General features: G+C 40.8%; 2 protein-coding genes and 1 pseudogene across 9 annotated transcripts in view; 2 read left to right on the top strand and 1 right to left on the bottom strand.

Moving 5' to 3' along the window:
• Positions 1–523: 523 nt before the first annotated feature.
• Positions 524–29,688, top strand: LOC136764894 (phospholemman). 8 transcript variants are annotated; one of them, XM_066719270.1, is made up of 12 exons: positions 524–1,002; positions 3,395–3,463; positions 4,057–4,730; positions 4,977–5,114; positions 12,635–12,692; positions 22,348–22,377; positions 23,093–23,119; positions 23,802–23,876; positions 27,854–27,890; positions 28,432–28,481; positions 28,705–28,745; positions 29,361–29,688. In XM_066719270.1, exons 5-11 carry the CDS (start codon positions 12,641–12,643, stop codon positions 28,725–28,727), a joined length of 294 nt encoding a protein of 97 aa, XP_066575367.1. In that variant the 5' UTR covers positions 524–1,002; positions 3,395–3,463; positions 4,057–4,730; positions 4,977–5,114; positions 12,635–12,640; the 3' UTR covers positions 28,728–28,745; positions 29,361–29,688. The 8 variants fall into 8 exon arrangements, with proteins under 8 accessions (XP_066575367.1, XP_066575364.1, XP_066575365.1 ...); XM_066719267.1 differs by lacking the exons at positions 524–1,002; positions 3,395–3,463; positions 4,057–4,730; positions 4,977–5,114 and adding exons at positions 9,366–9,605; positions 17,436–17,462; XM_066719266.1 differs by lacking the exons at positions 524–1,002; positions 3,395–3,463; positions 4,057–4,730; positions 4,977–5,114 and adding exons at positions 9,367–9,695; positions 17,436–17,462.
• Positions 29,689–48,430: 18,742 nt separating this feature from the next.
• Positions 48,431–50,177, top strand: LOC136764889 (putative nuclease HARBI1; annotated as a pseudogene).
• A 2,793-nt stretch (positions 50,178–52,970) lies between these two features.
• Positions 52,971–62,063, bottom strand: part of nfkbid (nuclear factor of kappa light polypeptide gene enhancer in B-cells inhibitor, delta) — a 10,582-nt gene continuing 1,489 nt past the window's right edge. The window contains exons 3-11 of the mRNA XM_066719251.1: positions 61,564–61,823; positions 61,076–61,287; positions 59,463–59,568; positions 58,976–59,122; positions 58,691–58,742; positions 58,230–58,393; positions 57,958–58,074; positions 57,663–57,827; positions 52,971–57,467 (exon numbers count right to left, since the gene is read on the bottom strand). Of these exons, the coding sequence (XP_066575348.1) occupies positions 57,405–57,467; positions 57,663–57,827; positions 57,958–58,074; positions 58,230–58,393; positions 58,691–58,742; positions 58,976–59,122; positions 59,463–59,568; positions 61,076–61,287; positions 61,564–61,823 (1,286 nt within the window). The 3' untranslated portion in view covers positions 52,971–57,404. The remainder of the gene's footprint in view (positions 57,468–57,662; positions 57,828–57,957; positions 58,075–58,229; positions 58,394–58,690; positions 58,743–58,975; positions 59,123–59,462; positions 59,569–61,075; positions 61,288–61,563; positions 61,824–62,063) is intronic.

Consider the following 62,063-nt stretch of genomic DNA (forward strand, 5'->3'; position numbering starts at 1 on the left):
TATTTTTATTACGGAGTTTGTGGGGGTTTATTTTCACTTGTTATTACTTTTGTATTTGTTATATTGCTTGTTGATTTTCACTTGATTTGCTTTGCTTTTTTTTCACTTAATTGTTTTCACTTTAACGCAACATTCTCACCAACTGCAGACACCAATCAAGGACACACCCGTCTGATTGGGCGGTGTCCCCCACTCCTTTAATTAGCGCAACTGTTTTCATTCATCTCCTGACCCCTACTGAAGAGCACCTGCTTTAAAAAGAGTGCAGAGAGCAGGAAGAGCAGAGACCTGGGATTGAGGTGTCCGTGTCCGTGTCCGTGTCCGTGTCCGTGTCCGTGTCCGTGTCCGTGTCCGTGTCCGTGTCCGTGTCCGTGTCCGTGTCCGTGTCCGTGTCCGTGTCCGTGTCCGTGTCCGTGTCCGTGTCCGTGTCCGTGTCCGTGTCCGTGTCCGTGTCCGTGTCCGTGTCCGTGTCCCATTGGTTTTTAATGAGTTTTGGCTGATTGCTGTGCACCCTTCCTGGCTGCCTCTGCGTAACGTGGTATCCTGAGGAGAAAAGGAAAGTTGATTTGAGAAGAGATACCGGACTGATTTCCTATTTTTCCTACTTACCTGACAGGGCTGGTGGAGACGGTGTGTTCCCCCGGTGGCCAGCTGGGCCTGAGACGGAAAGCAGTGCACCTGTGGAGAGACACGCTGGGGAAAAGGATAGCGGAGGGACGTGAATGGGGAAAATAACCACTGTAGTATGTGTGGTTTCACACGGCGGTAGGTGAGGGTCAATGTCTTTGAACTGAATGCGTGCCGCTATCGGGAGCCAGTGGAGGGAGCGGAGCAGTGGAGTAGCGTGTGCGAATCGGGGCAGAGAGACACCAGACGAGCCGCAGAGTTCTGGATGAGCTGGAGCGGCGGGTAGTGGATGCAGGCAGGCCGGCCAGGAGGGAGTTGCAGTAGTCCAGGAGGGAGAGGACCAGTGACTGGACAAGCAGCTGAGTCGAGTAGTCGGTGAGGAAGGGTCGGATTTGGTGTATGTTGCCTAGGAAGAATCTGCAGGTGCGTGTGCGAGTGGTGATGAGTGTACGAGAGCACAGCATCGAGGGTCACTCCTAGGTTCTTTGTGGAAGAAGGAGAGAGTGTGGTGGATTCCAAGGGGATTGAGATGGCGAGATCAGCAGAAGGTGAGGAAGAGTGGGGGGGGGGGGGGAAAAGAGGAGATCTGATTTGGAGAGGTTGAGCTTTAGGTGGTGCAAGTGCATCCAGGTGGAGATGGCAGACAAACAGGAAGAGATGCAAGAGAGGATGAGAGGCCCAGATCTCCCTGTCTTTTCCCTCTTCTGACCATCATCAGCGTAGAAGTGGTTGGAGAAACCACGAGATGCGAGGAGAGGGCCCAGGGAGTGAGTGTAGAGAGAGAACAGAAGGGAGGCCCAGGATGGAGCCTTGGGGTACACCTGTGAGGAGAGGTTGGGGTGTTCCATTCTTCTGCTCCGGCAGCGCTAAGATTCAATCTTGCATGAATAATGTTGTGGTGATGGTGTTCGCCTATATCAAGCCTTTTTGAACAACTATTGGTTGTTTAATAAATGACAATTTATTTTGACAACCAATCAGGAAGGTTTTATTTTGTTGGGGCATTAACAATTTACAAAAGGAAAAGGTTAAGTTGAGGTTGAGGTGCAAGGATTGAATGTTACACAACTTGTTCAGACATTAATAAATTTCATTTGTTTGCATTTAAATATTTTGTTGAGGTGAACACTTTGTGTCCTCTTAATTGAAATTTCAGATGAGAGAACCAGAACTAGTGAGGGTTACCATAACTAGTTGTCAGTGGAGTAGTAACTTTAACTAAGGGGCTTCTTAATATAGTGTTAAAGATGCATTGCAGTGATTTGGGGGGTTGTTTACCCATTCTGTCCAATCAGGCATTTTCTTTGTTTATTTTTCTATATTGAGGGGACCCTATTTTGTTCACTAATGCCATTCCCTCTTGCACTGAACAAATGCTCAAGGATTTATATTGAAGCACTTTGGGGGGGTTAGGCAAGTGGAGAAGTTGTCTATACGGTCTATTGTGTTCATGGCAATAAGGTATCACTTGTTTGTGTTAATGTCAATTAAAAACAAATGGTAGCGGTAAATTATATATTTTTGCTTGATTTTGTATGAATTGCCCAGTTTTTTTTCCTTGCAATTTGCTTTGAACTTCGCTCACAACCTGAGTTTTTAAAAGACGTAAAAAAAAATAAAACATCTTCATGGGGGAGCTTGCCTCCAGACCCCCCCTAGCAGATGTCGGCCCCTCTGTAATAATCATGCCCTCCTTATGGCCCCCCCATTACCAAAATCCTAGAATAATCGCCCCTGCTGTTGCACTGTCACACTTTTTTTTTTTTTTTTTTTTTTTTTGGATGAGCCAGCCTGCTTGAAGGGCTCTTATGTTCGTCCCCTATGCCCTGTGTTCCGTTCACATACCCTGGCAGCCCAGAAAGGTCGCGCTGTGTCTGCCGTGTTTGGAATGAACCAGAATCGTCCTGTGACACCATAACCTTTAGAGTTGGCCCTTGTGCGCAGATGCTCTTATAGCCAACACAAGAGGAAAGTGATCAGACCTACACTTGCACTGGACATGCTTACTCAGGTTTTACAATAATGGTCATGCATTTCTGACTAATTCCTGGACAGGACACAACACCCGAAATATCTAATGCACTCGCTTTTCTTGCGTGGATTTTCATTTTATTAGTAACGTCAACTCCATAACTTTTTAATGCATGCACAATTGTGTGGTTGACAAAATTGTAGTGTTTAAACCAGGGATAGTCAATAGGCGGACAGCGGGCCAAATCCGGATCGCCAAACGCTTTTGAATGGACTGCTAGAATAATTTGAATTAACTTATTTATTAATAATAATATTATTTTAATGTATTCTTACGGAGGTTTGTTGCACTCCGCGTCCAGACATCTAAGCCAGTGGAAATGGGGTTATAAGATGCTATGAAAGCTATGGTGCAGTATGTCTTATCTTGATGAAGACGCATGCCCTTGCAAAGCAAACTGAAATTGCTTTACTAATTCATTGTAGGCTAATGTGCACTATATTTTGCAGGGGAAATAATAACAAAAAAGAAGATAAAATCAGTGTCTAAAGTAATTTGATGTGCTTTTTCTGCCTCTGTAACATCACATTAGCCCATCAGTAGAATCTTTCCTTGGTATTTGGTCTTCGTTGGGCGGTCATGGAAATCATATTTGGCCCTTTTACAATTCTTGAATTCAGAATGTACTTAATTAGGTGGAATATTGCATATTTTTTTATAGATATTGTAATGCTTATTCACAATAGAGATTATTTCTGTTGTACTAACTTTTTAAAACAACTTATTTTTTACCAGAAATGCATCACAAAATAAAGCAGTGTCCCCATGCTCTGAGATTTGTATGCACCTCCTCGACAATGCATGGTAAGTTAATATTTTTGTCACACTATTGTTTCTGTTATCATATGTACACCTATTTACACTTTTGAGGTTTAATGATTTAGCTGAAATGCAGTATTCAACATTCAACTACCGTATTTTGTATTTGAGTAAATATGGTATATTTATTTGTATCATTTGCTAATGCATTTTTTTTTCAGTGATGTATGTGGCAGTGCAAACATTGTGTCCCCAGAGAGGGTAGTGGGTACAAATTACTTGAACAGAAACAATGACCAGATTGTGACAGTGAAAATGCAGAGAATACTTTTTCATAAAGAAGGCAAGAAGTTCTTCAAGGACAGCCCTTGGTTGCAGACTTCAAAACCAGATGGTCAGCTCTGTTCACTGAGAGGTTCATGTCCTGTGTGTGCCCAGGTTTTATGTATATGCCCCCAGAGTGTGTGCACACAAGGATGGGAAGATAATGACAAATCAAATCTAGTGGTGACTAGTAGTTTCTCTCCTCACTGATATTGATATGATAGTGATCAAACCGCTAGTAATTCATTGTTCATCCTTCGTTGTATATTGTTGTGATAGGGTGAATGACAAGTGCATTGTTAATGTTTTTTCAGGTCAATAAGGAGTTCATATGCATATCAACTGTACCTCTGCTATCTACATTATTTGCTGAGCTTGACTGGTATTCTCCACACATGATGGAGATCATTCAATGCAAAGGTGGGGCAGCTGGAAGAAAAATTAGATCTCATGGTGGCCATGTCCAAGGTTTGTATTAAAATAGGTAGATCTATGCATGAGAATAAGTGTCTATACATATGGTAGGCAAAAGTGCCAAGAGTATGCAGGTTTTCACTTAATCAAAACACTTAATCATGTGAGTATACTGATTACATCAGCTTCAGCCAGAGATGAGGAAGTTCACATGGTGAACTTTTTGGTCAGAATGAAAAGTGTGTGTGTGTGTGTGTGTGTGTGTGTGTGTGTGTGTGTGTGTGTGTGTGCCTCATTTCGTGTCTGATTTGGATGAGATCTTGTATAGATGTTGAGTACTTGCCTTTTGGGTTCCTGAGACCTAAGTATTGTCTACCACACTAACCATGCTCAAAACTTTTGCAAACCTTGCAGTTTGCTATCAAAACTGCAGAGTTCTTTTTTCAACCTACTGCCTAAAATGCTGAATATTGTCAGAATGGATGACACGATACATACAAGACAAGCATGTGTCCTCAAGTCCTTCTGCACCTACCACAATGAAGACCATGAGAAACTTGTGAAGGAATATATGGTGAGTTACATACACTAGATGTTCCTTCCTTCTCTAGCACTCCAATGAGTGCTTTCAGTGCTCACTGGGATGTCCAACCTTAGATTTCACTTTGTACTCTTCTTGTAATGTATGCATCTGTATTACTTCTTTACAGCTCCAACTATATGACTTAATTTGTACTTTTTATGAAATTGTAAATGTTTGTCTTACAACTGACAATTGTATGATCAGCAATTGGCATATTTAACTTTGTCTTGCCTCCAGTCTCTTGCCACACTTTGTCTAGACTCGGAAAAATGTCCAACACTTCCATGGAGCAAACTGTGATTGGAGTGTATGTCATACAGAAGGAGGGTAAGGAGCCTGGAGATGACCCACAGGACATCGGTGTCCTGATTAAAGGTGTGGAGGTCCTCTGTGGTTTGGGGAACATTGCAATGGCTTGTGTTCTGTTATTTGGACTAATATACTGATATGGAAGTCCTGCAGAAGATTCTTCTAAATCTGGATGGGCAGAGGTTGTCATCCAAGGCACGATTCCTAAAAAAAAAAAAAAAAAAAAAAGCTTCTGGAGTGACTAAGCTTGAAGAAGACTGATAGAAGCCTGGTATTTGTCCATATCTCTGCAATTCAGATTTTTATGTTTAACTTTGAAAGTTCAAAATTGGAAGTCATGAAAATGTTCAAAATAACTAATTTAATTTGCTCAATGGACTGAGACTAAGATTGTCTCGGGTTGAAAAGTCTCCTATGTTTGTGTGTGGGTGGAGCAGATGTGTTTTTGAACACATTAAATAGAATACATACACCATTAATGGTTATAGCCTCCTTAAAATGTAGTATTTGTATTTACAAATACTTTTTTGACTTTAACAACATGGCAATAAGATTGTGCTAGCAACATTACAGCATTTTTTCACTTTTTTTGTAATGCACGTGTAGATTCTAATCATTCAGTGTTTTAAAATAGTGTTAAAATGCATATTGTTGCAGTGATACACAAATCTTGCTGGATTATTTGTAAACTTTATTTTTATTATAGGCCAAGAATATTTTGTAGGTTCCAATGTCTATTTTATAGAATTTTTAAAAGTGTTTAAGAAGTTAATTGTTGCGCTTAGAATTTTAAAACATGAAATGACAGACGTCATGCACAAATCCTAAAATATTGTTTTAAGGCTGTTTTCTTAATATTTTGTTGGCTAAATATTCTACATTGCATTTATTACAGTTGAAAAAATTGTCGGATGTTGAATGTTAAAAACCTTAAATGAGTGCACACATTATGCAAGACTATTTGTAAACTCAGTTTTCTTGAAGCCACTACACTTAGGATTTGGAAGGGAATAGAGCATTCCCAAAAGCATAATGATATGGTTAATATTTGACACAAACAAAATGAGTCTTGGTGAAAATAGGTTTAATTGGTACTTTTCAGTGAGTGCCAGAAGGAATTTATAATGCTTCAGAGGATAGCTGAGGTGGACCCAAGTGCAAACTATACAGAGGAGGTATGGCTGACAGTGCAGAGGGGATATCCAAAAGACGAGGTTTAAAGACAGTCCAGGGGTCAATAAATGGGGCAAACAGGCTGAAACAGGTAATCAAAAGGGATGGGCAAAGGCAAAAGGTCAGGAACACCGACAAGTCAAAAGCCAGAGGGCATGCTTAGAAATGCAACAATGAAAGAGACAAGACTTGACAGAGAGTGAAGGGCAAATGGGGGTTTAAGTGCAGAGCAGAGTGGAGTCAGTGGAGCTGGTGGAAGCAATGAGTGAAGAGGGTTAGTAGGACAAGTGCACATGGAAGGTAGGAATGTTAATTGAAAGATTGCAGGGTTAGTATTCAGGTGATGATGACCTCTGGTGGTCAACAGGGGAACTGTGGCTGGCAGGTGTGACTGAATTAAGTCTCTTAATGTTTTAGTTAGTAATTAAGATAAAAATGACAATATGCAAGTAGTAACTGGCATATTGTGGAGATGCATGAAAAAGACAATGTAGAGATAATGATAGTAAAGATGTGGAGGTCAGAGTGTCTCCATTTGTGTAATCCTTCTCGACTGAGTGAACATTGTTTTGGAAGTTCTGTAGTCACCTACATGCATTGCTGTGTGTGGAATGGTTCTAAATGTACCGTTTATTTACTCAACTAATTTAATGCTCTTGGTCTCTTAGCTTTGAAGTTTGTCAACCATCCTTCAGAACAGTGTGGTTGCAATTAGGACTGTAGATTTGTATTCTCAGGTGGCATGAAGGTAAATTGAGGCCTGTGGGTCGGTGCTAATATGACAACTAAAGGGTAGTTTAGCATGAGATGGTTAAAGTGGAGAAAGCTGTATGTTAAAGCCAAATATTAAATAAAATATAAAATGGTTTTGCATGTTGTCCTTTTTTTTTTTTTTTATGTATGTTAGTGGACCTGACATTTCACCCACAAATCTATGTGGTGTTCAAATAACACAATCAAGAGACTGATAATACTTGATTGTTTAGATGGAATATAGGTGGCATGGTTAAATTATGGTTATCCAATGATTTATTTTTTTGAGTGTAAGCTTCCATTCATTTTCTTTTATTTTAATTGTGTAGAGAGAGGGGTGGAAACAGTTACCATGGTTTCTTAAGCCACATTCCAAACACACGACGCATCTGGGAAGCACTGAGAAGGTTTGAGGTACCCAGCACACCCCTCGCCTCCTCCTGAACCCAGCTTTGTGCAAAATCAGCTGATCTCCCTGTAGTGTTGCTATGGCGAGTCACCTTAGGTGGCCCTGAAATATTTCACTGTTGCTCTTGGCGATGTCTAAACTTAAGAGTCCCCACTGGGGAAAGAGCCATGCCAAGAACTTTCTTTTCTGTTTGTTGCGTTTTTTTTTTCTTTTCCCCAATTTTTCTTCTTGTCTCTTTGCTTATTTTATTTAGTTCCCAGGATCCAACTCGGCAGTTTCAATCGCTAATCGATGATAACAAGAAAACTGGTAATTTTGGATATTTTTGTTTATTACCCCCTTTTTCTTGTGAAAGAGAGGGGTGACTCGGACTGTCTCTGGAGAAGTAGGTAGCTGACAGAGGGTGTTGACTAAATCACTTATTGTTTTTAACATGCCCATTTAACGTGCAAATTTAGAAGTGTTAACTGCCCCAAGACATTCTCCAGAAGATAAAGCCATTTGCTACTGATCACACTGCATGACCAGTCAGCGATCCATCTTATTGTCACCTGTTTGTGTGGACCTCATCTGAGACGAGGGTTTTGTGTCCACTTGAACCCCGGCAGTGCTTGGGGAGATTCTGTGACTCCACTTCCACAGCAACTAGCTTCTGATCCTAGAGCAAGTGCAGTTGTACCTCCACAGAGAGACCCTAACAACCCATAGTTGACAGGCCACCCTTATACCTTCAGGTTTGGTCTCTTACAGCTGGTTTCACAGACCATAGCACTAGTCTCTACCTAAAATAATATGGGCTAGTCCAAAGATTGGAGCTAATCTGGATCTGTGATACCAACCATTTAAATCCCAAACCTGGAAAAAACATCACACTGAATCCATTCTACTATAAAACGGGGTGTTAAGTTGGGAGCTCAGGTGGAACAATACTCGGACATTACTATAGGCTACTGTATTGTACTGTGGCCCTCCAGGACCAAGAAAGCAACTCGGTGATCTCTAGTTTTATTCTCAAACAATGTTTTGAAACGAGTCTTCTACCTGTTGTTCCAGCCCACCTCCCTCTAACAGTTTACCTAATTAAGCCGATTAAGTTGGCGAGTTCCACACCTTCTTGCGAGCAGCACGTTGTGCTAAGAGGTAGTGGCATCTTGAATGGAAAAGATCTTTCACGGCTCAAGGTGTCATTGGGGAAAATAAGCGAGTTAATTGAGTAACTGAGGGAGCTCCACTTGGGACAAGTCACAGCGGCTCCTCCTGGAAGTGAGTCTGAGACCCCCCACTCTGCGCATTGATTTTTCTTGTTGTGGTGACCACCGGGGCTTCAGATTTAGGATTTATTTTTCCCTTTCCCTTCTCAAACCAACTGAGTGAAGCTTAGCAGGCACCGAGTCGCAGTCCATGCCCAGGCAATGACCCCATGAAGCATTTAGTGGCTGTGTCTGTCACGCTGTGCTTTAAACCCTTCAAGAATGTGTATCCTTGCCTACACTACTGAGGCCAACGCAGGGTAATTTGGTATTATTATAATTATTATTACGAGTAGTATTATTTGACTATTTAATTTATCTCTTTAATATTGTGATCTCTCTCCCTGGCCTGGGAGACTGCCCACCATTGAACTCCCCCCCCCCCCCCCCCCCCTCCAAAACCATTATGTAATTGAGGGCTAAAAATAAGGACAAAAAAACATGTACACAAACAAGAAAGAAACGGCTAACAGGGACCAGAGCTGGAGTCTCCTGGGATAGTCATGGAAACTTTTTTGGTGCTTTGACAACATTGATGGCTATCTCTCAGACGTGCACACAATTATCTGGAATGAGGATATATGTTGGCAATATTAAAAACTAACATTTTCCTCGCCTTTTGTCTGTGTTTGATGAAGTATAGTCACTTTGAAGGATAGCTTAAGAGGCACCAAATGAGGCGTCGTTTGACTCACTTAACCGCCCTCCCCCCACCCTCACCACCCACACCACCCACATCTACCCCCTCACTTCCCTGTGCCCGGACTCCGCTACTAAACCTGAACTTGGAATAGATCCAGGGACCGGGCTGAGTTACAGACTGGCCAGCTGTTGGAGCTCCTCACAGCACTCACAGCCCCAGCGGTTTAAAGACGTCGGCGACACTACACGCGAAACAGCGGAATTAAACAACAACAAACTTAAGACCCAACTCCGCAAAATCCGAATCAGAGCAGGGACATTGCTTAGACTGTAAGACTTGGATTTTTCTTTGTTTGGGTGTATTTAGTCGTTTTCTTTATTGCAGTCGCTGATTTAAAAAGACACGCTTCTTTATTTTCGGTAAGTGCAATCTTCTCTGACTATGCTGTAGCTCCTAACCTTAAGTAGAGTTTGCGGAGCGGTATTGAGAATCGAGTAAGAGCCCATCGTCAAAGCGTGTTTTGAAGGATCAGATTTCCCATGCACTTGCGAGTCCATAGAGCGGATAATTGTATTGAATGTATTAAAAAAAAAAAAAAAAAAAAAAACACATCAAAAATCAAATACCAATATTGCACGGTCACTGTGCTTCTAGGTAGCAATTCTGCTCAGCGCGCCGAGCGTAATGTAACATGCAAGAATACAAATAAAAAGATACATTAATTTAAATATTTGTATTTTTTTTTAATAAGTAGACGATTAAAAATGTCTGACTGTTATTGTTCTGATGTTTTAAACTTATTAAAAGTGTATTGTTGTTGTTGTTGTATTGATATTGTAACTGCGGGAGATTGGTTGGTTTAAAGGGACCGTTAGTTTTACCGTATTATATTCTAAATCACTTTGTATTTTGTATTTTTTATTGTTTGTTTTCTTTTCAGTAATGGCCTATTTGTTTTATTAGCGTATTATGCTCTGCTGTTTCCACGAAACTGTTAACTGGCACGCCAGTGGTGGCCTTAAAATGAAAAGTTGCACTCTCATTACTAAAACAAGCGGATGCTTCAAGCAGAGGCGTCTGACCTGGTCTCATGTTTTGACTCTGGAATAATGGTGTCCGGATTATATGGTTTTATATAGTTTGAGTGGCAGGCGTGAGTCGAACTGACCAAACAGCTGATCCAGATAGTTGCATTTTACTAACAGTTACGCTTTCCTCAACTGGTGTCCAAGGGCAAGATTTAATGCTACAATGTTTGTTGTGAGCCAATGCGGGACACATTTTAAGTAACCCATGTGAAGCATTTACCTTCTCGTGATATGTTTTTTATTTAACGTATCTATGCATTTATTTATTTATTTAGCCTAAAATGCGTTGTGCATTGTTTTCTGTTTCCAAAGTAAAGTTGCTTTGGGGTTATTGTATTTTCCACGCTTGCGATCACAAAGGAAAGAAAAAATAAAATTACAGTTTACACTAAATCCAAGAAAACTGTAATTATCTGTAATCCCGTGTTTACAGTTCTTGCTTCTCTCCAGCACTCGTAAACGAAAAATATATTTAGTGCAGTTGCCTCCCTCCCCCCACCCCCCTCCCCTCGCTGGCGGCTACTATAATTAAAAATGTGTCTACCTTTTAAAGGGATTGTTCCTCTTTCATGCTAAGTATTTCCTAATGGGTAGACCACAGGGAACCGGACTGAGTTGCATACATACACACACACACACACACACACACACACACACACACACACACATTTGCATGCATATGTTAAGTATGTATCTGAATGATATTAGTTAAGACCTCTCGTTTCATGTCAAGTTTTGCTGCTGGTATCTGCCTATATTAATGTTTACCACCTCTTTGAGTATCTGTATAGGTCTCCATACAGATGGGTTTGAGCATGTTCCCTTTTATGCTAGACATTGTCCCAGTTTCATAATCTCTGTGGTTTGAATCTTGCCAGGATTTTACCCTTGCATATGTGTGTTATTGTAACGTGCATTTGACTGATGCAATAGGTTAGGCAGGTTTTCTTACGTTTTTATGTTGCGTCTGTGTGGGTGTGGGTGTTCCTTTTCATTTGTTTATATGGAAACTCCAAAGGTAATTCAAATAGAGCACAAATGATGCCAGTGTGTGTGTGGGGGGGGGTCTCTTTGTTCCCACTCTTGTAAATTGACAAATGGAGTGTGATTACACAGTACAATACAGAAGGGTCTCCAGCCCTGGTCCTACAGAGACACAGTACTCTCATTCTCGAATTAATGATGAAATCAGAGTCTTTATTGGTTGAGTTGAACTTGATATTTAGCCGCTTATTGAAGACACACACTACCTGACAGATCCTCGGGGTACATCGTTTTAAAAAATGTGCTGCTTGGTTTGTGTTTGTCCCACACCTATGAAGTGATAACAAGATAGCAGTGTGATATTGTCACTATGCTGGGACTCGGTTTAATTAACAGAATTCTAAACTTCTTTACACGTTGTCATTTGTCAATCTATGCAAATTTACTTCACCTTGTAGGCTACATGGAATGCAATTCACACCATAAAGGTGTCGCTTTAGTTATTCTTAAATAATATTAATCTTGTAAATGCAGGAGCCTGACACTCTAATAAGTAAAGGTTCTAATAAGAAACTTTTTGGGTTCCTGGCGTTGATACTATTTTTACCAAGGTTTCTTGCAAACAAGGATCCTTAAAGAACCTTAAATGTATCTTAAAACTGCGATCATGATGAAAAAGAGTTCTTAAATGATCCATTGTGTTTACGACGTTATTAAATGAATCATGTAATGTAAATAAACTCATGAATAACCCAAAGGTTCTAATTAGAACCGCTGAGTGTATTTCACAGCTAGTTTATAAAATGTGGACACGCAAAGTGAGCTGCGCAATTGCGGGATGTAAAAAGGTGTGGATACAATTTTAAAGTTATAACACACTTGTCTTCCCCTGTCCTCCTCCAGCCCAGATGAATTCCAAGACCCTGCTCCAGAAATAGACCCCCCTCTCCCCCATTCCACAGTGTGTGTCCAAATTCACATTCCCCCGGTGTGGCCGTCCAGGGTTACGTAGGCTAAGTGAACCCGTTGCCATCGGTTATTGAAAGCTCAATTTCAAATTTACACGCACGCAAAATGTGCATATTGAAAACAATGACTGCTATACTATAATTGTTTAATAGTTATTTGTATTGTTAATGTAAACATTTTGCAGGCAATCGAAATTTCACCGAAGACTGCGATGTGACCTTATAGACAATCCTGCAATACACCCTTTGACATGCCGAGGATTTGAGATCGCAACCCTTCAAAGCATAACACTCCTATTCTTTCCCTGTTCTCTACAGTAAACAATGGATCTTTCCGCGGCATTGGTGCTCTGTTCCAGTTTTGCCACCAGCTTAGGTAAGTAAACTAAATTCCTTCCATAAACTTACTTACTTACTTACTATCATTTCCAAAGAAACATAAGTTTAGACTCCCATTGCACAACAGTGATCCTTTCTGAGGTGTTAGCATCCTCTGGCTTTTTTAGCAGCCTCTGGCTCCTGTTCCCGTTGTCCAAATAAAGCAAGAACGCTATCCATTTTGTTTCATGTCACCTCCACATGCTCCTGTATATGTCTATGCAAATTCACTTTAAATACACCAAACATGCACGGACACAATGACTAAAAATTGAGAAAATGGTTATTAGTAAATGATAGCATTCAGTTTTGCCAAAGCACCTGTAACAATGCTGGACCTGGAGCACCCCCTACCCTGCTGTTTTTTGATTCAACCGAGCTGTTCATTACTTAATTGAACCTTAATTGAAGTAACAATCTACTTAGATTTGACTATTTAAATTGTGTAATAAAAGAGTTGGTTCTTTAATAAGTTCGTAATACAATTCTATACTTAATCCTGTTTAAAATAGTTAAACGCTATGATTTAGGAAAGTATTAGTTCAGTTAAGGATTCAATTAAGTAATTGAGAGCTCAGTTGGAACAAACACCAGCAGGGTGGCGAATCCTCCAGGACCAGGGTTGGGAACCACTGCTGTAACGGATCGAATTTTGTATAGACTCTGATTTGTGCCCGTATTCATAAAGCGTCTGAGAGTGCTAAATGCTAAGAGTCCTAAGTGCCTGAAATATCTGAGAGTGACGTGAATTTGGTCCTACTGTTACTGTTTTACTGAGTAAAAGCTGTTCATAAAGATTCTTTAGAATTAAAAGTCCTGCTAACTCCACCAATATTTAAGAGACATCCCGAGGTTCCCTAACTAGTTAGGAGTTGTCAAATGGCAGCAATGACAAGACGACTGAGCGCTCCTTCCGTGACAGGAAAGACGTGATACAGCGGTGTGATGATGAAGAGTTATTTTGGTGATACAATATTATTGGTTACTGAACAAGTCAAAAATGCGGCATTGTAGCAGAGATGAAGATGGTGACAATGCTGCGGTGTCTGGCCACAGGGAAAATGCAACAATGTAGCAGTAATGATTTGGAACCATCATCACAGCCGTCGATATTCAGAATTTCCCATCAAACCATAATGTCATAAACAGCACCCAAGATCGTCCGATAGTTTATTGATTTCCCCACCACTGCGCGTGAAATACCCCAAAACAAGCCGCATTCATGCTTATGCCTATATAATCAATGCTAGCCTAATCAATTCATAATCAGTGCTAGTCTATATTCATTAAGGGTTTTACATTACACCGATTCTATATCCAGGGTCGGCCCTAGCCTGGCTGCAAATCATTTTTTAACATCCCCATCTTTATGGCGGAGAGAAAATGTTGAGATAAAACTAAGACACCCACATATTTAAATAGTGCACATCACAGAACATGTATTGCACTTTAATGTACACTATACTCGTTGAAGAACTTGATTTAGTAATAAATACAAATGTAAATATAGTGCACTGTGCACATTGACATATCAGCAATAATCAATAAACCGTTTAGGTAAAAAATACCCACATCAAAAAGTCTCCGTACTGAAAATACTGTATTGCACAGTGCACATTTACTCCTAGCTTATCATTATCATAATTTGGATGGCAACTGGCGGTAGGCTTGCTATGAAAGTGATGTGACCCTCCACCACAAAACCAGTCACCAACATTTTCAACAATTAGATTTTAATTTCACATGATTGAGCTGGATTATTGTTTATATATATATATATATATATATATATATATATATATATATATATTATAATGTTGAAATGTGTTAATTCCTCACAACGTTATGACATTTTAAAGTCCCACTACTTGGAATATACAAAACAGAGAACATCACTGTAAATGTTCCGCTGACATTCCCTTCATTAACTCCATAGCAAATATACATTTATATGCATAATTTGTACATGAAATGAAATGTAACATACATATCCATGACGTGTGTTTTGATCTCACTGGAGAGACTATGCTCGAGTCACAGATGAAATGCCCCTCTCCCTCCCAATGACAACACAACTTTGTGTTAATTTACCAAATTACAACAATAATGGTCTTTTTAACAAAATGATGTGTATTTACCACACAGACGTGAATTTTAACACAAAGTTGTGTGTGTTGTCCTTGAACAATCAAATCGTTCTAAGAGTTTACACTCTAAGAAGTAAAGGTTCTAATAATCACCTTCTTTTACAAAGGTTCATTGCAAACAAGGATCATTAAAAAACTGTATGTTGGATCATGATGAAAAAGGGTTCTTAAATGATCCCTTGTGTTTACCATGGACCTCGCGGTTCTTAAACGAACACTTTAACTCTCGAAGAATCAAAAGGTTCTAAATAGAACCGATGAAGAACCTTCATTTTTTAGAGTGTAGAGAGGAGCTGCTGTTTACCTGCAGCCATGCAAATGGCAAAGGAGTGTCTTGTGCCTTGCAACTTGTTGTTTAATACTTAGGTTTAATTATATTATAATGATCACGTCACTGATGGAGCTACAAAGCCGTGAATAGAAGTGTTTTTATAAAGTTAGGATTAAAACATGATGTACAGTACTGAACAATGCAGAGCAGACCCACAGCAATATAGAGAGCATAATGATTAGGAAATAAAGCGCTAAGCGTCCATCAGCAACTTACTTTATCTTGAAACCAACAGTAAACCTCGCACGTTTAAACATCACGGATTTCAGCACCGGCATGACACACAGTTATGCTTAAATGACTGAACTTGACGTCGTTTTATGAGAGGATCCATGTAAAATAAAGTAAGCAACCTTCTCTTCAGTTAATACCACTTGTGTATTATATTTGATAATTTTCAATTTCAGTTTTAAAACTTAAGATGTTTTAATATCCGAAAACTGAAAACTCAAAATCAATTATACGGATGTTTTTGACTACTTTTCCCTGTATTGGGAATACAGTATGTGTGACATTTTATTTTACCTTTCACATACTTTTGATGCTTCAATTAATTATCACATTGCAGCAGCATTTAGAACTAGTCGGCAGGTCATTTATTTTGTCATTGCTCTTTCTTGCATTTGATTGGCTATTTATCTGCTTACATGGTATGTTATGTTGATTTTCAAAGCTGTTTCCGATTGAAAATTACTTCAGTTTGTAGCATGGATTGAGGTCAGACATAAGCATCACTGACACAACAGGTGAGGTGAAATAAAGGATGAATAACCTCTGTAACATACCTCTACCTTGCACCTTCTTGTCCTAGTCCTCTTTTCTGCACCCGACGGCTATTCTTTTAAAATGTGCAATCTCTGTAGACCTCGTATCACTCTCGCATCAACAGCACCGCTGTAACCTGCACCCGATCTGATGTTAACTTTAATTTGCAGTTTATTCAAATTAGAAAAAGTGTCTGAAATAACGAATCGGTGTAAAACCCTTCATGAATATACTCCAGTGTTTTCACTTGTGGGCAATTTCCTAAGTACAAGGGTATGATAAATAGTGTTAAATTTAAGATGTTTTGAATGATTGTGATTATGAATGTGAAATTAATCTAGCATTTGGATTCCAGGTAGCAGTCCTCGTAATTAAGGAATGGGGAAAACACTTATTATTTTGTGTCAAATTATAAACAAATAAAAGGCTGAGTTAGTTCTCAAAACTGTCCTGGAATGCCCCCTACCCTGCTGTTTTTTGTTCCAACCAAGCTCTCAATTACGTAATTGAACTAATATTTTCCTAAATCAGAGCCTTTTAATTATTTTTAAGAGTAGGGGTAAAATATAGAATTGTATAAAGATATTATCTTATTAAGGAACCAACTTTTTATCAGATACACGATTTAAATGTAATACAATTACTAATTAAGGGTTAAATTCAGTAATTGAGAGCTCAATTGGAACAAAAATCAGCAGGGTATGTGGAACTCCAGGACATGATTGAGAACTACTGGCTTCGTTCGCTTCTGCTTGTCCACAGGCGATCTCGCATGATTTTATGAAGAAGAAAATATTTCACAGTGAGCCGTATCCTAACCTAAACTGTGAGCATTTGCTAAAAGTCTTTCCTACGATTGGATCGTACTCCCAGCTAAAATTGTTTAATTGGAGCAATTAAGGAGCCAAGAGCTGGGTTGGAACAAAACCCAGCAGACTGTGTCCCTCGATGACTGGAGTCTGACACCCCTGCTTTAGCTTACTCGCTCCTCTGTGAAAATCGAGGCCCAGTTTAGTAGGAGTTCTGTGTGGCTGTAATCTTAATGGAACTAACATATCCTGCTATGGAGGATACATTGTGGCATTTAAATACATTGCCTACTATAATTTTTACTTTCTAAAAATTGCTACAAATTATCCTCCATAGTTTGTATTTGGGGGGGGGGGGGGGGGGGGAGTGTACTGAGTATTAGGACACTACAGCTGGTTTCACCGACCCAGATTAGTACTAGTCTTACATTATTCTAAATAAAATAACATTGTAGAGTCCAAGACCAGTGCTAATCTGGGTCTGTGAAACCAGCCCAGTGACCCATTGGCCCACACTAGCAAAATTTCACAAAACAATGATAACCTTCTGTGCATATAGAAAACATTCTATAACAACGGTTTATTTAGACTTGTCCACCACAGTAATGGTAGTGGAATATGTTTATTTTTATTGATTGATTTTTTTTTTTCTCACGTGTTTGTTTCTGTACGTAAATCCATACTAACAGGGTCCCCGTTTGGCAGGTTTACGCATGGTAAGTGAGGATGCAGCGTCCGCACGCAGGCTGCACTGACACGGAATAGCCTCAGTGGCTGCAAACAGAGAGAGCAGTCTGTCTTTGTTTTTGTGGTTGTTGTTTTTCCAAGCCTTTTAAATGCCCTGGATGTGGCTGCAGAGACGATTGTTCGGCACTGGCTCTCCATGTGGCGTTCTGCCGGGGTTTGTTTTCTGTTTGAATTGCGCTTGTCTTCAGCAGAGCGGATTTGTGTGACGCTGTGTGGGAATCTGGCAGGCTGGTTTATCATTCTCCAATTTAGTAGTTCAATTGACAATGCCGGGAACGCACTTTACATCGTCCTTGCTCTTCTATAAAAAGAAATAGAAGAGCAGAGAGTTTTAATTTTTTTTTCCCTTTTATGTGTGTCTTTGTGTTCTTGTTTTTGTAAAGAGTTGTTTTGCGTTTCACTTTATTTAGTACGTGTCGGGAATATTTTCCTTTTTCGGTTTTGTTTTCCATTACCTCGCATTTTAAATTTTGAAAGGAATCAATTTATGTATGGAAAGCGACATTGAAGAGCTGAAAGTTTTAAAATACCAAGCCTTATATATAAATATATTACGGTGGCCCTGAAGTGCAACTGCTGAAAAAATAAAGCAGCTGCTGCAGCATTTTCAGAAGCAATTACGGAAAGGGAGGAACATTGTGAAATATATTTGACTGATGCCATTGGACAGCAAGCAAGTCACGTCGGCCGAGCAGCTTCTCAGAAGAGACAACAGAGTCTGAGAAACGAGCGCGAAGTGTCCTATTAATATTGCTGTGTCTTCTGCTCTCTGTCCACTGTGGTGACACATTAACTGTCCTAACATGTATTAGAATTAATGAAAGCTTAGGTAGGAGACAGAATGGGGTTAAAAGTAGCTATATTTACTAAATTAACAACTGTACTTCATTATTACAAGGCAGTGTGACAGTGGTTTATTATTCTTAAGCGCTAACAGAAAACATCCGTTAACAATTCCATCAGAAGGAGCCGTTTACTGATTTAATAGACAAGAGCAGGAGCTAATTTGGGAAATGCAAAATTAGAGAGACGGCTTTAACAAATATGAATAACTAAGAAACAATAATAAACAACACATTCATATAAGATAGTATTGTTATTTTGGGGCGGCACGGTGGCGCTGGTTCGGGTCTCGGCTCGGTTTCCCCGGGTCTCCCGCTTCTTCCCACCGTCCGGCCGGCAATGGGCTGCGTCCGTCCTGGTGTGTTCCTGTGTTCCTGCCGATCCGCCATGGGCTTCCCGCCACCCTGACCAGGATAAGCGGCTTCGAAAATGGATGGATTTTTATTTTATTAAGGACTTTTTCATTGTCTCTCTAACTTATCTTAATTCTACATGCGTTTTATACTGAATGTACTTTTCTGCTTTAAAACCATGTACCGTCTGTAGTGCTCTGTACAAAACCTGTTGGGAACCTTAACCTTTGTTGTATTGTCTACTTCAAATAAACCATTAACAAATGTGCCTGCACAATATATATTATAAAGCAATCAATATACATACATACATACATTAACCCATTTAAACAGAAAAGTATATTTAATTGATATAAACAGCAACACATTTTATTATTATTATTATTATTATTATTATTATTATTATTATTGTTATTATTATTATCATTATTATTATTATTAATGAGTGTTATTCTATCTTTTGGAATTGCTCTCAAATTAGCCTGCCCCAATTTATGCGTGACCAGACATTGTAATTTACATTGGATCAGGACTACTTTACTTTTTAAACGTAAAATCTTTCAAATACAGTTAACAGAAAATAAAGCTTCTACAGTAAATTAATAACTGTAACCAGACGTGATTCTAGGGTATGTGGGGGCCCCAGGCAGAGGTGATTCTAGGGTATGTGGGGGCCCCAGGCAGAGGTGATTCTAGGGTATGTGGGGGCCCCAGGCAGAGGTGATTCTAGGGTATGTGGGGGGCGGCGGAGTTTTCTCCCGTGAGAGGGGGGGGGGGTCTCATTTGGGCCCCCCCCCCCTCAGCCCGGGGACCCAGGCAATTGCCTAGGATGCCTACCCCTTGCGACGCCCCTGACTGTAACAGGAAAAAACACCAACCGAGTACATACTCACTCTGAAAATGTAAGATTCTTCAGCGGTTCTATCGACACTTTGGGTTGTTCGTGAGTTAAAGGGTTCGTTTAAGAAGCGTGAGCTCCCTGGTCAACACAAGGGAGCATTTAAGAGCCCTTTTCATCATGATCGCAATTGATTTAACACACATTCAACATGCTTTAAGGATCCTGGTTTGCAGGGAACCTTGTTTAAAGGGCTCTAATGAGAACCTTAAGGATCCTCCACAGTATCAACCCTGGGATAGAAAAAGGTTCTTATTACAACCTTCACTTCTCAGAGTTTACATATAGGCTGAGTACTGTAATTGTATATGAAAATGTACATGTTTAGTTAAATTAGTGATACCATAAGCTTTCATTAATTCTAATACATGTTAGGACAGCCCTATAACTGTTAATGTCAGCACAAAGTGGACAGAGAGCAGAAGACACAGCAATATTAATATGACACTTCTCGCTCTGCGCAGTTGGCGCCCGTTTCTCAGACTCTGTTGTCTCTTCTGAGAAGCAGCTCGGCCGACGTGACTTGCTTGCTGTCCAATGCCATCAGTCAAATATATTTCACAATTTACCTCCCTTTCCGTAATTGCTTCTGAAAATGCTACAGCAGCTTCTTTATTTTTTCAGCACTTCCAAATCTCACAGCCACTGCAAATCTCGCAGCTGCTGTTTTATTTTTTTCAGCAGCTGTTTTATTTTTTCAGCACTTCAGGGCCACCGTAATATATACTTTAGCCTGGATAAAGTATAGCAGGTATATCTCTACTGAGTCTACGGCGGATAATAATAATATTATGATTTAAGGGAGTCGGCCCAAGGAACTTATAATGTATGTACACAATATGACATTCCGTTACAGCGCCCCATGCCCCTACTGGCCATGTCGGGGTATTACAGCGCACTACCTCAATTACTAAAAGTTAAAGATGGCCTGACATTGGTGTCCCAGTTTTTGTTGTTTATTACCTGCTCCTCTCGGTGCTGATTCTCTGCCCAGACTGTGCCACTATATCTTTGTCTTTTGCTGGCATTATGTTCCCTGGCATAAACACAAACACACATTAACACACACAGAACTCCAGAGCTTTAGCATATCTAAGTTATCTGGAAAATACATCTCTATATGTGTTCATGCCAGTTTAATTGCATTTGCTCTTGTTTTGTGGATGTTATTTATGTACTCATTGTCATATTCTTCATTTTGTGTTTGTTTATTTTTGCAACCAATCAAAAGGACAGAGCTTTTTATCTTTGAATCTGTGTTGCATTGACATTACATCAAACCTGCTATCTACTGCCCATCCCAACATCTTTGATCTCTGAAATGGTGTGATAGTGCTTCTCTGACTCAATGTGGCATGAATCACACGGCAGAGCACTATTCCAGTGTTTCCCAACCTTATCAAGCCTATGTAACTCCTACTTAAAATATAATTTTTTGTTACACACAAGCCCCTTCCACCTGACCACCCCATAGATAACATTAAAATCAAACAATCACTGAGAAACATGAGCTGGGGCCAATTTGTAACACTGAGTAATTCTGATAAGAATTAATTGTTCCATTTAATATTGAGGATTCTCACCTATAAGCATAGCTCGGTCAGCTTCTGGATATATAAGAAAAAATACAACAGAAGAAAGAAAATTGATAGGAGAAAAACATAAATAGACAATTTGGCCAAGAAAAGTTCTAAATGGGGATGCACTTTTACTAATTTCTGATTTCAAATTAGGGTTGCATTTCGGTCTGGGCTAGGGTTAGGATTAGAGTCCTTGGTAAACATAAGAGTGTCTGGTCACTCCTTTTCACATGTGTTTGAAGTGGTCGGCTACTTAATTGCCATATGTATAATCGCTGAAGATATGTTTTGTTTTGTGTTTTTGGCAGGGGGATGACAAAAATAGATATAGATACATTTGAAAGGTATAAGGTATAATGGCTCATTGGTTGGGAAACACTGCCCTATTCTTTATATATTTTGTCCCACAATGACTTCCCACACAGGCCCTTGTACTAATATCAGTTATGGCTTTGGATCAATACTTGTGATTGATTTGTATAATTTGTGTTTTCCTTCTCTATAAGACAGGGGTAATAAGGAACAATCCTTTTCCTTTCTCAAATTGCATCTCTCTAAATCCATCCCACAGAGCCCTTGTATATGTGTAGGATCATACAGCTGCCTGCTAATGGTGCACAACTAGGCTAAGTTAGGAATGGAAGATGGGGGTGGAAAGTATTTTAGCTGATGATTGACGTGCACCCTATGAACACACTCAATCTCTCACTCCAATACCTTAATTATATGCTCAAGGGAAGAGAGTGATCCTACATAATCTCCTTAAGACCAGTGGTCAGTCACAGACACCTCGCACATTAAAACACAATTTGTTGAGGCACTCTGAGTAGAAGACTTCAGGACAGTCCTTCTCCACCCAGATCCTGAAGGCACAGAGTTTCTTTAGGTTCCCCTGGTTTCCACAGAGCTCTCATTTTCCAGACCCGCGAACCCATGCAGGATTGTGGCTCCCTCATGGAACTGGCACAGCCATCCCTGATTTATTTCTTAGTAGAGCTATGTTGTAGTAGACAGAGTTAATTATGAAGTCAGCAGTTGTTTTATGGTTTCTGTTAATGTGCAAATGTTTCTAACTGAACTCCAGTCTTCTTGTAAACATTTTATTTTAATATTTTTCCCAAATTCCCCAAATTGTATGTCCTCTTAGAATCATTAATTATTATTGTTTCCTTCTTTTTAGCAGCATCCAGTACTGAAGACCTGGATAGAGGTAAGAGAGAATACATTTTCCTCCTCCTCCTCCTTTCCTCTTCCTCCTTCTCCTTCTCCTGCACCTGTATAAATATGTCATTGGAGGGGGTGACCAGCAATAACTTCAACAGCGGCCCTCCAGTAGATATAAATAATATCTCAATGCAAGCCATTTATATTTCTCTAGATATCTCTTTTAATCCAGGGTCCCCAATGATGTACTCCTGTCTTTTAGTTCATTTATAAAAAACCTTTCATGACACCATGTTTTCGTGGAGCACCTTCAAGACTTCTGTGTGAAGTACAATATTGATTGACACACATACACACAGGCACCAGAGAGAGGTGGCTGAGAGGTGTATCAGTCTGTTTTAGATGGATCACTTTACACAGTAGAAGGCACCAAGGGAGTAGCACTGTCAGAGAATGACTACAGCCCTATCTCTCACATCAGACATAATTGGCCAAGACAGTCACTATGGCTGCAATGCAGTGGCAGTCAGAAGCTGCTGTTTTTTTTTTACTAGGCTTAGAGGCTAAACTCCAACATCGTTCTCACCCTTAGTCTGGATGAGATGTTTAATGCCTATTACTTAACAGTTCATTGGAGGTTTGGGGACAGGGGCTGGGCTACGGTAAATAATTAACTGCACTGGCAAGTCATTAGCTAATTCATGTTATTATGATGTAATTACTTCCCCCTCTCTTGCCCCCCCCCCCGTCTGTTCTTTCAGACCAGCACGGCAGCCCTTTTCATTATGGTAAGTGGAGGACCAGAAGTCCGTTACGCTGCTGAGATGCCATAGGATTATCAATGTCCTATTAAAGTAGCCCACCATGCTCCCAGAGAGCTGTGGTCCATGGTGTTTTGTAGAGGTGTTCAAACAGGTATTGAAGACAATCCCGTTGGCTAAATAAAACCTGGTTTGTTCCATGGCTGGAGACGCTGCTGTACTGTACTGTCTCTCTCCGGACCAGGGCTGGAGACCTTCAAATCTAATTAACTACTTTAATTCACAAGTTTGTGAAAATCTATGTATATTATATAGCTACAGCTATGGATATAGATATACACAAACCCTTTTTGTGCTGGCAGTTTGATGAAATGCAGATATGCAGATAAGTATATTATTTGTTTAAAACAATCTTCACAGCTGTCAACTATGCAATCTGTCCCAGATGTTATCCTTTATACAAGAATTGCATTAACATTTTGCATGTTATCATGTCTTTCTTCTCCGTTATGAGAACAAATTGACTTTCATTTGTGAGAGCCAGTGGAATTGCTCTGCAGAGGAGAAGCATGACAATGAGTGTGACTGTGTGACAATCAGAAGACAACCTAGTTTGTTGTTCTATTGAAAGTCCTACGGAAGGCGGGAGAGGAGGGACAGAGTCAAAAAGATGCAGAAATGCACGGGTTTATGGACCCCTTGTTTTCAGATTACGAGTCTCTCCGGATTGGCGGGCTGATATTCGCAGTGGTCCTCTTCCTCATGGGAATCTTCCTCATCCTCAGTGAGTATGCCACACGGCCTCTCCAGAACCCCATTATTGGCCCCACAATAAAACCATTACCTTTTCTCATATACCCTTTCATTGTCTGCGAGTTTCAGTCCTACTGGAAGTGAGTGATTGAATCTGGTGTAAATCTGGGCCCTATAATATAGTCCCCACAGCGCTAGCTCCAGTCTGGGCCCCTATAATATACTATAGTCCCCACAGTGCTACTCCAGTCTGGGTCCCTATACTATACTATAGTACCCACAGCGCTGCTCCAGTCTGGGCCCCTATACTGTACTATAGTCCACACAGCACTGGCTCCAATTTCATCTGGCTGCACAGAAAGTAAAAGATCCATTGCAAATCAGATGGTTGAAATCACTGTGTTGGATGTAACATTATTTTTAGGAATCCCTAAGGCTGCTGTAGAAACCAGCCGGTACTAACTGCCCTGCCCCCTGTCCCCCTGCTTTGCTTTACTGATCTTCAAATCTCTCCAAGAGGAGCGATCAGAGGGGTCAGGTGAACAGCTGGGCGGCAGTCTGAGAAAACCCATTGGCCAATTCTGACCTGCCATTCACTTGATACCGATCAGCTGCTTTTGGCATTGTACACTTCAGTCCTCAGCCACCTCCATACATTTGTAGGAGTAGATGGGGGGGCATTTCATTAATCCCTTACTGCACTGAGATACCAACAGGCCTTTAAATTAGTAATGCACTCTGTTTTTCTGCTACACTACAGAGGGGAAAAGGGAGCATTCCTGGCTTGTCCAAAAACTGAGATATGTGCTCCAGATTTTCCATTTTCAGAGGCTTTAGAGAAACAGATGCACGTCTGGGGAGTAGTTTCTCTGAATGCGTGTGTGTCAACAACCAAGTGCTCAGTGAAATCAATCTCCCTAGTGTGCCCTATATTTCATTTTATTTATAGATCAAAATACCACTGACCTATTCTCCTCTCTCACGCCTCGTGGTACTTTTGTTTTTCAATATGGGTCATAGAAAAAATCAAGGAATAACCTGTGCACACGTAAAGAGTACGTTTTATGTTTGCTTGGTTATTTTGAGATAGATTTCTCAAATCCTGTCAAGGTTTAACATGGAAAAGCTGCCCAGCTGACCCTGTCAATTGTTTTTCAGTAATTCATTAATGGATTTTGCTCGGGCCTAACACAGCACTAGCCCCAATCTGGGCCCTGTATTATAGTCCAAACGGTGCTGGCTCAGATCTGAACCCTGTGTTGTAGTCCAGACAGCACTGGATCCAAGGTGGCTATGACCAGCATTCTCCAAGTGAGGAGGCACCATAGGGTTTCTTCCAGTGTTGAGTAGATTTTAAGCAGTACATGGTTTATTTACATGCTTATGCAACATCGCCTCCCTGTGGTTGGACAGGGGATAGTCTGTAATTTCAGCTAGAGTCAAATCTTGTGTGTTTAAGATTGGCCTATTGGTCACTTTCTGGTAGCGCAGATTTACACAGTTCTGCACAGAGCTGCAGAATTCCTACGATCCCATTGGTGCATCAGTGCAGATCCACGCAGAACTGCGGAAATCTGCGCTACATGAACGCAACCATTGGACTCGCAATGTGACAGATGTGTCTGAATTCTCATCTATTGTTGTCTTCATATAACCAATGCTGCATTGAGTCTGTCTAGTTATTCAATAACAATTGATGTGTCCCATGGTGACTGGGTAAAACCCAGAACGCTGGAATAGTGGAAAGATTTACAAAGATGTCCAAAACCGAAAAATACTTATTCTGGGCTTTCAGAAACTTGTGTTTACATTGAAAATATTGTATTACATAGTGCAAATAATATTAATACTTAACTTTAATACTAATAATAACAACACAAATTATAATAATGATAATGAATACACATTTTCTGCAGTTTGTTAAACTGAACAGAATTCGTAAAGGTAATAGTGGCATTGAGGTACAATAGTGCTACAAAAGTTTCACGCTGGGGAACTATTTCTGGAACTGGGAAAAGACACCCAAACTGGTGACCCCCATGCCACAATGTCGTATTTGTACATGCAATGTGAGCATTCCAAAGCTGGATTTCTAATATTTAAAAGAATGGCCTGAAAATAATTTCTGTCCCAATTGATAGTAGAAAGGGTCCCCATTAAACCTACAGTAGTGTTATGCTAGAGCAGTGTTTGTGGAACTGGGAATAGACCCCCAAACTGGTAACCCTCATGCCACAGTGTCGTACTTTTAAGTGCATTGTGAGCATTTCGAGGCTGTCTTTCTCTACTTTAAAAGAATGGCCCCAAAATAATTTGTGGTCCTATTGATAGTAGAAATTATCCCATTTAAACCTACAGTAGTGTTATGTGGAACTGAGAATAGGCACCCAAAGTGGTTTACCCCATGCCACAATTTATTGTCTTTTATTGCAATGTGAGTATTCCGAGGGTTGTTTTCTAATATTGAAAAAAAATTCCCCAAAACCATTCCTGCTCCCTTTGATCGTAGAAAGGTTCCCCTTCTAAAGTACAGTAGTTTTATGTTGGTGAGCAATTTTTGAAACTGGGAAGAAATACCCAAACTGGTGTCCCCCATGCCTAAATGTAGTATCTGGCCAATTTAGGTCCTTTGGATAGTAGAAAGGATCCCCTTTAAACCTACACTAGTTACATGCTGGGGAGCAATTTGTGGGACTGTGAATAGACAGCCTAGTGTCACAATTGTGTGTCTTAGATTGGGTTATTAGCTTTCCATGGGTTGCTTTCCAATATTGAAAAGAAAGTCCCCAGTACCATTTTAGGTCCAATTGATAGAAGAAAGGTGTCCCCATCTAAAGTAAAATAGAACTATTTATTTGAACTGATGTTTCTCACCCAAAGTTTTGGCCTCTATACCTTAATTTCATTAGGGGTCTTCTATCTCTACAGTTTCAATCAGGAGTGGTTTTAGGGACTTTCTTATAAATATTAGAAAACCATCCAAAGACATGCAGGTTAGGTTAATTGGTCTTGCTAAATTGCCCTGTGTGTGTGTGTGTGTGTTGCCCAGCGATGGACTGGCATCCCGTCCTGGGTGTATTCCTGTCTTGCGCCTTATGCCTGCCGGGATCGGTTCTGGCTTCCCCGCGACCCTCACCAGGATAAGCGGTTTCGAAGATGGATAGATGGATGGATGAATGGTATGGGACACTATTTTGGGTGTCTATTGCCAGTTCCACAGTGCCCCAGCATAACACTATTGTAGGTTTAAAGGGGACCCTTAATAATATCAATTGGGCCAGAAATTATTTTCAGTCCTAGCCTTGGAACGCTCACATTGCATGCACAAATACGACATTGTGGCATGGGGGTCACCAGTTTGTGTGTCTATTCCCAGTTCCACAAACAGTGTGCCAGCATGAAACTATTGTAGCACTATTGTACCTTAATGCCACTATTACTTTTACAATTCTGTTCAGTTTAACAAATTGTAGAAAATGTGTATTAATTATTATTAGTAGTAGTAGTAGTAGTAGTGTTGTTGTTATTATTAGTAGTAGTATTAAAGTTAAGTGTTAATATTATTTACACTATGTAATACAATATTTTCAATTAAAACACAAGTTTCTGAAAGCCCAGAATAAGTATTTTTCAGTTTTGGACGTCTTTGTAAATCTTCCTGTTAAATATTGAAAGTACTGTTTGGAACAGAGAGAGAAGTTGGCATGAGAACATGACGTTATACTTATGCACCCGAGCTCAGTTAGTGTTCTGTTGGAGTTGTACACACTGATGTTCCCAGTTATGTGCAGTTATATTCTCTCCAATTAAACCCGTTAATGGTTACAGATGCCTTTAGACTGCTTATTGGATCATCTTACATAGTTAGGGAACATAATACTTCCCACTGTTCCGGTGTTCCGGGTTTTACACAGTCGCTGTCTGAAATCATAGTCTATATAAAGATTTGTTGATTTCCTATTTACAATAACTGTTCGTGTGTTTTTATATTTGTTTGTTTTTTCCCAGGCCGAAAATGTCGCTGCAAGTTCAATCAGCAACACCCGTAAGTCTGATCTATGTTCTGATTTATAGATGGATAGATAGAACGATAGATAGATAAAAATCTCCTCTCATTCATCTATTTCTCCTTAAGTTTTCTTCGGCACTGAGTGCAATCTTAGTACCGCGTAAATTACGTGCTGTGCATTGTGAATTGTGAGTCGCTTTAGACAAAGTCATCAACCAATAATAATAATAATAATAATAATAATAATAATAATAATAATAATAATAATGCCATCACCGTCCTCATCCGCATTACCATCAATACCATCATCAAGTAAGAATTTAACAGCATCAGATCAAACTGATTATTTTACTGCCTCCAAGACTATAGTACAATTCTTCCATTAAAATGACGTGGGCCTTTTTTTAGTTGTTTTGTCCATATTTTAAAGAATCACCATCACATATTATTTTCAGAATGCACTACACCCTTAATATTATTATCAACTTAGGCCTTAGAATGCAAGTCCTGTAAAGAAGACCGGAGAGAAACAATTCATCCGGTTGAAGCCGACTGAATCTCTCTGTCCCCTTCACAGAACTGGAGAGCCTGACGAGGAGGCTGGGAATCTGAGAGCATCTATCAGACGTGAGCATTTTGGGATTATTATTATTATTATTATTATTATTATTATTATTATTATTATTATTATTATGATGATGTAATAGTCTTGTTAGGCGATTGCCGACATTTTCAATCAGAAACGATTCGATTTGTTTATACACAATTATACACGCGCTTAAATTAATTAAGAGGGTATGATTCATATGTATGTACAATCGCCTTCCCTCACAGTCATTTTCCTAAACAGGGATGTCGAGCAGGAAGCGATAAGCAGTGGACAGGCTTCAGGTAAGTGTGAGTCTGAGGTTGCAGTTTGGTTGTGTAGTAGGACAGGAAAAACATGGTGTAGAAATGTTTTACCTCTGACCACGTGGTGGCGTTAATGCTCTCTGGTTCTGAAGTTAAATAACTTAGTGGACTGTATTGCACACCTTTTCTTTTTTATTATTTAACTTAAAATAATCTGGGCGGCACTGTGACATGTTTGCATGTTCTCCCCGTGTCTGTGTGGGTTTTCTCCGGGCACTCGGGTTTCCTCCCACCATCCAAAGACATGCAGGTTAGGTTAGGTTGTCCTGTCCTGGGTGTATTCCTGGCCCTATGCCTGCCGTGATTGGCTCTGGCTTCCCCGTGACCCACACCAGGATAAGCGGTTTCGAAAATTGATGGATTATTTAACTTAAAATAAACTTTGAATTCACTGAATTTATAATCGTGTTATTTAAAACATTTTCACAAATATAAATGTAATTCTATTCTATAACATCCCCTGCAGTCTACAAATTTGTGTTGCCCAGGTGTCAGATTGTTCTAAGATCACTTTAATACAATGTTAGTTGAGTTTACTGTCAAACAGATTTGGGAATTTATGGGGACTTTACCGGCATTTCGTGTTCTTTACAGGTGTCCCCTGAGATGCCAACCAGTGCCACTATGATGCCGCGTCACACAGGGCAGCACACAGCACTGTTTCTGTTTGCAATCGTAGCTAGTTGTGCGCTGGAAGTCAGTTTTGAATGCGCCAACCTAACTCATCTGCTTCTGCTACTTTTTCATCTTTGACTGTCTGTCTATCTCTTGCTCTCATATTTTTTTCTATACAAAAGGAACAAAAAGATATGTATATCGAAAGCATCAAGAATAAGGAGCATCAACGTTGAATCAGAAGTGTTCTATTGTTTTTTCTCCCTGCGCTGCAAGCGAACTATAAATAAAAACATTTTCCAAATAATTCCAGTCAGTGTTTTATTTTTCTTCCAATGTGTTTCACATACATTGTCCAAAGCACTTGTCACACAATGGAATTTATAAATCAAATTTCGGGAGTAGACAACCCGATTACATCATTCTCACTTCCCGTCAAAAGAGTATAAATACCCTGTCCTTAACACCCACACCCCCACCCCCCAGCATTCTTTGTTTTAAATTCACTAATTTCCCTGCTTCAGCCAAGCACTACGCCCCCCCAACACAGTTATTGCTTGCTTACCTGTGCTCGACATCTGCTCATCTTCCTGACTCCCGGACGATAGTCTTTGCAATGGATTATTCGCCATCTTCCACCACCGACTCTCCCCAGGAACCAGTTCCTCCTGCTGGTTCTCCTTCGCCTTCGAGTCCATCTCTCCCTGCTTCTGCAACTGTACTCCTCAGTGTAGATCCGCTTCCAAATCTCTCTGTGATCCGAGCCCGTCCACTGCTCCTCGCCCCCGCCACTTGGATCCAACCTTGGTCGACAACTTTTGTTCTCCGTCCTTGGCTTCCTCCTCTTGACCTCGGACCACTGCTCTCTTCCATCGGCTTCCAATCCATCAGCTCCCAACATTAGGAACTGGATAGTCGCTTGCCAGCACAAGTTTTGCATTCTCGCCATCTCTGAAAGTCTCAGTTTATTGGCTCCAGATGACATGCCCCTCCCGTGCCCCACCCTCTGCCCTGCTGGCTTCTCTTCCTCTATTCCTCTCTTTCACCAATCTCCCTCCTGCTCCTGCCCCCCTCCCCCACATTTCCCTATACCTGGCTACCTACTCCCGGTCTCGCCACTGCACCAAACGTGAGCTGCTCTCTCGCTTTGGCTATTTCAGTTCCTTCCTTCCACCACCATATTGCCCTCACAGGTAATTCCATCGCCAATTCCAAAGCTGCATGTGGCAACTTTTCCTGCAGCAATGGAATGGCATAACATTATTTTATGTGGATTGCCTTCTGTCCCCAGAGGATTTACAGCTTTTAATTGACACTGCCGCCTCCGTCAGGTTCAGTGCCTATTATCAGAGCAAATGGTTCACTGCACCTTGGCCTCCGGAATTATCACTTCTCACCCCTTCAGACCTCTCCTCTTCGTTGCATGAATTATATCCTATTGTCATGGCAGCATTTCTTGGGGGTGCAACTTGGACGTGAAACATAGTCCTCATACACTCTGACAGCCTAGCCATCATGCACAATTGCACATCATCAATAAAGTACACTCACATTCACTGTGAACTGTACTTCATGAACATGTGGGGTGACAAGGCTATGTGATGGATATATTCAAGCCGTGGACGGAAGACACTGACATGAAGGATGTGAAAAACTGTCGAGGGGGATAAGGATCGTATCCAGAGACGAGCAGTGCCAGAAATGGGCAGACCCAAGCTAAGTATATGTGAAATGCTGTGAGAGCATACAAAAACATTTGAGACAGACAGGGTATAAGCAGTAGCTCAAATAATGGGTGAACAGGGCAATGTAGGGGATCCAATAATCGTGGGTCAGGAGGACAGGCAGATGGCCAGATCCGCTGGGTTATAGGGTAGAGAGGGCAATCCAAAAAAAGGCAAAAACCAAAGAAACAGGCACAGGGTCGGTACACACAATATCTTTTACTAGATTAAACTGTCATTTGGTGGTGAAAACTGGGAATGGTCAGCAGGGGAATATGACATATACATACAAAATGTTTCTGAAATTCAGAAATTATTAAAAATGTATGCAATTTAATGTCATAAAATTAGTGGTACTTTTGTCAGCTGAGTTATGGCTAGTGACACTTTAGATTAAAAAAGCAGTTGAAAAACTTTATATGAATGTTCATGGTACTTAACTAATCAAAAATTATTGATACATAAATATTTTGCATTTTATTTCACTTTAAAATGAAATCTGATGCCATGTGTCCGTTGTTTAATATCATATTCCACTTTCGTGACGTCCGAATTCCTGAAGTGGGAGAAATCAGGGTGCCAGAAAGTCTTTATTTTGTGGCTAAATGCTGCCACCTATGTCCGTCCAGTTGCCTGACTGATCCAGCTTCCAGCCCTCAAGGACGAGGATGAGGGTACTCAGAAAGACTGAATGACCAGAAACTTTCTTCCTGTGTTACAAATTTGTTTCATGAATTTGGGGGCGGATTTGTCCGAAAGTCTTTATTTTGTGTTACCTTGTGTTCAGAATTCTTTACTGTTCTGTTTGTACACGTCATCTCGGTGAGACGGTTTCCTTATGACTCATCATAGTTAGACGTTCCTTTTTATTAACCCAGTCAGCCAAGAACAAGTACGCTGTGTATTTCTCTTTCCTTTAACGTGCGTCAGTGCAGAAACGTAAGTTATAATTATGAATAACTTGTGTTTTGGGGTTTTATGTTTAAGCTAATGTTCATTAGTAATGTTTATGTTATGTATGTAAACATAGCATAGTAACCTTGTACAGTCCAATCGTCATATTCTGTTTGTTTACTTAAGTTTTTGTGATCTGCACAGTAAGTGCTTAAATGTATTGTTATTTCTTTTATTTACAGATCACGGATAAACACAGATAAATCAACCTTTAATTATAAGGATACAAATACTATTCTTTATTTAAACACTGTCGGGCTGCTATCAATACATTATTATTATCTGGATTATCTACTGGCAGAACCTGAATAAATTCTCCCCTTCTGGAATTTCTCTGTCTCTCATCTCCAGTCATCTGATCGTGACTCCTATCCTTGGTCATCTGTTTAACTTTGCCAAATGAGCTAGCCTAGCCTAACGAGGTCCCTGCCCTCTCTTACAGGGTACATCCCCAAAGTTGGAGTTAACAAGTAGTATTTGAGACCTGAAATCTGATGTGAAAGTTTTTCTCAAGTTGGGAGTCCGTATTTACCATCCTTTCCACATGACTTGAACACAGCATGAATCATTAGTGAAGCATAACGTTTCTTGCAACAATCTGCAATGTTAAAGTATGCTGCTGATGGTCAATAAATATTACAGATTACCTATATTATTATATCTTTGTGTTTTTTAAGACTGTTGACATTTTAAATTGTATTATTATATTATTACAGCACTGCTGTTTTCTGTTAAAATGTTGAGATATTTCAGAGCCATATGAAACCCTTGTGTACATATATATAAAGTCTCAACAAGTGTAGTGTAACCCCCAATTAAGCAGATTGCCTACAAAAGGTTTTGCTACCATCAAAGGGGTAGCATAAAAGCCGCCATCATCAACTCAGTATGTTCTGGGGGTAAGTGACCAGGAGGAGGCTAAGAATCAGAAAAAGCAGAATAAAAAGGAAATTATCTAATTTTAAAATAGATACAAAAGACATACAATTAAACAACAAATCAAACTCCCTCTAGAGGCCTATCCACAGCAGGCCAGATACTACCAGCATAAATCAAATCACACAACAGCTCCCCCCTATATGCAGTACCACACTGTGCATCAGCATATAACCACATAAAACAATAACTCAACCACACAATCCAAAACTCCCATCTGTGAAACTCAAAACACATAATAGTCATAATTTAAATGTGCTAGCTATCTGAACTTCAGGACATCATTCAAAGGTATATCTTAACCAAGGGGATTTTCATAGTCCAATATAAACATAGGGAAGGGGGAGTGAGAAAGAGAGGTAAAGTATAAAGTATTGGGGTTTACGAGCTAGAGGGCAATATAGGTACTTTTTTATTATTACTGTTTTCAAAACATTACTGGAATTTATTATTATTGAATTCCTAGCAGGAATGCCAAGAATAAAAATAAAAATAAATAAATAAATGCCAAGAAATAAAAAATAATAATAATAGTGTAGCCTACTGCACTGGAATCTAGATGTTATACTTAAAATTCATACACTCTCACAATGGAGATACTGATAGTATATGAAACTATTCAGACATTAAATGCGATTGGGAGTTGGCTATGTTAAATATGACCCATTTCTGCATTAGAACTGTAACCTACCCACAATTCTGTGCTCCTTCAATCCACAATAAATGCAGGTTCACGACCACACACACAACTTGGGGTGGGGATGCCAAATATTACAGCAGGTATACGGAATTATTTGACATCCCCCTTGAAAAGACATTGGGTGCCAAATATTTCACTACACCCACTGTAATATTTGGCACCACCTGGAGTGCATGCGCCAATTTAGAGTGGTCTGCACAAGTGCGAAAGAGACTGGGTATTACATATTGTAAATAATATTAATACTTAACCTTAATACTAATAATAACAACAACAACATTATTAATAATAATCTCATTATTATTATTATTATTAATAATAATAATAATAATAATAATAATAATAATAATAATAATGAATACACATTTTTTACAATATGTTAAACTTCACAGAATTTGGCAAAGTAATAGTGGCATATACAATAGTATATACATGGGTACAATAGTGCTACAATAATTTCATGCTGGGGAACTATTTCTGGAACTGGGAATAGACCCTCAAACTGGTAACCCCATGCCACAATGTCAAGTGCATTGTGAGCGTTCTGAGGCTGACTTTCTCCATTTACAAGAATGGCCCCAAAATAATTTCTGTCCCAATTGATAGTATTAAGACTACAGTAAACCTTTAAACATTTAAAACTTACAGTAATGTTATTCTGGGGACTTTCTTTTCAATATTAGAAAGCAACCCTTGGAAAGCTAACAACCCAATCTAAGACACAAACTTGTGACATTGGGGACACTAGCTTGGCTGTCTATTCACAATCCCACAAGTAGCTCCCCAGCATGAAACTAGTGTAGGTTTAAAGGGGATGCTTTCTACTATCCAAAGGACCTGAAATGGTTCTGGGGACTTTATTTTAATTAATAAAAAGCCAGCCTCGGAACGCTCACATTCCAATGTAAGACACTACATTTAGGCATGGGAGACACCTATTTGGGTGTCTATTGCCAGTTTCACAAATTGCTCACCAACATAAAACTACTGTACTTTAGAAGGGGACCCTTTCTACTATCAAAGGGAGCAGGAATGGTTTTGGGGACTTTCTTTTAAATATTAGAAAACAACCCTCAGAACGCTCACTGAAGAACCCTTTTAGGGACAAGATGGCAGATCAGGAGTTCAGGTACAAAAAGGAGTCTGTATTTTGCATACACAAGCAGCTTAGGGAGAAAACCAGAGAGCGAGGCAGCCTCACTCTCCACAGCATTCTCAAAGGGCGGCTCTCCAAGCTAACATGAATATACAATCACAGCGTTACATGAGAGATGCACAGTGTCCAATCAGTGGGGGGCAGCGTCCCAACCGCGCACGATGGTTGGTTCGGCCTGGGTGCCCCACTTCGGCTGTTCTTGGAATCCACCACACTCTCTCCTTCTTCTTCCACTAAAAATCTAGGAGTCACCCTCGATCGTGCGCTCTCCTACACCCAGCACATCACCACGCTGACGCGCACCTGTAGATTCTTCCTGAGCAACATACGCCGGATCCGTCCCTTCCTCACCGACTACTCGACTCAGCTGCTCGTCCAGTCCCTGGTCCTCTCCCGCCTGGATACAGCAACTCCCTCCTGGCCGGCCTGCCTGCATCCACTACCCGCCGCTCCAGCTCATCCAGAACTCGGCGGCTCGTCTGGTGTCTCTCTGCCCCGATTCGCACACGCTACTCCACTGCTCCGCTCCCTCCACTGGCTCCCGATAGCGGCACGCATCCAGTTCAAGACACTGACCCTCACCTACCTCTGTCTCACCACACTGCACCAAGATACCTTCAGACACTCGTCTCTCCATACATCCAGAAGACTAACTCTGCCTCCTCTCCACTCTCCTTCCTCCAGAGCCGCTCCTTCTCATCCCTGAACCCTAAATGGTGGAACGACCTGCCCATCGATGTCAAAAGAATAGCAGAGTCCTTGACCTCATTCCGGCGCTTATCAAGACGCATCTTTTCCGACAGTACTTGTAATATTAGTCCTCTATCCCTGCTAGATAGCACTTCACAGTTTTATTATGCTCCTTGCGCTTTTGATTGTTTTCCTCCTTGCCCCCTCTCCCGTAGCCTTTCACTGTAACCCTACATCTTGACAGCACTTGGCTTTCACCGTCCAGGATGTAGGACCTCACTTACTGTACTTGTGTAAATTGTAAATTGGAATTTGTAAAATATATTTAGAATTAGTTAAATTTTAGTTAAATTTAATTTGTAATGATTGATGCCTTGTACTTAACTGTATTTTTGCACTTATGTTGTAAGTCGCCCTGGATAAGGGCGTCTGCCAAGAAATAAAAATAAAAATCATAATAATACTTTTATTCATATGCTAAGCTGACATACATTTTCTTATATTTAAAAACTGTATCAAGACCTCAGGGTCTTCACTCACATTGCACTTTGGGTGCCTATTCTCAGTTCCACAAACAGTGCCCCAGCATAACACTACTGTAGGTTTAAAGGGGACCATTTCTACTATCAATAAGACCTACAATTATTTTGGAGCCATTTTTTTAAATGAGAGAAAGTCAGCCTTGGAACGCTCACAATGCACTTAAAAATACTACATTGTGGCATGGCGGTCATCAGTTTGGGGGTCTATTCCCAGTTCCACAAACACTGCCACAGCATAACACTACTGTAGCACTATTATACCTTAATGCCACTATTACTTTTACTAATTCTTTTCAGTTTAACACATTTAAGAAAATGTTCATTATTATTATTATTATTATTATTATTATTATTATTATTATTATTATTATTATTATTATTATTATTATTGTTGTTGTTGTTGTTTTTATTATTATTAAAGTTAAGTATTAATATTATTTACACTATGTAATACAATATTTTCAATTTAAACACAAGTGTCTGAAAGCACAGAATAAGTATTTTTTTCAGTTTTGGACGTCTTTGTAAATCATTCCATTGTTCCGACGTTCCTGCGTTCCGGGTTTTACCCAGTCCCAGTGCAAAATCGAGGTGATTGCTAGGGGATGCGCTTTGGCCAGGGGGTACCGGATTCGTCATAACACCTGTATTGTTGTACACTGGAATCGGTTCATGCTTCTCTTTTGTTTTAATGCGTCCTTTTTGCTTTAATCCTTAAATCGTGAATCGACTTTGCTCCCTTTTTCTTGGGATTGTCATGTCTCTAGGAAGTCCGTAGTCCACCTGTATTTTAATGTATTCATGGAAATCCTACTTTCAGAATTTCGGATTTTCGAATAGCAAGTTTGATTAATCACTTTCGGGAAAAGATGCAAACGAGGAACTGTCGCAAAATATTTCTTAAACAGCTCTAACTACCGACACTTGAATAGAATAGAGCCCATCAAGTTGAGTTTTTTGGTTGCTTGTTGCTGTCTAGTTTGTTCTCAAAGCAGGGAACTACAGTCCATATACCAAATAATGTTTACAAAGTGGAGCTCAGATAGCACAGTTTATCCGTGACTTAGACATATGTAATATAGGCCTACCGAAACCAGACTAAGCGCTTCGCGCCCGCAATAGGCTACATTCCTGCGAAGCTCTGTAGTGCCTTGAACCCTAAAACTGTATGGTATAGTTGGGCGTATAGTCGGCATACATACAAAATGTTTGTAGCCCATGTGTCACAATGGACACCCCACTATACGCCAGGAAAAGGGAGTTGCCAGTTGTAGCTCTACCTATGCCATGTGTAAAGGCATGTTGTGTGCATTGCGTCAGTGACATCACTTACACTGCAGCAGTCGTTCAATAACAGTTTTAACTTTATTAACACCGTATATGTATATGCACAGATATGTAGCCTATTTGCTGTATAGTCCCTTAGTGACCAGGGGATTCAGAGAGATCTAATTGACCCGTGCCTCTTAGAACTAATGTGTTAAGTTTAACAACTTGGTGTTACAATTCACCATAGCACAACACAATAATGTGCATTTGTAACACAAGTCTGTGTGGGAAAAACACATTGTGTTAAAAATAGCCTACATATTATTGCGTTAAAAAACACACGGACACCTTTTCTAAACCATAAAATACCAGTGACATTGATACGTATCTCGCAGCTCACACCGCGAGGTTTACAGATGCTATGCGTTCATTCACTTCATGGGTTTTGTGGACGTTTCTTCAGTATATTTGTGGACTAATAGCCTAATGTCGGTGATTGCACACTGATGTAAAACACTTGATGAATGTTGTCCAGAATAAAATAACCAATAAAACAGGACTAACCTCCTTGTCGTTAAGTATGTATACATTATAGCTAGCCTACTATTTTATGCCTGCCAGACATCCTCCGTGCGGCAGCGCGAACACAACCCGCGGATTGTTCCCCTGTTGCTGGGTAGCCGATCCGGTGCTCGTACCGCATTGGGGGTCTACCGGGCCGGCGAAGGAAACCTGTTGTCGCCGCCAACTTATCGCATTCTCCCAACCGAATGAGAGAGAAGGAGGGGCGAGATGGAGAGGAAGAAGAAACGGGAAACCCCCATCCGCACTGGCTAACCCGCAACCTGCTAGCTTTCCCTAGGGACTGCCCGGTTAAATGACAGTGGGAGTGGGGAGTGGGGAGGGGGGACGTGGGTGTAGATTGGGAGTTACGGCGAATATCCAGCAGGGGTCCCGTTGGGCTGGGTTTCATAAAAAAAAAAAAAAAACTGCAGCTTTTGTTCAGCGCTTTCAAACACACCTCTGCAACCCCTGCAGTGTGTTTGTGTGTGTGTGTGAGAGAGAGAGAGAGAGAGAGAGAGAGAGAGAGAGAGAGACGAGACAGAGAGAGAGAGAGAGAGAGAGAGAGAGAGCATCAAACCTAAGCTCCCGACACACTGCAGTCATGGCTACGACAGGAGGTAAGATTCTGTTCACACTCTATCGAATATTATTTAGTTTTCTTTTACATTTCTCTCATTGCTTAGCTGTTTGTGTGTCCATGCATATCTAAAGCTTCTGTTCACATGCTTGTACATGTGTGTGTGCATGTATCGAAATGCATTGCTTAACTGTTTTCTTCTATAGTTTTGCTCTGCAGTTAGAACTAATCATTATTATTATTTTATTTGTATTTATTTGGGGGGGGGGGGGTGAATCTTCTTCAATGTATTGTATGTTTTCATTTTCTTGAAATTATCTTTTTACTCTGTATCGGTGCTTGCTCATAGCCCGTCTGTCTGAGAAAGTATTGCATACTTCATTGTATTGATTGATTGATTCATTGATTTAGAAATCTGCTGTATTTTCTCATTTTCGCATGTGGCCACTTTTCTGCGCTAACTACACATGACCAATAGGAGCTGTCAGGTGAGGTAGCGGCAACAGTGGAAGAGGAAGAGGAAGGGGGTGGGGGTGGGGGGGTATCAGCACAGTGTATAAGCCATATGGAAATCTGGGGCTTCAGCAACATTCAGTAACGCCGCATTGACGGTGTTGCATTCGGGGCCCGAGCGTGGGCTGGTGTAAAGTGTCTTTTGGCGCCTGGCAACAGCTTCAGTGGCAGCAATTGCTTTCTCTGATTTGGCAAAACACTACTACAACTGTTATCATTATGAGTATTCAACAACAACAACAACAACAACAAAGGTATTAACCTACTAAGTTAATTTAATAAAGGAATACATTGGTTTTACACTACAGGCACTTTCAGTGTATTGAAGTGTTTTATTGAAATCTTACACATCAGGCTATTATTATTATTATTATTATTATTATTATTATTATTATTATTATTATTATTATTATTATTATTATTATTATGTGGCGTTACTGCAGTATTTCCGTGCAGTATAAGTAATGCGGTATCTTGCACTATATCCGCACCTCCTCAATCTCGCTCACTCGTTCTCTCACACACGCCACGATTATATCCATCCGCACGAAAGTAAAGCGCAATAGTGCGGAGATCAAAATCGCAGAAATAGCTGTTCTGTGTGCATGATGTGCAGCAGAATCATACAGGTTATCTCCCCCCCCCCCCAACCCCCATCTCCCCCTCCCCCCCAGCTCCTCTACCCTTTCTTGCTGATGCCAGCTTTTCTGCATTACCCAGTAATCCCGAGCCAATCAATCACTATAGCGTTTAAGTTTTCTTGGGGGAGGAAACAAAAATCTTGGCAGCAGTTAGAAGACCTCACTCGGCGACTCCTCTCAATGCGGATTTCGTGTTGCAGGCTGTTCTAATTCAATCTCAGTTTTGAAACACAACGGAAAAGAAAAGGCTGAGATGATATCCTACCCAACAGACGCAGTCTACTGCAGCGTTTTATTTCAAAGGACACAACAAAGCTCGATTTATTTATGCATGTCTGTATTCAATTACACATTGATTATTTTTAAATAAAATTACATTAAGAACTGGGTATTTATAATGTCCCATATACCCACATATACTGTCAAATAACTGCGATTCTATACACACTGGCACTGCTTTCTACCGCTTTAATATCTGGGGTGATGTTCAGAGCTCATTCAATTATTCTTGTTGCCATAGTGTCTGACGGCGTCGCTCTGCCTGCCTCTCTCTCTGTCTCTATCTGTATCTCCATCTCTCTCTCTCTGTATCTCCATCTCCATCTCTCTCTGTTTGTATCTCCATCTCTCTCTCTCTGTCTGTATCTCCATCTCTCTCTCTCTGTCTGTATTTCCATCTCTCTCTCTGTCTGTATCTCCATCTCTCTCTCTGTCTATCTTCATCTCTCTCTCTCTGTCTGTATCTCAATCTCTCTCTCTTCTTACTTTTATATCCATACTTATTCTACTGTATCCGTTTTCACACACTGTCAAAATTAGCATTGTATGTAGTTATACACGCTCAGAAAGAAATGATTAATTTATTTAAATTAATAATTATGATTCAAACTATCAAAGTTACTAAACAGAACAGTATGTTGTAATATTTATGACCTGTCAGGAGTTCATCTATGTTTCATTGAATTAATCTTCCCAAAACATATAACACTAACATGATATTCTACACACACACACACACACACACACACACACACACACACACACACACACACACACACACACACACACACACACACACACACACACACACAAATAGAAAACCAGCAACCTTACTACTAGAAATCAAGTCTGCACATTACAGTGGGAAGAAAATTAAAGACGTGTGGAATGGTCTTCTAGGACAATCTATAGTATAATTAGCTGTCTATAGAATTTACTTGAATATACGTACTTCACTGCTTTATTGCATTAGACAAAACTACGCTGGGTGCAATGCTGGCGTGCCCCACCACAATCCGCTTTCACAGTGGATGCATTGTGCATGCGTATAGATACACAATCGCAGAGGCGTCATGTAGTACAGTGCGGTGACACCAGAAGAAAGTAATATTGAGCCCACTTGTTTCAGTTGATCCGAGGTGGTCGTCCCAGATAGTTACTGAAGAATCTAAATCACTAGGACCAGGTACGAAACCACACGGGGACGTGTGAATTTCCCATGGACGTGATCCGCAGGCACTTAGCGGGTGGTATGATTCGCGCAGAAAGGGGAAATGCTGTGAGATTCCTGAGCTGAGGAGAAGCAAGAGTGATGAAGAGCTCTTGAATATTTTATGTCCTGAGTGCAGACGGGAAGATAGCACAGAGATCTTTGTAAATGATTAAATACTCATCACTGGAGACCCAGGGGCAGGGAGGACACCATAGTGGAGTGTCGGTTCTGTCTCTGGTGGGATTCGGCTATAGGCGCGGAAAGCCAGTCTGTTCGTGTATAGGCTACTACTAATTTTCTCTCAATCACTTCCCTGTAGATTCAACGATTCAAAGTGATTTCGAATATGGTAAGTTGTTTTTCCGCTTATTTATTTATTTATTTATTTATTTATTTGTTTATTTATTTATTTATTTTCTTAACCTAGATCTGTCTTACCCGTTATTTGCAGTAAAGTAACCGTAGTTTACTACTAAAACTAAGATACCAACCAATCCCTACTGTGCGGTGCAGGTTGTTTGGTGTGTGCTTGTTAATCTTAGCTGAGGTCCAATTCACACTGGCCTAAAACCGCAGTTTTCTGAATCGTACTCCACTGTCAATAAACGCAATTTGTTTTATAATGTTTTAATGTTTTGAAGACCACTAGGCTGTGTCTTCATGCTGGAAACTAGTCATTGGTTTTGGGTAACATTCTCGATTTATGTCTGAATACAATTCCAAAAAGCAGGAATTGGTAAACTAATTACAGTATTAACCGTAAAAACTCAAGCAAAACAACTTAATAACTCATATGAAATTGACACTCCACCTTAAAATAAGACATGACACTACTTCTACTGTCTTGACTATTTCAGGGTGTAAACACAAAAATCTGACGTACTGGGGTTCATTGAGTTATCGAGTTTCGGTTAATTCATGTGCTCTCTTTTCCTCAGATTATGAAACCCTGAGGACCACAGGAGTGATTCTGGCTGTCATCATGTTTGTGGCAGGGATCCTCATAGCCCTGAGTGAGTATAGCGACCCCTACTGGGATATTAGTGTCAACTCAATCGGATTTCTTCAATACATTAAAAGATTTTAACTATTTTAGGCGACAAAAAATAAATAATAATCGGAGACCATGATACATTTTGATAGCTTTTTGTGTATGTATGTAAACACGCAATAAACAACACATAAATGATAGCAGTATTTTGCAAGGATTCTACAGCAATTCAGAATGTGTGTTGGATACTTCTAGTGCATGATTACTAGCCTATGTGATTACTGTTAAATTTGTAATGCATACATTCATAGTATTCAATCGTTTTGTTTAATTTGTATTTACTAATCTTAAAAAGGCATAACTGTATCTGTCTTCATTCCGTAATCCCCCTGGTTATTCCACTACGAAAATTATATCAAACCATAACAATGTTCTAGTTTTGCAGCCCCTGTTCAAGTCCCAGAGTCCCCTCTGCAGCACTGACTGTGGTATATATTAACCTACTGTATGTTAGTCTGCATAGCATTTACAAAATGTTACTTGTTCCTAGTGAAATTCCTAGTGGGTGAGGGTGTGGATTATTACTCCTGCATTTCTCTTGCTCTTTCTCTGAGCTCTGCTATTGATCGCACATATAAGCCTTAACCCCAAGCCCAGTCACTCTAACCTTCACTGTTATGCATACAGTCACAATCCAAACTCGAATTAAGTGCACAATGTTCTCAGGTGTTATTCTTGCAGGATTAATGAATACATTCATTAGGGATAATTATAAAGTGTGACCATAAAACATCATATTTGTACTGTGAGTTCTCTGAATTTCTGCAATGGGAAGTCTTTTTCTTTCTCTTTTGTATGTATGTATGTATGTGTGTGTGTATGTATGTATGTGTGTGTGTATGTATGTATGTATGTATGTATGTATGTATGTATGTCTTCTAATTTCTCCTCAATCCACCAGCCCCCATTCACCTTCCCCCTGCCTTAATCTGCACAATTGTCTTTTTCCCTAACAGGTAAAAAATTAAAATGTGCGAAATCATCATCCAAGTAAGGGCTCTGCCATTGTGCTCGCTGCGTTTGTTCCCAGCCTGTGCATGTGGAATGCATTGGGCCTTGAGAGAAAGAGAAAGAGAGACAGAGAGAGAGAGAGAGAGAGAGAGAGAGAGAGAGAGAATAAATAAAATGTGATGCCATGAGGAAATCTGCCTTTGTGCTGCCCGTGTCTGTCGCTCCCCTTTACCCCTTTGCAGTACTGCTGCCCTCCCCTCCACCACCTCTTCTCCCCTAGTGTGAAAGTGCCCTCTGCTGTTGGGTTTGAGAAGTGCACCGAAAGCTCCTGAAAGCCATACAAGGTTACAGAATACAGCAGAACAGAACTTTGTCCCGATACTCGGCAAACATTATCTATGTAACAGAGGCTGATATCCAGAGACAATGGGGTGAATTGTTGATACAGACTTACATTAAACTTGATGTCTCAACCGAAGGACAGGGCACAGAGAGGATCAGCCCACTATGGTACAGCACCGTATGTATGTTTTCCTCTGTGTTCTGTAGCCATGTACAGTGCAGCCAGAGCTGTTGAGCAGATGGAAAGGGGGGAGGGGTGTCTGTGTTGCAGAGGCAGTGTTTGGTCTTGTCATGCCTGTGAGAGTCTCAGTCAGTCAGTGGCATGCTGCTTGTGAGCTCTGCCCACGTGTGCCCTCTCTCTGTGCCACCAGCAGCGGGAGAGTGTTGAGCAACAGGAAATCACCAATGCCAGCACTGCACTGCGCCACGCACCACAGAAAAAAGCTACTCAAAAGCTTTTAGGACAACACCTTATAGGCATGTGCGTTTCTTCTTCTAACATTCAGTTACTCCCTGGGTTTTTTATTACTCTTTCTAATACACTGCTTTCTCTTGTGCTTGAGGAACAGTCTTTTTTGGGTGGGGGGGTCTCTTGGACTGGGAGGAAGGGATGCTCAGAGGTGTTCCTCTGGTGGCAGTCCAGTACTCTCCCCTGTATTGCTGGGATTTACCTCATGGGTCCCCTAACTCTGAACTCCTCTTTCCTTAAGGTGTGTCCCCAAAGCTTTGAATGCCTCTTCTAGGTAGGGGTTTGCTCAGTGGTGTTTTTCACCCTTGGCTCAAGAGCGCATCTTTCCACTAACCCTGTAATAACCATCTCGTATTTGTGCACCCCCACAGCGGCAGCCCAGTGGAAGGCCCTCAGCCACCAAAGACAGAAGGTGAGCTGTCGATATGTGGAGGGATGGTGGGAGTTTATGAAGGGTGTAAAACTGCAATTTGATTCCAGCTCATGAAAATATCATAAGATGCAGTTGGCAAAATTAGATTTTTTTACATCGTACAAAACTTCCCTGGCTGACTTCCGGTCCCATTTTTATTGTATTTTTTTTAATTAAAAAAATGGGTGTGTGAATCCAGGTTCTCTTTATTCCTACCTCAATGAAGGCAATGAAAGCGCTTGAATTGTTGTAATCATGCTCTCACCTATCTATATTGTTTGCGACAATCAGAAGTCAACTATCTGGTGCATGTTGATGACATCACCGTTGTGCTCACATTAAAGTGATGTTAATAACCATTTTATTTAAAATACAGTATCATTTTTTAACTTTCATAATGTTCATGGACACCTCCATCAAATCTGTGAAATAAGTCAACTTGGGCTGTAACCCTAAACTTAGCCTTGTTACACGTGATTCACAGGAGATCTCGGAAGAGGTGCATAAGGTATTCACGTGTTATTCCTGTGGTAGTCAGACATCAAAATTTATTAAGAATCAGTCCCCATTATTCTAAAATGACCCTGTGCAAATGTGGCCCACAAATCCTTTGTGAATGTCCTCATGCACTGTGTGGATTCAGTGTGGGCTCTGAAGCAACCATCGGTATTTGTGCTGTTGTGTTGCAGTGCCACCTCAGACCGTATAGAGGGAGAGCAGGAGGTGGGGAGGGGAGTGGCTGTCAGTTGGAGGAGACCCAACACAGAGAGGGAGAGGGAGAGAAGCCCCAGAGAGCCCCTCTCAGACAAACTGGAAAACATCTACGCCTTCCCAACCAGCATCGGCTCCATGCAGAAACGCCTTTGTCAGTTCCAGCCATAATCCAGGCAATCTGTTTATCCCATTTATATCCATTGTGAACACCACCTCAAAGTGCTTTCACACAGTCTGGGTGCAGGAGGGAACGCAGTTAGTGCAGAGGATAAAAACTATAGGGCTTTGGATGTCATTCAAGTCCTTTTACTAGTTGATTTTTCTTTCACACAATCAAGCAGTACACTTTCTTATACTTTCCCCAGGCTAGTCTGACCCAATCCATCCCATTTCATAAATCAGGCAGCACTAATTAAATAGGCACAACCGTCCTATAATACTATAGACTTAGAAATTACAATGTTCTGAGGGCTGCACCTGCATAACAGTGAACATTTTGAAATGTTCTACTTCACGATCAAGTGTACTCTTTATCTTTGTCAATTTGACTAATTTATTTATTCAAATGCCATTGCTTGTTTACATTTAGCAGCAGCATTTTCTAAAGTCAAAGAAATATGAAAGGAATCAATTGAAAAGTAACAGTGAAGCATACGATTCTCAATCTGCGTCACTGGTATCCAAATTAGAAGTTCTGGGATATTGTCCCCACTTTGCTGGGATTTAAAACAAGTTAAGGGTTTGACATTCCCACTGGGGTCTGAATGTCATATATGGGCCAAGTTTAAATACATGAAGCCTATAGTATGGGGTAATCAAGGGGTTAAATGTGTTCGAGGCCCAACTGAATAGAAATCTGTTTGCAAGCTTTCTTGCACCAGCTTTTATTCACCCAAGACTGCAAGCTTTCTGAAACCAAAGACTGAGTACAGAAAAGATCACACTAAGACAAAGGTAAATTAATGGGATTAAATTAGCCCTCAATGATGGCTAAATCCATCTGCAACAAAAACGCAAAATAGACATCACAAAGGCTGGGGCACTGTGGTCACCTCTCGCAGGTGACGCTATATCTGCAGAATAGCTCCCTCTCAGCTGTGCCACTGTGTGGTGGAAAGAAAGAAAGACACGGGTTGATTGCACCAGTCTACATCCAACCGCCACAGCTTTTCCTCTCCCTCAACCTACTTCCAGGCCGATTGCATGAAGAGACAAAAATATATAAATATATAAGATGTAGCACTTTTTAATGTACGAAATGAATGCACTAGTGATTTAACCATGTAGGTCAGATTGTGTATGAGGAAAAGTGGAGAGTTTCTTTTTTCCAGAAGGGTGGGGCGGGGGGGGGGACTGACACTAAGATGTATTTTATGTAAAACATAAATTATACGTTTCATTATAAGTTTTAATTATTCATTTTTAAAGCCTCATTTACCCCATTCAGCCTTGTGTAAAACTGAGCATACAATGTGTAATCAAGTGAGATTTGATTGTTTTATTTTCTATGAGATGCAAAAATACAAAATAATAAAACAACTTAAACTTCTGATGAACAATTATTTCAATAAACACTTTCAATCATACAGATGCATGTATTTATTCATCTTTGTGTAATAAGGATCAATATTGTAAATTATAATACAGACATAAAGTCCTTATCTGTGCAGAAGAGAGTGAGAACTGACTACATAGTTTAAACTGTCAGCACTGTGATAAATTTAAATCTACAGTGATCTCAAACACAGGAGATTAACAAATCATAGTGAATTTATGGCTCTGATCTGTGCATTGTTGTGTTGTTACACATATGTGCCACTAGGTGTCACCATTCGCTTTACAAGTAAGCTACAAGCCTCGTTTGAAATCTAGTAGTGAGACTAGACTGGGTGAAGTAAGTAATTATTATTATTATTTTATTATTATTATTATTATTATTATTATTATTATTATTATTATTATTATTATTATTATTACTTGTAGTAGCTGTAGTATGTCACTCAGTAGGTCTATATATTAATTTATTCATCAGCTGTATAAGTTTTGATAAACTGCTTTAAAGTGTGTAGCCTATCTCATACAGGATACCTATTTGTACAATTTGTTGGTTGAACCACAAATACAATTTCATTTATTTAGTGTAGAGTGTAAAGCTAGGCTGCCACACCCATCTCTTATTTAGAGAAGCTTGTTAAGACCCCGAATTACAGATTCCCAAAGCATGTGTTAAATGCAACACAGGCAGGTCTGTGACGTAACCGCACATAGCCGTAGCCTCTTTCCCTTCCCTGACTGAAGAATCTTGAAGGGTCTTGAAAAATCTCAAAGGGTCTAAAATTGTACGTCACCAGCCGTTAATGTGTTGTTGCATATCAAATATATGAGGCGGATGGGCTACAACAGCAGAAGACCCCACCGGGTACCACTCATCTCCACTACAAATGGGAAAAAGAGGCTACAATTTGCACAAGCTCACCAAAATTGGACAGTTGAAGACTGGAAAAATGTTGCCTGGTCTGATGAGTCTCGATTTCTGTTGAGACATTCAGATGGTAGAGTCAGAATTTGGCGTAAACAGAATGAGAACATGGATCCATCATGCCTTGTTACCACTGTGCAGGCTGGTGGTGGTGGTGTAATGGTGTGGGGGATGTTTTCTTGGCACACTTTAGGCCCCTTAGTGCCAATTGGGCATCGTTTAAATGCCACGGCCTACCTGAGCATTGTTTCTGACCATGTCCATCCCTTTATGACCACCATGTAACCATCCTCTGATGGCTACTTCCAGCAGGATAATGCACCATGTCACAAAGGTCCAATCATTTCAAATTGGTTTCTTGAACATGACAATGAGTTCACTGTACTAAACTGGCCCCCACAGTCACCAGATCTCAACCCAATAGAGCATCTTTGGGATGTGGTGGAACGGGAGCTTCGTGCCCTGGATGTGCATCCCACAAATCTCCATCAACTGCAAGATGCTATCCTATCAACATGGGCCAACATTTCTAAAGAATGCTTTCAGCACCTTGTTGAATCAATGCCACGTAGAATTAAGGCAGTTCTGAAGGTGAAAGGGGGTCAAACACAGTATTAGTATGGTGTTCCTAATAATCCTTTAGGTGAGTGTATATCCTGCTTCAAAAGAAGAGTAAAAATGGGGTGTAGTGCATTTTGAAGAGAAAATGTGCCATTGAAATCTACCCATTTGCCCGAAGAGAAAATGATTTGATCAATGCCTGAACTTATGGCTCTGAAAGTAATCGAGATCTGTTGAGCCAGAATTTGAGGGAATCCTGAATTTGCTGATCCACAAACCGAGATCAAAGTAATTCTATTTCAGTAACTATGACAACTCATCCACTGAAGCTAACCTGCTGTCTGGCAGGATAACTTGAGCTAAGCTTGACCAAGCACATATAAACATGGGTTGTCAACCAATCAGTCCCTTGGATGTTGTGGCCTGTCCGTTTGAAGAAAATCCAATTGACATAGGTGTGCGCATTGTTCGACAAGCTTTGTGCCGTGCAAGAATTGTTAGACCTTGAATAGATGTCCTGTCTCATTCAGAGCTATATCTTTATGAGCGTTATCATTTTTCTGTGCAGGCAGTCGTTTATCTCGGCAATCTACTGAAGCCACACATTTCCAACATCACACAACACGGATTTGCACTCAGGCAGATACAGACACTGTGCGTTGCCCTTAGATTTTTTGCCAATGGAAGCTTTCTGTACACTATAGGCGATGCAGAACACGTTGGAATAGCCATGGTATGCAGGGTCATTAGAAGAGTGTGTGTTGCATTAAAGCGGTTTTGTTGCGTTCCCTGGCCACAAATCCCCAGATGTCATTAGAGAGGAGTTCTACAGAATCACAGGTATCGTACAGTTGCCTAAGGTCCATGTAGAGGACCATGAATTTCCATGGTCAATTTTGTCAATCTGAAATTGTGTAGGCATAAATGATGAAACTCAATGCATTCCTCAGGATTTCTAAACGTGATTGGGTGCATTGATGGAACCCATATTCCCATCAAAGCTCCCCCTGGACCCAATGAGGCTGATTTTGGGAATACGAAATCCTTTCACAGCATTAATGTGCAGGTACCAATTGAGTACAAAGATTTACAAAGAAAGACCTTGATTTAAAACTGTCATTTCACTCACAGCTTTTTCCTCCTCTGGTTAGATAATTATTGATTCACAGCAGCTGATCACAAATGTGGAAGCCAAGTGGCCTGGGTCTGTGCATGATTCGCGCATTTTCATAGAGTCCACATTGTACCAGAGATTTCAGCAAGGTATATCTTGATAGTGACACATTGGTAATTTGAAACCAAGCAGTAGGTTTTCAAACCTACTTCTCGGACTGATATATGCAAAGTATTCTGCAACAGAATCATCCATATAGGCAGAGAACAGTAAAATGTATACAAATTGTGCAACCTATGGTAATTGTGTTCTGTGACAATATAGGGCATTTTATTGGATATCTGCTTGGGGATAGGGGGTACCCCTGCCTGCCCTTTCTAATGACCCCATATCCTGACCCTGCTCCTGGAACCCAGATGCTCTTCAACATGGAGATGACACTGGGCATTATGAAGTCCCGTTTTCATTGTCTGCATGGCCTCAGGGTCACACCAGAGAGGGAATGTGGCCAGATCAATTCAGAGAGATGTTAAAGAATACTACCTCTAGAGGCCTCTCAGAACATGCAGAGATTGAGTCCTCATCATGCTCATCCTACAACACAACAAGGTTTTAAGTGTACCTGCCATCCACATCTTACACAACTCCACATTTAACTCTGTTTCATATACTGCAGAAATTACTTACAGGACTTTCAATAGGCCCTGACTCCAGCAGATTAATGGTGCCATCAGTCACTACAGGAAGATGATGATGAATATGAAGACGAGGATGAGCAATTGCTAATAAATGTGATCAGCTTAATCTTTACATAGGCACTTGTCATGGGGGGCAGATGGCTCAGATGAGCTACCCCCAGCATAGCCATCCAGTATTGGCCTGCCTCTATTATGATCCAGAGCCAACTCCTCTGCAGTGGTAAAGGCTGGTGGTGGGGGCCCTCCTCCTGTTCTCCTCTGATCCACTTTTTTCTTGTTGGCTAATGAGAAAAAAAAACATACAAGTATATTGAGCTTGACAATTTCAACACTTACACCTCTGAATTGGTGTTGCTTAGGCAGCTGTGAAGGCAAATAAAGCATTTATGACCTTACCATTTTGAACAATGTTCTTATACTGTATTCTTATTTACTGCCAAGTTCACTTGACACCCCCAGGGTTGCACCTGAAAGAAAGGCACAAATATCAATCCATTTCAATATGCTATAGAAAATAGAAAACATAACTGTTGTAGGTAACAAGTTCAATTACATTCACAACACATGAATGAACTTGTTTTAAAAAGTTCTCCAAAAATCACACATTTTCGTTTTTAAGGGCTATTGCAACAATTATCTTGAAAGACACGTATTTGATTGAAGAATGTACGCATTCACTCGATCAGCAATTTTTTGCCAAGTCTTCTCTCGTTCTTTCACTGCCACTGCAGTATTACTTTTTTTGGAGAAGACGTTAATGTATTCATTATACACTCTCATGATGGTTTCTTGCTCCTGAAGTAAGTGGCTCGCTGTTTTGTATCCATGTTCGTATCCATGATTAAACATTCGTTTTGTGATCGACAGGTGATGGCTTCTTAAATGTTACGTGAACGCGCCTAATTTCAGTTCAACCTATCAGATATTGGTTTAACTTGATTACTTAAACTGGAATCAGCCTTTGTGGAACCGAGAAATCCTGAACTGTCATGTCTCGCTCAATCAATTCGGAGTTCAGGCTATGGTTTAGGATTTCTTAAGCCACCTTTCTGGAATACCCCCCAGGTCACTAAATGTGAAAATTATATTGCAAGAAGAACAGATCAAAGATGCACATAGGAAGTTATTGACCGGATCTCAAGAGTTGAAAAAAGACCTAGCAGACAGCCACATAGAAGAAGGGCTATTTTTTCCCCAAAGATTGTGGTAATTCATTGGCAGGTCTTATGACCTGGAGAAAATGTAAAATTTTCAAACCATTGGATGATCCGCATGTAGAATTGGCAAGGTTAAATGTTGTGAACGGTTTTCTGGGTAAAACATCAACAAGGTCAATTACCCCCTGGAATAACAGGACACTGAAGCTATGTCGCAATGTTTTAGACAACAACAACAACCAATTTTACAGGCCTCATTCACTGTAAATGGTATTCCGGTATTCCCTGCTGGCCTGATCTTGACCTGACATGTCAGCTACAGTTGCAATGAGGAGACCTGCATCTTTGCATTTGTCATTTTGGATGGATTGTAGTTTTCTTTTAATAGCCTATGTTTTTATTATTATTACTATTATTTTGATTATCATCATCACAAGTATTTAAAATATAATGTATGTGTGTGTATATATATCTATAGCTATATCTATATATATATAGATATATATATATAGAGAGAGAGAGAGAGAGAGAGAGAGAGAGAGAGAGAGAGAGAGAGAGAGAGATTTGCAGGTTTGTGAGCATAGTAACATTTTAAGAAACACATAAGTAGCAATGTATAATGGTGCCACAGTTCTGCTGAGAAGCTGGACTCCCCCTTTGCACTTCTTAGAAATGGTGACTCGATAGTTCACCTTCTACAGCTGATGTCACTCTGTTATTTTGTTACTTCTTCACTGACCTTTTGAAACCTGGGTGATACATTTTGGGCTGTTACTTTGGTCTGAGAAGCACCCACAGAGATCTAGTAATGAGGATATGATATATTTTATATATATATATATATATATATATATATATATATATATATATTTTTTTTTTTTTTTTTTTTTTTTTAAATGATTCCTTAGAATATGTTGGTTTTAACTATACCATTTCTTGACATCGCAGTGCCCTTTTGTGTGGCATGTACAAAATGTTTAAATTTGTTAAATTGTATTTAACAGCTGTGTCTTAGATGGGTAGGTGGGGCAGATGAGTCATCGAGGTGTTGGCATCTAGCAAGACAAAAACAAATGTTCTCATTGGGCTTTCGTAACCCCATCAAGGTGTGGTTTTTATGTGTTCATGGTGGAGAAAGGAAAAAAAAAACATCCACTTTCAGAGAAAACAACTGAATCATCTATGAAGCGATGCTGAGCTTGGGAACTTTTGTGGTGATTTTACACACAAACAACCCCCCCCTACAGGGCACCCAAGAGCTACACCCCTCCATACCCTCAACAACATCTTCTGCAGTAGTTGTAGTACAATCCAATAACAAATCAAGGACAGCGTATGTATTTACTGTTTGTGTCTACTATATTATAGTCACATTATATTCTGTTTTGTCATTGTATGATGCACAGCATCCAAAATCCTGCCCAGTTTTAAACTAGACGATGTATCGATCATAATTAAATTCAGCCAATGTGTTTGTTGGCTGTGAAATTCACCTATAATACCAGTTTTAATACAATTGTATTTATGTAGCACCTTTCATACTAAAAGCAGCTCAAAACGCTTATGATAATTATGATTAGATTACCTAGACCAGATTATAACTGTAGTCAGTCAGACCTACAGTTAGAATTTGGGGATTTTAATTTTGGCCTGCAGCCTTCTATGGTCTATACACCCTGATGCTTTCTCTCTTGCTTTTAATGTATACATTTTTGCCTATGCATATAACATGCACACACAAAGGTATGCACCTTTGCTCAGTTGTGTACACTTATTGAAAAGAAAGAACGAGATCAGTGTATGCTACAGCAGCACAGTGTTTGGCTGTTAATAAATGCCATGCATGTTGGTTAATTTAAGTTGGAAAACACAGGAGTCTCAGATCCAGTTTGAAGAGAAGAAAATACTTTAATGCTAATGATGAAGACAAAGCAATACAATATATTTTTCCACACAGAGTTTACATTCAGGATGAAAATAACAGCTCTGAGGACCTAGGCCACAGGTTGTGAACTGCCTGGTACTGTTACAGCAAGAGGGTTTGAACATTCACTCTCAAGTGCAATTTTTATAGAGCCAAATGTCGGACAGTGTGCTCTTTGACATCAATGTGACATTCTGGCTTCACATGTGTAGGTTTGAGGTGATCTCGAAGGTGGAATTTTGTTGGAAAATAGGAGGTACTGTGTCTTACAAAGTTAGTAGTGGGAATCTGGTGCTATCTTCAAGAAAAGCTTGGAGAAAATCCTGAGATGAGCTAGCTAGCACAATCTAAATAAACCTTGGTACCCTTTTCGATATTCTTATGCTCCAGATTGTTTCCCCCTACTCTCTCGGTTCCAAACATTCAATTATACACTTTTCTGATCACCTGAAACGTACCCATGTGGTTTTTGTTTTTTACTGTACACAAGCTGCGGCGTGAAATCCATTACATTCAGAAAACAATATATTTTCTCAGAGGTTGGCGAGCCAGGTGTAACCCAATGGCCCGCTCATTACATTCTTTTAAATATTAATTTTATAATTTTTTGCCCCACCTGGATTTCATGATAAGTGTACGGTCATGCTGCTTATATACTATATATATATCCAGAACACCTTAAAACAAGACCCAAAAACGAAGATTAATCTAGATTTAAGCATTTCTGATGTTGATCTCGCATATCAAACGTGATGCACAACATCTACCTCTTATTTAGCAGGGCGAGTGTCAAATGAATAGGTTCTACTCCTGAGATACATCTCAACTCATCAGGAGTTTGGGGCTGTTGTTTTAAAGTCTTGCCTTGTGTTCTCTTTCCATCAATTGGACACAAAAGCTGCCATTTTCTGGCGTTTACATGTTGGCTAGTTTTTCATATCAAACATTTAGGATCTTTCCTTGAAAGAGCACAGCACAACCCCAGCAATCCAGGATGCACTGCTGCTCCCCTCAAGATAAAGTGGGGACCTATTTGAGCTTGGCACTTCAGATGACATCTGAAATTTTTGAGCTTTTGAGCTTGGGAACTTTTGAGCTTTTGAGATGTCACTTCAGATGACATCGCCCTGAACATAAGCAGCTGTCAACCGAGCTACAGCTATAACCTAAAACACTAGAGGTTGTTGATCCGAAGCTCCTCCTAAAAGAATTTTTCTTTTCAGATGTACTCTTGCTGCCTATTTGATAGGTACCGAAAATAAATTAGTGGTTTAGACCCTCAAAATGAGATACCTGCTACTTTCAAGTGTCTTTGAAGATAAATGATTAAGCAAAAAGCCCTGACACCTAAATCCTTTAAAATAGGATCGTCATTATGGGCTATCCCCTGCAGATGGAGAAGCAATGTGTTCCTCTTGTTGATCCTGTCAGGAATTACCCTGCTGTTTCTGAATAGTACCAAGAGTGACAGTGTTATCAAATGATTGCCCTGGTTCTATAACACCTTGCAGATGTTTGGTACCATCTACAAGAGCTTGGTTAAAAGTGTTACTCCCACATTACATTTTCCCAATCAAGTTATCAAATTCATTGCTGTACTTTATCAACTGCAAAGCGTGATCGGCATGGTCCTAACATTTACGGGGTGTGCATAGTGACACAGCCACTGTACTATATTTATTGTTAAACAATAATACATGGCAACAGGGTGTAAAGCAGGGCTTTTGCTGTACTAACCATGTCTGAAAATAAGAGCTATTCCAACATACAAAAAAATACCCGATTCAGATATCCACGAGACTCCCCCCCCGCTCCCTCCAACTATAAGAGTAATACGAGTCTCCCCATTCCTGGCATAGAAAGTATCAATACATTATGATTATTATTATTAGTAGTAGTAGTAGTAGTACTAGTAGTAGTAAAAGTATTTTTCTTTTGGCAGTAATGATTACAAGGCTCTGTCTTACACCAGACAGACTACCTGCGGATAATACAGAACAATAGTTACAATGCAGCCAGGTAGCAAAAAGGAAAACAAAGCCTGTTCGATTAATCTGATGTTATGTTAGAGCACAGACAAGAAAGTGTAATAAATAAGATTTACTTAAAATATTTCTATATATCTTAAAAAAAAAAAAAAAAGTTAAATTCAAGCATGGGCAATGCTGATGCAGCAAGTCTCCCACTAATTAGGATGAAGAGCGATCATAAACCAATGTGGTTGTGATCGGGAAGTTTTTGTTGTTTCACTTTTGTCAAAAAATGAAAGTTAGCAACTAGGGATGATTCACTCCAGTGAGCTTACGGTTACTTAACGATTTCTTAGAAATCACTTCTGAGAGGGGGGTGGGGTTGGTTTCACATTTCTAATCAAGCCCCTCAACAAACTGCATAACTGGACAGGACTGACAGACACAACAGGGGGGTGGAATCCATTTGCAACACTTGTGAAATAGTTGGTGTAGATGTTGTTCACCCCTGTTCATCAAAGTGAGCCCTTCTCTCCCCATTGGACTTGATACAATGATGGTGGGCAAACCCACTATATAAAATGTAGAGGCTGTTGATTTGATTAAATATTTGCCAGCTCAGAGATTCCGACGGCAATGGTTCATCACGATCTAATATTACCGGTCAGTCCTGATGCAGAATACATGTCTGCCAAGAGCCCTGTGTGGTGTCTGAGAATGAACACAGACCGTATGCTACTTTCTGAACTATAAGGTACCCTTCCCTCTGTGTCCTAATGGCAAGATCAGTGCCACAGGGAGGAGAGAGTGCAGAACTTTCAGGCTGGCCAAGACAGATAGCTCAAATGGGCAGATACTTTGCTATGATCTCCAAAATCAGTCAGAGTCTTCCTCATAGGGGGAAATTCTCTGTAAGCGTCTTGTTCTGCCCTCCTCTCTCTCCCAGCACAATTCCACCATGGAAAATATTAAAAGGTTTGGTTCTTGTTTTCATTTTTATCACCCTCCTTTCCTTTAAATCCCACTTGAGCCAAACCTGTATCCCCAGCATTAATACAAAGAGTAATCAGTCGTTTTGCTCCTTAACTCAGACTACACTTTCAATCTGTTTAACTTCTGTGTGCAAAATGATGCCACCAGCTTCTTGCACATGTAGAAACTGAGATGTTGCAGGGGAACAAAGAGGCTACTGTGGATGTTGATATACATATTACTCTGTTCCCTGCCTCTAGGATTGGCTGAAGACAATTTTAAAAAGCAGGGTGATCGGAAATGAGAAAACAGAGAAATAACTGAATTTCAGCCTGATCATAAATGTTTTAAAACCCAGAACCATAATTTACTAAAAATAAACAAAAAATACAAATCATAGGAACAAATCCACATAGCCTTTTTTACCCAAAGTGTTACTAGCATAATGGTCTTTAAATTAACAATGGGACAACCAAGTAGAATTGAGATTTTTTCAGTCTCTTTTTTTCCCCCTGCTATGTTAGCAACACTCATAACAGGCTATGTGAAAAGTACCCTTTAGTGAGTTTGAAAAGTAATTGTCTCTACTGTGCTCTGTCGCTACACTACATTGTAAAATACACAGTTCTTAACGAGAAAACAAATGCTACAATAGATAAGTTGCCAGCAACTGACTTTTGGTAGGTGTGAGAGATGCCAGTTGTACACGCTGCCAGTTCTCTGGGCTTTCAGTCCCTGTTCCACCCAATCTCTTAACTTCATGACTAATTGGAATCCTTTATTGATTGGTTAGATTAGATTGTTCTGCTCCCTTGTAAGTACACTTCTTGTCACACTGCTTTTAGTGTACATGTTTCAGATTGCTCTTCTTTTAGACTTTCAATGCTTCTGAAGCAGAGATGTCTACAGATTACAACTGGCAACCTCAAGGGAACATCAGTTGTTTGCTGGACCACTAGGTGGCACTCTCTCTCTGTGGACTGAATAGTGATGGGGAATGGTTTTGGAAAGTCTTCCCAGAAACCTTATTTTTGGCTTAAACAGTTAGTAAGGTGAATACTTCCAAAACGTTACAACAGGGAATGGTGCCGAAAACAATAAGGAGGATACTAAGAAATGAAGATGTGTCTGCTCATGTAAAGAGCTTTGTCAGCCATTTGATAAGATGGCGATACAGCGGCAAGGAGGCAAAGACCTAGAAGGAATGGAGGCGTGCACTACTGGTTATGTATCATTCCAATAAGGAACAGCATCGGTGATTAATCAGTTTTCAGAAAACAGAAAACATTAGGCAGAAATACAAATAAACCACTTGTGTGATAACTAATAAATACAGTTAACTGATGTAAGGTTTTGAATAAATTATAAGCTCATAGGAGGATACCGTAGAAGTTTCCGACAACTGAAGCGGATACATTGGGACTATAAAATAGTCCAGGTCTGTGTTGGTCCTATAAGGATACGATTCGTCGACGGGAAGAAGCCGCTCTCCCCTTCTTCAAAATGAGCTTGAGCTGCAGAGAGAGAGAGGGTTGTTCACTCAGTCTGACAGCATGGCAGGAATCATGAACAGACAAATCAGCATAAAATGAAAACACCATTATTCTTCTCATTCATAGGAACTGTGAAAGCTTGCTCAGTCTCAGAAAGTGTCCCGATAGATGATTGAGTCACACAGGGTAAGCTTGAGGAGAAGGGGGTCTCTATACCTGTTCTCCCCTCTCTCCACTCTGCAGCAAGTGGGCTGGCTGGTCATTCTCCAGGTTCCGGATGCTGGGGTCGGCCCCCACGCTGAGCAACAGCCGGATCATGTCCTCCTGGTAACAGCTGCCATGGAGACCTGCTGCCATATGCAGAGCAGTGTTGCCGTGGGCCTGCAAGGAGAACCAGAGAGCTTAACTGTAACTGTTGCACCGCAGGTCCTCCGAGACTACGGCAAGCAAAATATCCCCTCCTCGCCGTTTAAGAGAATGAAAAGGCCTATCTACAATTCCTCCTTCTCACCTTCAAGTTGACGAAGGCATTCATGTCAGGGAAGCTGAGTCCCAGCAGGTACTGCACCAGCTGCAGGTTCCCCTCCTTCACAGCCAAGTGCAACATTGTCTTATTGCTCTTTATGTCCTGAGAACAGAAAAGGCAACCCCATGTAAAACAAGAACACTGCATGCAGACCGGGGAGGAGTTGGAATTGCCCATCTCTGGCATTAAGAAGGGTGGGGGGATCTTTAGTTTAGTTCTGGTTGGGGAGGGAAGATAGTCTGGGTAAACTGTGCTACCTGACTGAGGTGAGAGGCTCCACAGCTGAGGAGCAGCTGCACGCATGAGAGCTTGTCCTGGGCCTGGCTCTGCAGACTGGCGTTGGTCTGCCCTGGTAACAGGGTGGACAGGGCCTTCATGGTGCCGTTGTGGGAGATGGTGGCACAGTGCAGTGGGGTCAGCCCTGCAGAGAGAGAGAGAACACAACTTTACAATTTTGTTCAATGTATCATGTAATGAGTGTTCTTCTGTGAAATGCCCTCATCAGTGCAGGGACAGCAGGACAGTGGCCCAACAAAGGAAATGCAGAAAGATCTTATAGGATCAACCATAAGATGGCTGCCCATATTCACCAGGAGAAATGCAACAGATCCCTGCCCAGTGTCACTGTTCACACAGCGCTTGAGTGCCACAGCAGGGCTGTGTCTGAGCAAGTCAACATGGTCAGTGCAAAGCCATCTGATTCCATGCACTGAGTTACCTTCGAAATTGCGAGCTTCCAGGTCCACACCGAGTCCTGCTGACAGAATCGCCTGAAAGAGAGCAGACATCTCCGTTGGCGTTTTTCAGTAACCAAAACGCTTTGCTGCCTTCACCCGAGGGTTCAAAGAGTAGATTCCTGGAGACTACAGTTCTGTGGGCCTCCAGCCCTTGCTATATCTGTAGCCTGTAATTTTTTCCTTACCACCGTTTTTAAAACTTCAGCTATCAACGCCAGTGAAGACACAGTTATGAGTGGATTGTTGTAGTAACAAAGGGTCCTTACCTGCATGACCCGGGGAAAGCCATAGGTAGCAGCCAGGTGGAGGGCTGTCTGACCTTTGACATCGCAGGCATTGACATCGGCCCCCAGCTGCAGGAGGTCCTGGACGATCTCAGGCTGGTTGGCTGTCACAGCGACCAGCAGTGCAGTCTGGGATGAGGGAGGACATGAGAGAGAGAGTTCAGCCTCACAATCACACGGTAAGGCTCGTGTTGTGATTTACAATACAATGGCATCTGTTAAAGCCTGTCACTGCTGCACTCCTTTGTCAGGGATGAGGATTACAGGGTGGACAGGTATGCATAAAAACACTGAACCTCATGCCAGAGGTTTCAGTGGTAAGCACTGGGATGTTAGACACAAACAGTTCAAATCAGCTACTGTGTATTATGATATACACACTGGTATGTTTGATATGATCGCAACGTGTCCTGTAGTCAAGGCAGCTGAACAAAGCCAGTTTGGTTTTAAATGCGCAGCTGCAGCCTACCTTCCCCTTGTGCTCTTTGGAGTCTAGCCTGCCAATCTTGACGAGGTCCTCAGCAGCTGCAAAGGCATACTCCCTCAGCCCCTTGGCAGTGTAGATGTGCAGGATCCTAAACAAGAACAAAAAAAAAGGCCAGGCTTTATATAGAACTGCTCCCAGAGATTAGGTGGGGACGAGGAACAGATTTCTTGTTTGGCCATTTCATCCAGGATGAAGTGCAAAAAGGTGAGGTACAGGGGCGGTTCTGAGGGAGGGGGGGCCCCCCAACTATCACCATGGACAAAACACCATTAGCACCCGCCCCCCGCTAGCACCGCGGACAAAACACCATCAGCACCATGGAGAAATAGATGGCCCCCCTAACATTACAACTGGCCCCAGCTAGGCCCCCCAAGCAGAAATGGTCTAGAACCTCCACTGCTGGTGAAACAGGGGTGGAACTACAGATTGATCCAGCAAACAAGGCTCTTATCTTTAACACTGATCACCTACGCTGTCAGGATGAGGCCAGACAACTCAGCCCACCAGAGTTTATCTTTATGCGAGACACCAAGGCCAAGGCCAAAATCAAAACTCTGACTATGAATCACAATGACCCAGCGGTGATTTGATTTACTGTCAGAAGACACTTTCTATTACGCATCAAGTAAAATGCAATATTTTGGTGGGTAGGTAAATATTTTTACAAGATCGAAGGCAAAGTCAGTCTATTTATGCCCTCGGCCTGAAGATCACCTGTGTGTGCTAGTTTGTGTTTCATCCAAATTACATTAAGTCTAACCTTATTAACTACATTGAACTAAACTAATTTGCTTAAAGGGACTATTTGGGTAATTTTAAGAAATGTTTGTGCTGAAGATACTTACAAAATTCTTGAAATTAAATGTTGCACTAAACAACTGGTCTAATTAAGAATAATTAAGTGACTTGAGAGCCCAGTGATTCATGTAAACTAGTACATAAAGTATCCTCCAGGGACAAGGCTTGAAAACACCTGCAATGACTGACTGTTTCACAGCGTCAATAAAGAGTTTTGAGAAACGTCAGAGTCAGCCCCTTGGTAGCATGATTGCAGTGGATGGGATTCCCCGGGCTGTTGCCAGATCGCCGTCTCTCCCACTCCCTCTACTGCTTAGAAATTGTCTAGAAAGGCTGTTTTGGTATAAAATAATTTGACTGTGCCTCGCGCAGTTCAATCCCTCTTTGTTTCGATATTACGTCTTGCTCCTCCATGTGTACTTTCATTTTGCGTTTTTCAGAATGACCCCATATCCACATGATAAGAGCCGTGTGATACCTACAATCCCACGATGGTTTCAGTGTTGAGGAAGTGCTCCACAGATCCCTCATTCAGGTCAGTAGTTTTTACCCATCTAAAGATGTTGACCTGAAACTAACAGATGCGTGCTGCTAATATCATCAGTTAAAACTGCCCTACATTATTTACGAGACGATCCTTTGAATGGCAATTTAGCAATTCTAACTGTTAAGTGGTTGAGCTCATTGGGAACCAAAATCACAAGACACACTGGTATTTCAAGACCACGGTCGAAGGTGAACGTGTACATCTGGCTTCACCATTTGTCTGTAAGGTTAGAAAAAAAAAATCCACTTACGTGTCCCCGTCCTCATCCTGCCACATCTTCTTGCTGTAGTCCATCCCCTGCAAGAACATCCTGGCCTCCTGCAGAACCCCAGCATCCATCTGCCCCACAAAGCCCTGGTGCCCAGTGCTGGAGTGGCACTGAGGGACCCAGGAGTAACTGGGGGGCTGTGGCACCATCATTTGGCTAATGGCAGAGACTGTGGCCGTCACTGGGCAGTCCGGCTGTTGGCAAGGAGAGCAATGTTGGATTTTTACTTTGAAATAGTACTGTTGATTTACTTTATTTAATACTGACAGTTATTTCTGCCTCTTATAGTGGGCATCCCTCAACTGAAATCAAGAGTTTGGAGATCTGATTGATTTAGATTACCCAGTCATTGCTTAAAGATGTTGATTGTTGATTGAGTGTGCACATTAACAGAGCATGGTTATGCAAAGGCAAAGAATCCCTGCCGATTATGAAAATGTCTCCATAGCAATGTAGGGAAAAGGTCTTACAAAGGGCTGAATGGCCATGATGCCTCTGTAGCTGGTATCTGTGGGTGTTTGTTGGGTGGCATAGTTGGTGTAGACAGGATTTGACCTGTAATCCATTCCACCTTGCTGACACCGGAAATAGTCCTCGGCCGGGTTGGTGAAGATGCAGTCTTGCTGTGGGGATGAGGGGAGCTGGGAGACGGGACTGACCCATCCGCTGTACCCAGGGGTGGTCATGTGACCGGCTGCTCCCATGCCGTCAGAGAAACTGCTCGCAGCACCTGAGAAGGAGCAGGACATGTCAGCAGTTGGGCGGCAGCTTCAGGGCAGTGCTCTCCTGACCCGATGCCATATATAATAGATATATTTAATCTGCAATTACTTACATCTTCATGTATGGTTTTATCGTTATTGTATGTTGTATATTGTATTTTGTATTCTGCTGTGATGCTTTGAAAATGTTTATTTTGAAAACTGGGAAAGGTAATCTGCTAAGAAACAAATATTATTATTAATAATAA

Source organism: Amia ocellicauda, chromosome 12 (assembly GCF_036373705.1).
Source record: "Amia ocellicauda isolate fAmiCal2 chromosome 12, fAmiCal2.hap1, whole genome shotgun sequence".
In the NCBI taxonomy this organism is placed as follows: Eukaryota; Metazoa; Chordata; class Actinopteri; order Amiiformes; family Amiidae; genus Amia; species Amia ocellicauda.

What these genes read in the sequence shown, in the direction of transcription:
- LOC136764894 (XM_066719267.1), top strand. Translation starts at nt 12,641, where the DNA reads ATGGATCTTTCCGCGGCATTGGTGCTCTGTTCCAGTTTTGCCACCAGC. An exon ending in CAGTTTTGCCACCAGCTTAG is followed by an intron (nt 12,693 to 17,435) that starts GTAAGTAAACTA and finishes CCATACTAACAG; the next exon opens with GGTCCCCGTTTGGCAGGTTT. An exon ending in TACTGAAGACCTGGATAGAG is followed by an intron (nt 22,378 to 23,092) that starts GTAAGAGAGAAT and finishes CTGTTCTTTCAG; the next exon opens with ACCAGCACGGCAGCCCTTTT.